Source organism: Gopherus flavomarginatus, chromosome 6 (assembly GCF_025201925.1).
Source record: "Gopherus flavomarginatus isolate rGopFla2 chromosome 6, rGopFla2.mat.asm, whole genome shotgun sequence".
In the NCBI taxonomy this organism is placed as follows: domain Eukaryota; kingdom Metazoa; phylum Chordata; order Testudines; family Testudinidae; genus Gopherus; species Gopherus flavomarginatus.
Window position 1 is genome coordinate 35,172,026 of NC_066622.1, and position 72,089 is coordinate 35,244,114.

Below are 72,089 nucleotides of genomic sequence, written 5' to 3' on the forward strand. Positions count from 1 at the left end.
TCTTTTTATTTTTTTAATCAAAGTTAAGTTGAAAGAACTTTTCATTTGAAAATTCAAATGGCCTAAACATTGTTTTGAAAATGTTAAAATGAAACATGATCACTTTTCAGAACTCCTCCCTCTGCCCCCCAGCTGAAGCAATTCACTCAAATCAACACAAAACTTGTGAGATATTTTGGTCAAATCAAACCTACTTTAAAAAAAACAAACAAACACAGGGAGAGGGATTTTGTTCAAAAATTTCACCTCTCAACTTCCACCTGCTAGGCTAGAAACCTGTGGTCATCCCTATCCTTGAATACTGCTACTACTTCTCTTGTAGGTCAGGAGGATTCAGGAAATCCAATGTCAGCAAGGCTCAAGGAAAACATCATAATTTCGATAGTTTCATCAGAGGAAAGCAGTGTTGAGAACTCATTGGAGCCACCCTGAGGCCTATAGAGATATTAGGGTGCTCCCTAAACAGCCTCAAAGTTTGGTCTGAATAAAAACAAACCACCAGAACAACCCCCTAAGAGCTATCACACTGGATCTTCTGCCACTTGCTGAAGTAGTAAGTGGGGTTTCATGTCTAGTGATCAGACAGAGAAAAGGATTATCATGACAAAACCCTCACTGATTTCAGGGGTGAAGCGACAGGCCCAGACTGAGCTATTCAGTTTACACATGTGTAAAACCTTGTCAGTGGGTGGAATCGAACCAGGGACCTCCAGGGCTTAGTGCATGAGCCTCTACCACATGAGCTAAAAGTCAACTAGCTGTTTGCAAAGGCTGTAGAGCAGATTCATTTTAGCTCTCTCTTTAAGTGGTGTCAGTGCCACTAGATGGGACAGAACACCACACCCAGGCGGTGTGTGGGTTACACATGCAATTCTTATCTGCACATGTACATTCTAGGAGTTATATATGAAAGTGATTGTGCCACAAATATAAAGACCACTCTGAAAGTTGGTCTCATGTGAGAACTGGAAAGTTTAATCAGAGATTAAACAAAACTACTTGTCAACAACAGTGCAGACAAAATGGAAAGGAAGAAACAAGGGTATAATAATGACTTTGTGGGAAATACCTTTTTCAATTTTTTCTCTCATTAAATGAGTTGCCTTATGAATAACCTGAGACAGTGAATTCATGGAGTAAGTCCCTTCTGGAATACTGTCCCTCATTCTCCTTTATGTGGTTATGTCTTCTGATTTTCCCTCACATCCATTTATAGACATTCCTCATAATGAGCTGTCTAATGAAGTAAATCATATAGAGAACTCTTTAACATCAAGGCCAAATTTACTATGGTTTAGAAATTAAATGATGTCAATGAATTTGGTGCTTGTTGAGGGTCACGGGCAGTTGAGGTTAAAATTGTGGCTTAAGGAGGTACAGATGATACCTAACAGCTCCAGGTCTTTCTGTAGCATCCCTCTTGCAGTATTCCATATTTTCTATAGACTACATTTTAAAGAGAGTTTAAAAATCCTTAATTTTAGCTGCCTACACAAGTCACTTCACTACATGGTAATTTAGCACTCACAGTGAGTAAATAACTTATTCAATGAATTTTGCTTTTTTAACTTTTCCTATGCGTGGACTGTCTGAACAGATTGCAAAAATTCTCCACGGTATTCATTATCTGAAACTCCAACTGGATAGTCAGTGACTATTCTCAGTCAGCAGATCAGAACGTTAGGTCATTTACTGCATTAATTTCAAGTCATATGTTCAGTTTTTAAGGTGGGCAATTCACAGTTCAGTTATTCTTGGTTATGTAGCTAGCCCATCTAGGTTCGGATATTGGTTGCATCATTGTAATATCTGTGCACAGCCAATGCAGTATGAATTGCAGATTTTATAAATAAAAATGTAAAGCTCTGAAATTTGCTTTTGGCAAACATTCCAGGATTTTAACTAAAAGCAAAAAACAAAAGAAAAAACACACCTTTTCTGACTGTTTGCGGAGTATTCAAGGAAAGTGCATGCAAAAAAAATCAGTTACAACCAAATCAAAGTTTGCTTTGGAAAATATTTGGAAAATATTCTCCCACCAACCATCCCACGCTATTTGTTCAGCACTTTTTGGAACGATCAGACTTTGGTAATACATTGCAATTTGGTGGATGTACCACCATTTTACTTCAATACACCAAATATTCTGAAATAAACCAACAGCATTGAAATCATAAGCAGGGATGTCTATAGCTCATTCAGTCATACAGAAAAGGGAAGGAAGAGAAGGGCAGTGTGTTTTGTTTTCCCTTCTCCTACTGCTGCCCCTCCTTCACTGATGTTCACAATCAAGTGATCCACTTGCAAGCAGCAAACCCGCTGTTCACAGGGTGATTGGACACGGTCATGACTGGATGTTTTCAGGTTCCTAAAGGCAAAAGGACAAGCTCAGACTGGTAGTGCATTGCTCATTTCCAACATTGATATTGGTGTAGAATATTCTTACGGCTCCCCCCATTTATACCTCTGATCAAGGTTCCCCCTTTGATTACAGTCATTAAAAACCCAGTTTTACACAGCAGTAAATTCAATCAGAAGAGGGGTGGAGATGCAAGCCCCTTCTTGAAAGGAGCTATATGATTTTTCATTAAGGTCATAATAAAGATGGACAGAAATCAGACCCAAAGCACTATAAAAAAAAAACACAACAGGAACAGGAATGCAACCCACATTCTGTCGCACCCCCAAGAACATCCACAGGGCCCTCCAAATTTACACAGTAAGGGAAGCAGAATTTAGGTAATTGCAGAGATTATTCATCCTGCACCAGCATTTAAAGAAAGGGCAGACAGCCTGCAAATCACCATTGCAATGGATTAAAGACCTGATCTAGGGAAGCTTATTCTGCAGCTGAGAAAGAAGCACCATACTACTTTATAGGTCGCAGTGCCCAGTCAATGGGAGCTTCATGGGCAGAAAGAGAAGTGTCTTTATGACACATTTGCAAGGCAGCAACCTGAGTTCCAGTCCTCATCTCTGCCAAACTATACAGATAAATTGCTCAGACTTTGGCAGAAGGAGGTTGCAAACTGCAAACAGTTGGTAATCCCACCTCTAAAAAAATATTTTAACTGTTTTGGGAGACTCTAACCATTTGGGCTGGTATAAATTAAATATGGAGGGAGATATTTTCTGTAGCTATTAGTTTCTGGAGCTAGATAAATGCAGGCTGGAAATCAGAAAGTTTTCACATGAAGGTAATTAACTATTGGAACAATTGTTCAAGGGTTGTGGTGGATTATCCATCACTGGCCATGTTTAAATTGAGATTGGATTTTTTTTTAAATGATATGCTCCACTTCAAAAGGAATTATTGCATCCAAAGAAGTGAGCTGTAGCCCACGAAAGCTCATGCTCAAATAAATTTGTTAGTCTCTAAGGTGCCACAAGTACTCCTGTTCTTTTTGCGGATACAGACTAACACGGCTGCTGCTCTGAAACCTGTACCATTTCAGACCTCCTATTAAAGTTTGAAAGCAGAGTCACTCACATGGTCACATAATCACCATATTAAAGCTGTTTGTCACTAGTTATTGGACAACCAGGTCCATTTTGTCTTTCCCCTTGGTTCCATTTTCGGAGTATTCAGCTGATTTATGGGACGGGGAAGGGGCATGATGTCGTCAAAAGACTTCATGATCTGTTTCCATCTACTGGTTAAGAAGTACCATAACCCAAGAGTCTGGACTGATATAGACGGTCTCTGAAAGAAAGTGAACAGGCAGTGAATCCTTTCCACTAATGCATTTCGCCATTATAGTTATTAAGCATGACAGAGTGCTAGCACTGGCCACAGAACGGAGTAATGTGATCCCTGCTGCATGGAGCTTGCCACAGAAGCAAAAAATACAGATATAGGATGTAATCCAACTGCCATTAGAGGCAATGGCAAAACTCCCTCTGAGGTCAGTGGTTCATAGACTGTTCTGCATTAGTCATGAGATGTTATCTATGGCATAAGGTTTATCTTTAGAAAAGAATATTTTTTTAAATGTTAATCATGGCAAGATAGTTTAGAACCATGAAGAATTGCTCATTAACACGCAGCTCAGAGACATTGGAGATACTCACTGCACTTCATCCCCATGCTCACAGCAGGCCTGCAAAGTTATACCAAATCTCTTTTTGGCTGATGTCCCATACTAACAATACTAGCCATGTGTGGATCTTTCTACAACACCTTGGGGGGTCCCCTACTCTTGCACTAGATTTTGGAACTAATAGGAGAGCAAGGGTGCAGCCTAGGAAGTTAGAAAAAGACCTTTGTGCAGTGTGGAGAGAGGCTACACACGTTCTTTAAAAAGAGAACAAAAAAAAAAAGGCCATGTCCAGGAGCCTATTTCAAGTGAAGGCAGCCAAGATCAAGCCAGAAATACAGAGGAGTTCATGTTTGGGTCCTCGCTGTTGAGAGCTGATGTAAAAAATGGCACAAAGGAACCCATTTGCCATACACAACAATAACCTTTATTGGTCCTACAAAACCCATTAACAGCTTTTCATATTCTTGAGTGTCACGCACAACACGTTCTCTATTAACCACTTGTTTCGAGAGCGTGCACTTGCTCTATATTAGCCTCCCACAGAGTGCAAGCAACCAGAGCATAGGGAGCCAGAGTAGAAAGGAGTGAGAGATAAGGGAGCAAGGGAAGTGAAGGGAGAGAATATATAAGGTGGGGAAGCAAAAGTAGGAGAGGAGACATAATATTGTGGGAAGGAAGAGAGAGAGGGAGTGGCAGGAGAAAGTGGAGGGAAAGTGGTAGTGGGCCAGACTGGTAAGATGAAAGAAAGTAATCAAAAGGGAGAAGGACAGAGAGAAATAAGAATAAATGCTGGGGTGTGAAGAGGTAAGAAAACACTAAGGAAATTAGGAAGAAAGTAAGACAAAAGCAGAGAAGAAGAAGCCTTTCAATTAGGTTTCTTATTTACACACTCATTTGTTTTTCTCGATTTCTTACTATTTCCCTGGGGTGTTTTAGGAAAGCCACTTCAGGTCTGTGTGAGAGCATTTTCAGGCTACTTTTAGTCTGGGTGAAAGCAAGCAATTTTCAGGTCAGCCATGGCCAGACCTTCCAGCTGATCAAGAGCGGAGAGGAGGAAGGAACCACCACCATTCCCCATCTCCAGTTCATGACTCATGCTGATTAATGCACACCTCAGGGACAGACCCATAATGAAGCAATACTACATTATTCAGTCTTTTAACTCAAAGTCACATTAGCTGAATCTAACAAAAGATACATCTTTTTTGCTCATTAAATAAAGCGTGAGTCAAAGAGGTTTAATAAAAAAAGAAGGCATTGTTGGTAGGTGATTTGGGGCTCATCAATGAAATACTGTAATTAAACACCTTCTACATGTTTGTAGACTGTACGTGGCAAAACAGATTTCCTGACCAAAAATTATTTGTGTAAAAGTGTATTAAAAACTTTGTGAGTCTCCAAAGCTAAATCCCCTACACAGACTGCACGCAATGTCCATGCTGTGCTCAGAAGCCAAAAAGGGAGAAAAAAGGAGTTCACGGCTCTTACTGCAAGTTAGAGGTATTTATCAAAAGCCTGCTCTCGCTCAAACGAATAAACTATTCCTACTGAAAATACAAAATTCACAAAACTTTCCCTGTCAGGAATGTCACTGCTGGTGACTAATCCAGATGTGCTGCAGGGCACCTTTAACTTCTGCACTCATTACTGCTGTAAACTATTTGTTAGTCTATAAAATACAGCATTCAAGTGCTTTACATAGACCATTGCAATGTCTACACATGTAATCTCAAGATTCCTATCTTCTGCGTTTACAGTGTTGCACAAAGTAGGAAATATTTTTCAAGAGACAGTGTTTGACAGGCCTATTTTAACTCATTAATGATAGGAATTTATCACCCACCCTCCTTTTCAAATTTTATTTTTCATTGAGTTATATGACCAAACAATTGCTGGTGGAAGGTAACAGGAGGCTAGTGGTGACATGTTGGCACCTGAAAGTCATTCAGTAAAAGAATGAAGTGATGTTTTCTTCAGCTTGTACTTCAGTTTTGTGCATTCGTCCAGAAATTCCTAAACCCATCCAAAGCCATGACATTATCATGGAAACATTATCATGGAAATATGATTTACTCTAAACTCAATCCAGAGCCCTCTGACCCCCAACCAGCAAAGCACTTAAGCACGTGCTTAACTTTAAATATGGATGTTGCCCCCAATGAAGTTGCCAAAGATGTACCCACATGGACAAAGCCAATTTGTTAGCAAATATTCTTGGAAAATGTTCTGCAGCATTCAACAGTGTTAACCCAGAACAGCTTTCCAAACTGCTGTAGTTTACCAGCTACAGTAATTCCAATACTCCCTGTAGAAGCAACATGCTATCGTTGCCCCTTTTTTCTGGACACTTACTCCTTAGCCTTTGAAAACACATGCAGTCAGAAGCAGATGACTGCATAAGTCAAACACTACACAACAGTGGCTCTGGACTGAGGGCCCACATACAAGAATTTCTCTTACAATGATGCAAACTCCAACTGCAACAGCACTACTGGAAAGCCGTATGTGACCCACACCTACCCAGACCACACTAATGGAGCAGCAAAATATTTACAGGGCATATCAAACAGGATAGTTATTATGTCCAAACACAGAAAGTTGTCCTCACATTCCCTGATAAACAGTTCTGTGTGCATGACAGCTATTTTTAGTTAGATAAAAGCAGAGTGAACTAGCAAAAATCTATTTTACCTCTCTGACTTATGATATAAAATTTTACACACATAAAATTTGCTCCAGAGCTAAGACCCAGATTATGGCTATAATATACAAACACCACAAATGGTAAAGACTCCTTTGCTATTCTTGAGTTAATAGATGCTGCTGTGGCTATTATTCACCATTAGAAGATGTTTCATTTTCTTTTGCCTGAGCACAATTATCCAATTAATCCAAGTAATTAGTTACATAGGAAGTGCTTGTGGGTGACTTAAGTGAATGCTCAATTTTTCAGAAAAAACTCCCAGTGTAATTGCTGTAAAATTTGAACAGCAAAAATAGCCACTCTGTAAATATACAGATTTTACAGTTTAAATAAAATAGTTATTTTTTCCTCATAAAATAAAGCATTACCTGATGCCTGAAAGTTTCAGACAACATGATAATTATGTTTCAGTTACTCAGAATAAGCCTAACTACTGGGTGCTGGGTGATGGTGAAATAGTGTAGTAACTTGTAAATTAAACTGTGCTGTAATTGCTGTACAGAGTTACACATTAAGAAAGAGAGTGGTAAGATCAGTCCCGTAAAAGTAGAGGGATGCATTCTATAGGCGGCTACCCTAGAAGCTGCAGTTGATGCAGAATGTTGTGTCTAGACTCTAGACTACTTCATCAGGTTAGCCATAGGTAGCACATTACTCGAGTTCTCTACAGGCCGCATATATTCACCTCTTTATGCAGCTCAGCGAGCCCAATTCTGATCTTTCTTTCTTTGGATTAACACCAGTGTGACTATACCAGTTTCAATGGTACTGCAGATAATTTACATCAGTGTAAACTAAGATCAGAATCAGGCCCAAGTTGTTGGTATTAATCTTCAAAATCCAATAGTCTGAGTCCTAACTACTGCAGATTATTCTCTCCTCTCCTCCCCTGCCCCTAGATTACAACAGCATATGGGATCAGATGATGCACTCTTGCTAAGAGCACCTTAACTTGAAAGTCTGGAGGCTGGTAGCAGGATATGTTCAGGAATGGGTACATTACCCTAGACTGTGCATCCCATATTGGTCCAACAAAGCCTCAGATCCTGTTGACATAAAGGAAACATGCACTGGTAACTACTTTGATGTATATTCTTGCCTTGTAACTTTTTGGAAGCAGTTCACTGCAAATATTTTATATTTGAGCAGTTGCCTCTCACCCATGTCACATGGCCTGAATGGATAAGTGTGATTCTTAGAATCACCAAATACAAATTTGAATTAAAAATTCACGTTCCATGAATATACTGCAGTATGTGCTATTTCAGCTGAGTAAGCCCTTAGACTTACGGGTTGCCAGTCAGCTGATCTGCAAGAATATTAGCAGAAAATAAACCCCAAAAGGATGCAAATACAACTGGAGTGAACATAGTCTAAGCAGCCTTTTCTGTGGAAATATTTTTGGAGTATTCATCCAGCTCAGCTCATGACTTCTCATTCCCCCCATCCCTTCTCTCTGTTGCCTTTTCTGCCTTCAGGTGCACTGGGCCAGCCCCTATTGTACAGAAACCTCCCCTCAACCCCATTCTGCCTAATTACTGCCCCCAACTTCCTTCTGCCCTTTGTTCCACTGTGATGTCCATTACCTCCATCTTTAATTCACCGCCTGTCTCTCTCCTGATCCCATGCAATCCAGATTCCACCCCTCTTCTCTGCAGTGAAGGATACTATAGATCCATGTTCCTGGCCAAGTCCTAGGCCCTCTTTTCCATGTTTATGTCCTCGGTCTTCCAGCTCCCTATGACAGTCAGCATCTCCCTGTTCATCAGCTCTTCCTTTCAGGACTTCACATTCCCTTGGTTGTCTTCCCATCTCACTGATCACTCCTTCAGTGGGGTTACCTTAATGGCTTTCCCTCCTCACCTCTCATGTCAAGTCATCCCCATCCCACAGCTACACCCTGGGCTTTCTCTCATTAGATCTCATCTGCTGGCATGTTTCTCTAAGCATCTCTAAATTGATTCCCCTCCTCAATCCCAGTTACTTCTCCATCTCTGTTCAGTCTTGCATTTGCTCCCTTCTCTCCCCCATCTCATCCTGGCTCTTCTACTGCCAATTCTAAACTGCTAATCTTTTCTCTACATTCCTTCCCCTCCTATCCCAGAGTCAGTATCTCCACTCTCCTCCCTGCCAGTCAAACTCACAACATATGTCATTCTCAACTCCTCTTCTCTTCATCTCTCTCATCCAGGCTTTTGGCTCTTTCTGTTCAGCACCTCCCAAATCCATTTTTTCCTCCCGACACCCATTGACAGAATCTTTGTCCACATATTAGTCACCCCTGCCATTAGCTACTGCAGTCCCCTCCTATCCTGCCTTACAGGTTCATCTCTCTCCCTTCCAGTCTACGCAACACATTCCTGCTTTTATCTTCTTCCGCTTTTGCCACCATGACCCTCTCACTTTCCTCTCCACATCCTATTTAGACTCTTTGGTCTAACCTGCATGATTCCTCCTGATGTACATATCACTCATTTCCAACCACTTCCCACACACTTCATTCTGCTAAATGCCCTCACCTTCATGATCCCTTTGTTTTGTTCCCTCTCTCAAGGCTCTATGCCTTGTGCATACCATCCTCTGAGTTTGTAACAGTTTGCCTCTGTTATGCTTAACTTCACTCCACTCTAACTCCCTCCTCAAGAATCACTTCTTCCAGCTAACATTCCACCAATCACCACTCAGTCACTACTCTATTGCCTGACCACAACAGCACCACAAAGCTGTGCATTTAGACTTTCCCACGAGTTCTTCACTTAAGTTTTCGCTCCACATTCTCCTGTAATTGTTTCTGTCTCAGCCATGCTATATGTTGTGCATTAAAATGATAAACTCCAGGGCAGAGACCTTGTTTTATTTTATTTCTGAAGAGTCATGTACTTAGATGGCATTCTGTAAAATTGTGAATATTGCTTATGCTCATTTTGTATTTATGTATGTACATACTGCAGACCCCATAACAGAGTGTGATGGGGTATATTTAAAAATTAAAGTATTCAAGGTTTATATGTAGGAAATAGCCACTCACTAGGCAGAAGATCAACTAGAGAAGATTATTGCTCTTGTGAAACATCCACAGCTCAAAGGATTTGAGATTCCTGGTTTGCTCTATTAACAAAGCCATTTTGGCAGAGTCCAAGCGTTGTTTAGATTGTCCACCCTAATCAGAGAATGTGAGTGCATCAATCCTTCTGATAAAGCAGGGTTCTGGGGAGCTGATCCAATGCTCACTGAAGTCAATGGAAGTCTCCAAAATGACTTCAGTGGACTTTGGGATCAGACACCAGGTGGGACGGAGTCATTTTAGCAAGCAAGATTACTTTGAAAGTAGAGTCTATTCTCTCCTAGGACATTGGTATATTCACACTCTGCGTCTGTAGCTGGGATATGTGCCAATAGCGTCAACAACACAGCCTGATGCTTTTCATATTTACTCAAGTTCCAGTCTTCCTTCGGTGTATGTTGGTGAGCGAGAAAGCATGCCACTCTCCAGCACATTGCCAGGCATGTGGCAAAAGGCTGGTTCCTCTGTCAACAAGAGAGGGGGGGTGTTAAAATATATTTTTAACATACAATTAAATGGAGTAAATAAAACTTGAGGTGAGGCTACACCACCTCATGATGGTACCTTCTAGCCTTAAAATCTATGACATTTTAAGGTGACTTTTGTGCACAGTATGAAAATCTCAATGAGCGCCTACAAGCAAAGTATTTGTTTAAATAGGAAAAACAAAGGAAAGCCATGAAATGTCTTAGCGCATCTGTGGTTTATTTACTATACACCTTTTGCTTTTAAAAGATAAAGAGACAGAGCTTAAGTTGGTATAAACCTGCATCATTCCACTGAAGTTTATGGAGCTATACTAAGTTATAACGTCTGAAGATCTAGGCCAACATGCTTTCGCACAGTATCTTCTTCCACTCAAAAGAAGAGAGTTTTGAATACGATGACTAGAAGGAAATTGTGTAGAAGCATGCTTTCCCCTAATTTCTCCTGGATTACTTTCCTTACACAAATATTTCTAAATCACATTATAATTGTGAGGTTCCAACTAATTATTCTCCAAATAAAGTTTCAAATGTCAAGGAGGGGGAACAGTGTGATTCCAACTAATCATTTACACAGAAAAAAGATTCCAGTCCTGTTCCATAAGTTAGGAACCAGTGGAATTTGCATCTTCATGAGGTTTTCCACTAACAGCTAGATCTACTCTTATGCAGCAAGAACTCCTTATCTTAATCTGACTGCTACCAAGGTAATTTCTAACTCCCCCTTGTGGATTATTGCATAATGATACTATACTTAGTAGTGCCTTTTATCCCAAAGCGCTTCAAAATGCCTTAGAATTACTTACAAAATATAGGAGAATCGCTTCACCAATTTCTGAGTGTAAAACAGATAGAAACTGTTTGACAGAACACAGCTACACTACACAGTATCTTAAAATAGGAAGTGGAGAATACCTTATCCAGACAAAATTACAGCAGACATTTAGATGTAGTAAACAGAATATAATTTAATAATTCAGAATGGAACTGGAATTTGGCCAATGCTCTGAGGTCAATATCCCTCTTTGGCAAAAGGTTCCTTTGGATCTTTAATGACTAGAAGTGCCATGGAGCTAAGTTCCTACCTCATCTAAAAGACAGCACACCAGTACCACTTCATAGCACGCAGGGAATTGGTTCAACATTGGTTCCCCAATGCTGCAAGATGCCCTGTTCAGGCACAAAAATCTCCCCACATCCTGCAGATTCTGCACCTTAGATAACAGGCAAGGATAGTGCACCCCCTTGCATGGGCTTTCAAAAGCCCCCTGCATTGATTTTGCTGGATCTGGGACCCTTTGCTCCCACACATTATAGGGGCAGGATTAGGGCCTAAATGCTGAATTATTTTAGTAGTAGTCATATTGACTTGGGAGAGCACTTAAAATGTGATCATACTAGTTCAGAATTTGTATTTCCAGGATGTTTTGAGATTAGTCGGAAAAATTCTTAGAAACAAGCCTAGAACAATGGCTGTATATTCAACCAGGATGGAAAAAGTTATTCTATTGATGCCAGCTATGCTAGTCAACTAGCCTAAATGATTAATGTTGATAATTCCTCTCCAGCGGACTCATTAAACCTCGACTTATTTTTCTTACAGGCCTTTGACATTTCCTACTTTCTTAATATCAGAGGTAATGACAGTGGTGTGATTATATACTTATTCCTTTCCACCTTCAAGCCGTTTTCTTTGGCAAGAGTTACTTTTTAAGCAGAAAACCTGCACACGAGTATTCCTTCTTTCCTGAAAACTGTTATAGCTCCATTAGCAACATAAATGGCAGTGCTTTAGAGGAATGCACAACAACCCCCATCCCCCCAAAATGTTTAAATAGTCAAGGTATTCAGTGCAGTACCATAAGACAGACATTTTCTATAGAAGCACAATGTAGAATGGTGGTTTTTTGCCTTTTAAAAAAAATCATGTTGTCAAAAAATGTCTAAGTTAAACAAAAGAGAAATTACAGAATGAATCTGGAGCTTAGCCTTGAAGAATTAGGTTTCACTCTAATTGAGATCATACGCTGCATGTGCAGTTTTGGCACATAAGTTATATTAATCAGAAACTCTTTAATCGTGGATAATTTCTCCTGTGTGCACGCCAGATTGGGCATTGTGCTGCTGGCCCAGCTTCTTAGTCTGTTTAAAAGTGCACCTTTGACTTCATAAACACCCGCTTACAAAATTGGGGTCAACTTCCTTCTATGCAGGCATGTGAGGCTGGCGCTACACCAGTTCCCTTAATGATTAAATTGCATCTCTCATGGAAATAATAAAATCTGCAGATTCCAAGGGAGTGACTATTCCTTGTGATCACAATTTGCATTGGAAGTAGCCCTCACTTGAGCCTCTATCAAGAACACAAGGAATGAAACTAGGAAAGACGATCCAATAGCCACAACATGAAATTTAAGATGACTGCACAAGCATCACTTAATATAAAATTATTACACTACTACAGGGACCCAAGGCTGCAGAGAGAGTAAATGGAATACAAAGACTACTCTGCTTTCTCTAGGATTTGATAGGATGGTCACCAAACATCATGTAGGAGGGGCTATTTGATCTTAGCCTCTGTTACATGGAGAAAGTTGGATTTAACAAGATATATGTAGGAAGAGACAACAGGCAAAATCCTGAACTCACTTAAATCAGTGGCAAAACTCCCACTGACTTCAACAGCACTAGGATTTCCCCCACATACTTGACCAGCGATGTTTTTAGGAAGTCAAAATTAACCATATTCCTTCTATTGTGAAATAAAATACTATTACTCTTGGTTGCTGTTGGATTTTTTATATTTAATGCTTTTCTTTGCAACAGATCACAATGGGTACTATAAAACCAAGACTGGATTTATCATAATGTATAAGAAATCCTCTGTAATAAAATGGATCTTTCCATAGATTTCTGCACACACAGATACAAAGGGAGCTTTCATCTTTAGTGTTTCATTCAATATTTAAATGGTTCAATAGTATGAGACCCATACAAGATAAAGTTTTACTCCAGAAATACCCTTATGAGCTTCATAGCAAAGAGAAAACTACTGCAGCATAGTGTGCTCATAAGTAAAATATTAAGAAAGGGAACCCTCTTTTCTCAAGAATATCACATCCACGAAACATCAGACTCTTTGCACTAATGTTTACAATTTATTATAGTGGTGCCTGCTAAACTTTCCATTATAAAAACTTTCCAGTTTCAAACAGGCCTCCTTGTTTCTAAATCTCTGCACCAACTCGCTCCCACCTGACTTATGCACTGTATCTCTCTCCATCCCCTTCATCACTCCTTCTGCTGAATTGTCTCCTTTTTCATCCCTTGGCACATTCTTATCCAAGCACCTTTTCCTCCGCAGCTGACATCCGAAGGCTGTTCCAAATGGTCTCTCTCAACCCAGTCAACTCTCCAGCTATCTTTAAATGCCCCAGTTGAAAATGTACGTACAAATGTACATACAAATGATGGACTTCCCCACAGCCACTAAAGTGGGGTGCAGATGGCTGTGTTTGAGCACAGGGCAAAGGGGCATGGGGAAGAACAGAAATTGAAACTATCTAGCTGTCTTTTGGTGAGGTGGAGCTGCCAGTAACCAGCCCAAGGGTGCAGGCGCAGCTGTGTGTTGTATTTTTTTTAGTGGTGTACCAAAATGTGACTCAAATTATCCCCAACAAAAATCTCAGACATGTAGTCCATTTCTCACCTCAACGCAAACAGTCATTAAAACTCAAGACCTCTCATCCCTCGATGCCTCACATACCATACACCAGCGCCTTTGATGACGTCTGGACTCTGTCAGTCCTCTCCTGCCCTTGTACCAGGACAGCCACCCCCACCCTTCCAAGTGGAGTGAAGCCCCACTCTTATCAGCAGGAAGCCCCAGAGCCTCACTGCTGAGAGCATCCCTCACTTCGACAGCGCTCCCATGGTTCCTCGGGGTCCAGCTCTCTGGGCCTGGAGGTGTCAGCAGGTAAGCTCCTCTGTCATGCCTCTGCTTTCAGCCCTCTCCATCTGTTGGCTCCTGCTTAGAGCCAGCAGGCTCCTACCTGCTGCTGCTTCTTCTCCAGCCTTCAGCCCTCTCCAGCCCTGGTGTGCACCAGCCAGCAAACCCCCTTGCTGCTCTTCTGTCTTTAATCTTTTCCCAGGAATCACCTTTTGCTTCCTTCCAGGACTCCTCCAATCTCCTGGTCCATGGCAGGTCTCACCTGCTCTTCATTACTGAGGGAGTCTGCTTTGACCCCAGTGAGACTCCCTCTCTCTGGGACTCTCACTGAACCTGGATAGCCTCCAGGTGCTGCTCTGTCTCTTAATTGACCCAACAGGAGCACCTGCTCAGGCACAGATGAGCTGGAACTACTTCATTTACAAGGCCAGCCCCCTGTCCCTATGCTTTTCTCTCCCCACCACCCCTCTCTTGGGGCACAAAAGGGTGATGCTGTAACAGAAAAAGAGACAGTTGTGCCTTTGTCATCTAGCAGCTATACTGGGCATTCTGACTTTTTATATTCACTCCATCAACCGCTCAATAACTGAAGGTAGTTTAGAAGCACTGGAAAGTTGTGTGCATGTTTCTCCTTTTCCTGTCACTGTATCAAGTTACAAAGTTTGCAGGGCTTCTTTTCAAAGTGTTTTGCTTCTACCTCCATATTCTGTAATAGCCGCAGTTGTTTGATATCAAACAGGGAGGGGAAGTTTTTAGATATGTTTACTATACTTTATTAAACTGGTTATTTGAGAGAAGCCATGTCCTCCTTAATCAAAAAGGAACAAAGTGCCATTTGTGATTTCTTTATTAGTACTTCAGGCAGGTGACAAGCACAGCGAAAATCTAAACAATCACACAGTGACTGCAACCATCCCCATCATCAATCCCACCCCAAAACATTGACACATTCCAGGAAATCTGTTAAGATGGGTTTTGTACAGGTGCAAATGTCACAAAGTATAGTACAATGGAAATGCCAGCAACTGCAAATTGGATTAAACAAAAGTGCATAAGCAGCACTTGTGGCCCCTTCCAATTTTGGCCTGTACCTTCCATTAAAGTAAAATCAGATTTACAAAACGACCGTAAGAATGCCCCAAGAAGTAGCAAAACTTAGATGTTATCGTCTTTCTCCCTGCACTGTTAAGCATTCCTTATTTCCCATTTCCCGCTTGGACCCAGGACCAGTATGAAAGCATGCAAGGTCGAGTTCATTCCATGCAGAAATAGCTTTAGCCTCACAGATTATGTGCATTTAAACAGCAGGTACCGATTCTTTGCAGTGTTGGGCACACTAGTCTCAAGATGGATTTGTCGGCAACACCACTGAGACTTTCCACTACCATCCTGCAGTTGCTGAGCTTGAAATTGAACTCTAGGGCCCCTGACATCAGGGTACAATTTCCTGGGCAATGACAGGAGCGGGTATGAGGGGTCCCCTAAAACAGCTGGCACAGATACACCATTCATAACAATATCATTTGTTGGGTATAAGGTCCCTGCTTCCCCCTTCAAACACAAGCCTGATCTCCTTCAAACACAAGCCTGATCTCCTCAGCAAGCTGGTATCATGAACCTTTCCCGTATTTCCAATACTAGCTTTTAAGAACCTGCCTCTGATCAACCAAGTCTTGAAGAATGAGTGAATAGTATCCTGGGTAGTTTACATACTCACTTGCCCCTTCTGGCAGGCAAATGATGGACACAGAAGTCCCATCAGTGGCCCAGTGCATTTTGGGAATCCCAGCCTCAGCCAGCTATAATTTCAGGCATGTTTCTGATGCCCACCAAATATGAGTAAACACACCCAGTCGGAACAGAATTACATCAATACTGAGCAATTATGAAAATTCCACACTTCATCTCTGCACAAAATTTCATGTCTGTAAACTCTTAATTACTTTATAGGAGCTCAGTTAAAGGTACGTTTTTACTATTAAGGCCATTCTCAATGCCTATATGTATAATACTGAAAGACATTGCCTGGAATTACACCATTTCCTTTTAAACACATGCATTGTGATATATTTATGTACTAAGCATATATTTGCATAGTCCACATAAGCAGACCTATCATCCCACATTTTCTAGAAATCAGGCATTTATCATTTTTCTTTGGAAAAGACTCAAGCCTCATCATCTAAATAAAGGGTATTGGCTGCTAAAAGTTTGGAACACCATCTTTGCGGAAAGTTGATCAAATAAGGCTGGGGGGAAAAAAATCAAAGCTTTACTTTTATCATAGGTATTCAATTAAAATTAAAACATCCCCTAAAGACTAATCTTTCAGGAATGTTATTTTGTTCCAAGTCAGAAATTAACACCATAGGAGACTTTAGGTGAAAGTGAGATTAGCAGCCATTGATAAAGCACTGAAGGAATGTTCCCATTTTTAATGATCATCCCCGACTTCCACTAAATCTACTATTCATCACTGGTTATTACAGTTTTTTCTGCCTGAAGCAGAGTTCTCAATACAGCCAGAGATTAAGGGGGAGCTAAGATTTAGTCTTTTCCTCCTTGTACTAATGATCATTAGCAGCAGGGACATCTGTATATCTGAGTCAACCACCACCCACTAGCCAGAGGTAGATGGTATAACCAACTACCAGAGGGGCTCTTGTCCTCTCTGGTTGGAATGCCAGGCTATTATAAGCCAATATAGTTGAGTTTTCATGTACTCATTTTCCATTCCTAAACTTCTCTCCCAGGATGCAGAATCAACTACAAATAATGGGCAATTCTCTCTTGCCACGCAATAAGTCCAAGTATCCTTTTCCACTGCAGGATAGGAATAGAATAAAATTTTACTCCTGGGAGAATTCTATGCTACAGAATTCATGCGCTGAATTTATGTCTCTTGCAGATTTCTTTGCTTCCCCACAGATAAATGACTTTGATGGGGAAGCAAAGAGAAGCCACAAGAGCAGTCATGTGACCCTCCCCAGCAGTATGTTTCAGGTGCCCAGGGCAGCCGGCAGAGAGGTAAATCACTGGGGGTTGGCAGGGTTGGACTGGGGAAGATCTGGCTGGTGGCTCCTACCCTGCACCGGACTCATCTACTAGTCCTGGCTGGGCTGGGGAGGATGGGACTTCCCCTTCCCCTGCACAGCATTTGGGGCTGCATCAGACCCACCCCCATCTGCAGGAAGCTCTGCAAATTCCATCCCCCTTCCTTTCCTACTGCCGCTTCATGCATCCATTGCTCCTCAATTGCAGGGGGAGGGATCCTGGTACAAGGAGCTTCTCCCCCATCCACCCAACCCCCATGCATCCAGATGCTCTCATACTCAGACCCTCCCACCAAGCCCCAATTCCTCTACACCTGGATCATCCTGATGAGCCACCTACACCTGGATCACCACCCCACCAAGCCCCAACCAGCAGCAGCTGGATCCCCACCCCACTGAGGCCCATTCCCCCAGCATCTGGACCCTCTATTAAGCCCTCACACCCAGACACCCCTGCCAAGCTCTATCCCCCCCCCACCAACACCCAACCCTGCTGAGCCTCAACCACCTTCACCTGGATTCCTCTACAGAGTTCCATTACCATTGCACTCAGAACCCACCCCCAACAAGCCCCTGTGCATCCAGATCCCCCACTGAGCCACCTGCACCCAGATTGCCCCACATAGAACCCTCTCAATCCACACCTGGATCCCCGCCACAGTAAGCCCCTCCACACTTGGATCTTGACTTGCGGAGCTTGCCTGTCCATACAGAGTGTCAGGGCTCTGGGGCAGGCCTGGTCACTGTGCTGTGCCAGGTTTGGGTGCAATCTCACCGCTGAGTCCATGTCCTGGGGGATGAGGGGAGAGCTGTACAGTAATCTCCCACTTCTGTGCAGCCAGTGGCCTGTGCTTCTCAGTGCCATGCTGGAGCCTCCACATTTATTTGACAAAATGTGCAGAAATGTTAAAATATTGTGTGCATAATTTTTATTTTTTGGGCCCAGAATGTCCTCAGGAGTAAATAAAACTCTGGTGTGGTGCCCTCTGAATGGCAAAGAATACAGGAACAAGCCACAAGAGGGCATATGGCAATGCACAAGGCTGAAATACAGAGTGCCTTCAACCATTGCATACCAAAGACCGTGCTCCAATTCCTGTTGTAGTCAATGGAGAGATTTTGGATTAAAGCTTATAAAGCGAAACAGTGAGTGTGGTGTTCAAGCATGGCTTCATTTTACATTTAAACACTATCAACTTCCCTCCTCCCAAAAGCAGAGACTTAAGCATTCTTACATTAGGGCAATATTTTTGACAGAATTTTCTCTGGAGTCAGGGAGGCCCCCATGCTGCTGGTGGATGCTGAACATAATTTTAGATCATGCAGTTGGGAGGGTGAGAGTTAAAATGCGACTGTGTATGCCTTGCATTAGGGATGCAGTACTGCAAGGAAGACAGCGCTGCCACTTCCCATTGAGAAGTGGGACACTGCTAAATTTGAGTTGGCATCCCTGCTCTAGTTCCCGTGTGTGTGTGGGGGGGTTCTTGGGGAGGTTTGTTTGGTGGCGATCCCTTTACTTCCTCCAGACCAGGTGCGTAGCCACACTGAGGCTGGGGATGGGGCCAAGACAGAAGCCAGGGCTCCAACCGGGGGCGAGGCAGAGGTGGGTGGCACCCCCTCTCCACCCCTTGTGGGGGCTGGCCCAAGCCTGCTGCACCCCCACAATGTTCCTCCATGCCCCACAGTTCGGGGACCTCTGCTGTTTGTGATTATTACTATATTAAAAACTGTCATTCTTCAGATGGTCTAACATGATGGACCAAATAGTGCATCTTGTGCATCTAGCATCCTTGAGGGCATTCATTTTGGGTAAAGTTCAGAGGGTCAGTAGAAGGCCTATTTTGAGGACTGAAAAGGTGCATAGGTCTAGTATGGGGTGAATTTTACTCTTGAAGAAAAAAAATCCTTTCCTAATATAGACGGTCAACCCCTTGTACCACCATCTCTTTGGTCTCATATCCTTCCCAACAAAAAACCCATCTTTTCCCCCTTCTTCTGAAAATATTTTTACTCCCAGTTCAATGAAATCCGAAGTGGGAATGTCCCTAAGTTCTGTCAGGTTCCTGCACTTAATAAAAAAAGGTCATTTAGGAGACAAAAGCCAGATTTGGGTTTAAAGAGTGGGGGAGTTGTTTGTTTTGTTTTAAACAGGCTACTTTGTAAGCTGTTGCTACCTTGGGTGAGCTCTAAGACACCCTGTGGTCTTTTAGGGCCATGCACTGCCATGCATAGTGAGCTACAGAACAAAGAACCAAGTCCAAGAGACTTTAAAAGGTTTGAAAATTCCCTGCAAGTGAAACAAAATGCCTACGAGATACTATGTGCTACCAGCACCAAAGATCTGTGTATTCCTGCAAAAACGCTGAAACAGGGACATAGATAGTACACAGTGGGAGGAGTCATTCAAGGTACTTGTGCCACATGACAAAACAGAGGAAGGAGAAAGAACCACAACATGCTATTACTACTCAGACATCATTTTCAATGCAATCCAAAATTCCTATAGAAACCAGGGTAAAGCCATCAACCCAATGCCTACTTAGAAAGGGAGCGTGGCACTAACAGAGATGAGTTGGAGGGAAAAGGCGCATTGCAGAGTACAGGGTAACACCCATTGCTCAGTGTGCATTTTCCCTACCTCTGTGAATGATTCAGAGTGAATATGAATCTGTAGTGGGTCAAGCTATAGATCCTCACGTTTTATGTCTGAAGGTCTCTGATTCATTCCCTGGTGTTATCCAAAATGACTACCACCACACAGGCACCAACGGTATCATTGCTATGTGGCAGCTATAACTTCTCATTTTGTAGCAAAAACCTTTCATTTCTTGCCAGTTCTTATGCCCACGACAGGAAAGGGCTGTGCATAGAGCCTGGACAGGGCATGCCACAATATGAACCTGATGCTACTCCTCTACTTGCACTCTCTTGTATCCAGGAGGGCATTGTACAGCTCTTAGAATGGACACAGCAAGCTATTTTTCAACAGGAATAATTTCATTGCAAAAACAGTTCTGCATTAAATAATTTCAAGAGTCAGTCACAGTACCTGCCACATTATTCAAGATAAATAAATAAACCCCACCACTTAAAAGGAAGTAGTTAAAACCTGCACAAATCTTACCTTCCCTACACAGTAAAACCTTTATTTTTTATAAGAATGCAAATGAATTATTCATTACAACACCTAAACCTTAACACTGACCCATGGATTGTTAAGTTTTTTCTATGTATTATTTTTATCATCTTAACTGCCTGTGTCCCTGTTAATGATATTTAGCAAAAATAGTCACAAACCTCAAAGGGCATAAATCAAAGCACCAATTACTGAACAGCAAACTTCAGAGTCATATTTCAGAGCTCATATTTCAAGTGCACGAAGAAGCTCAGTCACTGACAACTGTGCTCATTAGTAAGTTTCTTAACATGTAATAAAGCAAAAAGATAGGAGTGAATTCGAGGTCTCATTGAAGTCAATGGGAGTTTTGCCATTGACTTCAGTGGAGCCAGGATCTCACTCAGAGAATTGGAGAAGCCTTTGTTAATAGATTTAAGCCAGTAAAAATGTGTCTGTTCTGGAAGAAAGTTAGTGCCCAAGTTTTTTGTTAGATAATGGCACAGTTCACCAGGAAGAATGACATGTTTAATTTGATGGCAGGATTAAAGGATATTCAACCCATCTAGCCATTAAACTGTTTACACTGAATGTAAAAATTGTGCTTGCCATAAAGTTACATCAGCTAAAGAGTCTTGCATTCTGGTTTATGTTCAGATACAGCCACAATTTAGTAAACAGCAGACATGGAGTATCAAAGTAAGCCTGTACTGACAAACCTTTAAGAACCCAAAGCAGACCAAATTATAACTCTGTCTTCCAATAAAGCATTTCAAAATTTAGGGAACAGTCTCTTTTAAAAGGCTTTACACAGTTTTTAGAATACTACCATTTGGGTGCAATATATTTCCAGCATCTAAAATTCAATAACTTTACCAAAAGATCTCTTTACAAGTGCTGTGTGTCACGATAGGCCCAATCCAACACCCACCGAAGCCAGTGAGAGTCTGGACCAAGCTTTATGAAAGTAAAATGGATTATTTAAAGGGGATTATAATATATTCATCTTGACAGTACTTTATATCTTAGGGTAAGAGGTAGGACAAAAGTGATCTTTTAATACAAGTTGTGTTCATGTTTTTTTAAATAGCTAGAAAATTATGAATACTCGCCTTGATTTCCTCTTATCTCCTCCAGTAGGTTTTTCCACCAGAGCAGATGATCTAAGCCAAAGCTATTTGTTTACCATACTTTCTATTTTTAGGTTACATGTGATCCCAATCACTATGTGCCAGCCTGTGGCCCCCATTTCCAAAGCAGTTCAGGGGCATAAGGGAAAGTATGACACATCTACATAACCCTGCATGGTCTCCCTTCAGCTGAACAGCTGATGCAGAAGGGGAGTATGTAGGGCTGGACTGTCTACCTAGTATCCTTCCCCCGCCCCATGGCTCATTAGGTAACTTTATTCCTGATTAAGAAGCAATAACTGTATCCTGGACTAACACTGAGCTATTTATATAAGCCCAGGATGTGGTCATTATGGAGTTAACAGGGAGGAGCATCAATTTATACAAACACTGTATTTTCCATCATGTGCAGCTGAAAATTACAGCAGATACTGTGCATAAATTGCAGAATTTTGCACTGCATCGCCTTTTTCTTGTTCAAACCACTGAAAAGCAATTTCTAATGCATAAAATTCATCAGAATATGAAGGGATTTAGATTGATTTGTTGTTTGACATCACTTTCATTATGCGATTTATTTCTCTTGGTGGGAAAGTGGTTTATACGTAGTCATTCATAAGACTGGTGTTTGCAAAATTGAGGTTCTATTGTACATATATTTACAGCATCCTAACTGGTTGAGACAGCTCCACTTCCATATTATTCAATTGCCATTTTTAAAGCATATTATTACTATTATATTGTTTTATTATTTCACACTGCAGTAAATGGGTTCCATTTGTTAGTTTTTAAAAAGTTACAAAAATATGCACAATACAGATGTTCATATTGAAGTTTAACAGTAGCACCCTACAAAAATTACTCCCATATTTGTATGTAGTCTATGCTGTCTCTCACACCCACAAAAATTATTTAAAACCAGTTAAGGTTGGTTAAGGGAGTTTACCACTCCTGTAAAGCTTCAAAGTACAGTAAATAAACTGTTTTGAATCTGTTTGTACATCTAGCACAATGGAGTTCTGGTTCATGAATGGGGTTCTTACGTTCTACAATAATCTATACAAGAAGTTTCCAGGACTGACATGTCCACATCTCACTCTGAAGTCTAGAACATCCCAGAGTATATCTACACTATGAAATTAGGTTGAATGTATAGAGGTTGTTTTTTTAGAAATCGTTTTTATACAGTCAATTGTGTGTGTCCCCACACAAAATGCTCTAAGTGCATTAACTTGGCTGACTGTATCCACAGTAACGAGGCTAGCGCTGACTTCCGGAGCATTGCATTGTCGGTAGCTATCTCACAGTGTCCGCTACCCATTGGAATTCTGGGTTGAGATCCCAATGCCTGATGGGGCAAAAACAGTGTCACAGGTGGCTCTGGGTACATGTCGTCAACCCCCTCTCTCCCTTCCTCCCTCCATGAAAGCAATGGCAGACAACCCTTTCGCACCTTTTTTCCTGGGTTACCTGTGCAGACACCATACCACTGCAAGCATGGAGCCCGCTCAGCTCACCATCATGGTATGTCTCCTGGGTGCTGGCAGACATGGTACTGCATTGCTACACAGCAGCAGCTCATTGCTTTTTGGCAGCAGATGGTGCATTACGATTGGTAGCCATCATTGTCATATTCCTGGGTGCTCTTTTAGCCGACCTCAGTGAGGTCAGTCAGGGGTGCCTGGGCAGACATGGGAATGACTCAGCCAGGTCATTCCCCAGTTGTACTGCACTGTCTTCTGGTGAGCAGCCAGGAGATGACAAAGGCTAGCAGTCATACTGCACTGTCTGCTGCCAGCCTAAGATGTATAAGATAGACGAAGTGGATCAAAACAAGAAATAGACCGGATTTGTTTTGTATTGATTTTCCTCTCCCCACCCCCGGCTCCATGAAATCAAACAGCCTGCTAAACCCAGAGTTTTGAGTTCAATCCTTGAGGGCTCCATTCTGTGTGACAGTTGTTTGTGTTTCTCCTTGATGCAAAGCCACTCCCTTTGTTGATTTTAATTCCCTTTAAGCCACATCGTCAGTCACCCCTCCCTCTGTCAGAGCAACGGCAGACAATCGTTTTGCACCTTTTTTCAGTGCAGACGCCATAGCACTAGGAACATGGAGCCCACTCAGATCACCATGGCAATTATGAGCACTGTAAACACCACGCGCATTATCCTGCAGTATATGTAGAACCAGAACCTGCAAAAGCGAAACCAGTCGAGGCGGCGATGGCAGCGTGGTGATGAGAGTGATAAGGACATAGACATACACAGATTTCTCACAAAGTATGGGCCCCGGCAATGTGCACATCATGGTGTTAATGGGGCAGGCTCAGGCCATAGAACGCTGATTCTAGGCCCGGGAAACAAGCATAGACTGGTGAGACCGCATAGTGTTGCGGGTCTGGGATGATTCCCAGTGGCTGCGAAACTTTTGCATGAGCACTTTCATGGAACTTTGTGTCTTGCTTTCCCCTGCCCTGAAGCAACAGAATAACAAGATGAGAGCAGCCCTCACAGTTGAGAAGCGAGCGGTGATAGTCCTGTGGAAGCTTGCAATGCCAGACAGCTATTGGTCAGTTGGGCATCAATTTGGAGTGGTCAAATCTACTGGGGGGCTGCTGTGATCCAAGTAGCCAATACAATCAAAAAGCTGCTGATATAAAGGGTAGTGACTCTGAAATGTGCAGGCCATAGTGGATGGCTTTGCTGCAATGGGATTCCCTAACTGTGGGGGGGGCGATAGATGGAACCCATAACCCTATCTTGGCACCAGAGCACTAAGCCAGCAAGTACATAAACAGAAAGAGGTACTTTTCAATGGTGCAGCAAGCACTGGTGGCTCACAAGGGATGTTTCACCAACATCAACGTAGGATGGCCAGGAAAAGTACATGACACTCGCATCTTCAGGAACTCTGGTCTGTTTCAAAAGCTGCAGGAAGGGACTTTTTTCTCAGACCGGAAAATAACCGTTGGGGATGCCTATAGTTATCCTTGGGGACCCAGCCTACCCCTTGATGCCATGGCTTATGAAGCCACAGACAGGCAGGACGGACAGTAATCAGGAGCTGTTCAACTATAGGCTGAGTAAGTGCAGAATGGTGGTAGAATGCGCATTTGGATGTTTAAAAGCGTGCTGGTGCAGTTTACTGACTCAGATAGACCTCAGTGAAACCAATATTCCCATTATTACTGCTTGCTGCATGCTCCACAATATCTGTGAGTAAGTGGGAGACGTTTATGGTGGGGTAGGAGGTTGAGGCAAATCACCTGGCCACTGATTATGTGCAGCCAGACACCAGGGCAGTTAGAAGAGTACAGGAGGGTGCTTTGAAAACCAGTTTCATGATAGGCCAGGCTACAGTGTGAAAGTTTTGTTTGTTTTTCCTTGATGAGCCCCCCTGCTTGGTTCACTCTACTTCCCTGTAATCTAACCACCTTCCCCTCCCGCCTGTGATCACCGCTTGCAAAGGCAATAAAGTCATTGTTGCTTCACATTCATGCACTCTATTAATTCATCACACAAATAGAGGGATAACTGCCAAGATAGCCCAGGAGGTGTGGGGGAGGAGGGAAGGACAAGGCCACACCGCACTTTAAAACAAACTTAAAAACTTTAAAATTGCTTGTGCAGTCCTCTGGGGTGGAGTGGCTGGGTGGCCAGAGGCCTCCCCACTGCATTCTTGGGCATCTGGATGAGGAGGCAATGGAACTTGGGGAGGAAGGCTGTTGGTTACAAAAGGGCTGTAGCAGCGGTCTGTGCTCCTGCTGCCTTTCCTGCAGCTCAACCATACGCTGGACCATATGAGTTTGATGGTCCAGCAGCCGGAGCATTGACTCCTGCCTTCTGTCAGCAAGCTGACGCCACCTATCATCTTCAGCCCGCCACCTCTCCTCGCGTTCATATTGTGCTTTCCTGCACTCTGACATTGTCTGCCTCCATGCATTCTGCTGTGCTCTGTCAGTGTGGGAGAACAGCATGAGCTCAGAGAACATTTCATCCCTAGTGTGTTTTTTTCACCTTCTAATCTTCACTAGCCTCTGGGAAGGAGAAACATATGCAGCTGGTGGAGGGGGGAAAAGAAAAGGATAGTGGTAGTTAAAGACACATTTTATAGAACAATGGGTACACTCTTTCATGGTAAACCTTGCTGTTAACATTACACCCCTCCTCCCCACTGTGTGGCTAGTAGTGGGGAACATTTCTGTTCAGCCACAGCAAACAGCCCAGCAGGAACGGCCACCGCTGAATGTCCGCTTAATAAAACCATCCTATTTCAACAAGGTGACCATGAATGATATCACTTTCCTGAGGATAACACAAAGAGATAAAGAACGGATGTTGTTTGGATGCCAGCAAACACTGGGACCATACGCTGCAATGCTTTGTTCTGCAATGATTCCAGACTACGTGCTACTGGTCTGGCGTGGTAAAGTATCCTACCATGGGGGACAGAATAAGGCTGCCCTCCCCAGAAACCTTTTGCAAAGGCTTTGGGAGTACATCCAGGAGAACTTTATGGAGCTGTCCCTGGAGGATTTCCCCTCCATCCCCAGACACATTAACAGACTTTTCCAGTAGCTGTACTGGCCACGAATGCCAGGGCAAATTAATCATTAAACACGCTTGCTTTTAAACCATGTCTAATATTTACAAAAAGGTGCACTCACCAGAGGTCCCTTCTCCATCTACAGGGTCCAGGAACCCACCTTGGGTGGGTTCGGGGGTTACTGGCTCCAGGTCTAGGGTGAGAAACTGATCCTGACTGTTGGGAAAACTGGTGTCTCCGCTTCCTTGCTGTGAGCTATCATCTTCCTCGTCCCTCAAACCTGCTTCATGTTGCATCCTACTCCATTGATGGAGTCAAAGCACAGGGTTGGGGTACTGGTGGCTGCACCCCCTAGAATGGCATGCAGCTCATCATAGAAGCAGCATGTTTGGAGTTGTGACCTTGAGCGGTCGTTTGCCTCTCTTGTTTTTTAGTAGGCTTGCCTGAGCATCTTAATTTTCATGTGGCACTGCTGTGAGTTCCTGTTATAGCCTCTGTCCTTCATGCCCTTGGAGACTTTTGCAAATATTTTGGCATTTCATTTACTGGAAAAGAGTTCAGCTAGCACAGATTTGTCTCCCCATACAGCGATCAGATCCCATACTTCCCGTTTGGTCCATACTGGAGCTCTTTTGCAATTCTGAGACTCCATGGTCACCTCTGCTGATGAGCTCTGCATGGTTACCTGTGTTGATCAGCTCGCAATGCAGGCCAAACAAGAAATGAAATTCAAAAGTTCACAGGACTTTTCCTGTCTACCTGGCCAGTACATCTGAGTTGAGAGCGCTGTCCAGAACGGTCACAATGGAGCACTCTGGGATAGCTCCCGGAGGCCATACCATTGAATTGCGTCCACGTTACCTCAAATTCGACTTGGCAAGGCCAATTTCAGTGCTAATCCCCTCATTGGAGGTGGAGTAAAGAAATCAATTTTAAGAGTCCTTTAAGTCAAAAAAAAAAAAAAAAAGGGGGCTTCATTGTGTGAACAGGTGCAGGGTTTAATCAAGGTAATGCTGCTAAATTCTACCTAAAATCATAGTGTAGACCAGGCCCCAGTCAGTGTGAAGTAATGGGGAACAGCTACAAACATGGCCGAGTGTGCTTTTTGTTCAGAATATCACCAGGTTGAATCATCATGATATTTTCCAGTCTGTAACCATTCTATTTTTAAATTCTCAGACATTTTGACTTTACAAATTACACCCGTGCAGTGTACAGCTACGGTAAAGCATGTCCTCATGAGGACAAGAGTGATAGACCATTGTGATAATTGGCAGTAACCACCACCTTTACTCTTCAGCTAATTTGCAGGAAACAATTTCATTAGCTGTATGGAAGGAGGCTGCACACAGTCTGTGCATTACTTGGCCCAACACCCACACCCCCAAATTAACACAACTTGCCAAGCACACACCCCTTATTTGCCACTAGCACAAATCAATGCAACTATGACACAAGAAAACCCCATACATCACTCTGAAGCCTAGAATGTCTGTTGACTCAGAGTGAAGTGATAGAAACAGCTACAAGCATGGTTGAGAGCTCTTTGTATTTAGAATGTCAGCATGTTCAAATCATCCCAGGGATTTGTGGTCTGTTACTGTCCAGTTTTAATATATATATATTTTTACATTCTCACCATTTTTGACTCCCCCCAACCCCCATATAAGCATGCATGACTTAGCAAGTTAGCCCAGGCTGTTGCACAGGTGTTTCAGCTACTAGTACAAAAATAATAAATAAATGATACTATTAAGGGAATAGGCTTTGGATATCATCTATACACATCTCCTACTGCTACTAAGCCACAGCACCCAATCAAAGGTACACAGGCCCAACTGTACCTACTCTATCAAATGCAAACTTTTAAAATAGAATCAAAAGTAACTTTGTTCTGTTCTGGGGATTTGTTCTGCTTTGAACAGGGGGTTGGACTAGATGATCTCCTGAGGTCCCTTCCAACCCTCATATTCTATGAGCAGCTTTAACTATAACCATGGATATAATAATAGTGAAATAAAGGGATTCAAACATATGAAGATACTAATTATTAGTATCTAGCTTATAGCACTTCTCATCCACAGATCTCAGAGCTCATTACGGAGCCAGAGGCCATTATCCCCATTTTACGGATAACCTATTTCTGCCTCAGTTTCCTTAAGTGACTTTCCCCAAGAGACCACCCAACAGGCTGGCCAATGGTATAACAAGGGAATAGAAATAAGGCCTGAGTTCCAATCCAGTGCTCTATTCACTGGACTCAGTCTCCCTCTTGAGTACCTGATCACACATCCACTAAGTCCTTCCATTAACTTCTGTTGAATTGGCACTGGGCATTAAATGCATACAGTTGTGCATTTAGAGAGAACATGAATTTCTTTACTGAAGTGCAGTATTCTTCAGGAGTAAACTTTCACAGGCCCCTGTTTCTGGTATCTGAAGTGCTAATACTTTCCAGGACAGTTTAACCGATGCATAGTTGTACTCAACCTCTTTTGTGATAGTTTACATTAAAACTGAACATTTAGTACAGTTTTGGCACAAAGATCATACGAATTTTGACAATCTACACTTTCATTTTAGGAAGTTCAATGTAAAATCATGAATGTCCTAGTTTTATTAGGAAAATATTTACCACTCTCTTGAGACACTGGCTTATTGCCTTATGCTGACATCATATTTCATTGGAAACCGGTTTCTTAAATTAACAGGGGAAAGTAACTAAATGTCAGGTCAAGTAGAAAATTTTCTACCACTCTCCATTTCAAAATATGCATTTCATCAGTTTGGACTGATTTAAAAGAAAACACACACACACACACACACACACACACCATGTGGACATGTTCTGGCCTCAGCGACACATGCTCGCTGCCCTCAAAGGTGCCAGTATGATAGTTGTACTTGTCCACTGGGATTGGGACTGTGGCCATCAAATGTAGCAGTGCTTTACATACAAATAATAGGCCCCTATCACAAGTGCTAAGAGCATATAACTAAGACATAAATAATACACAAAATAGCAATTTATCCAGCTGCTTAACAAAAACCAAAAACTTAACCATGGACACTAAAAATAACCCAGCCTACACATCCCCAAACTATTCAGGACTTCAAAGGTGAAAAATACCTCCCTCTAGGGGATCACAAATAGATAAAGCAGATCATGAAGCACTGGTGTAGTGTTCTTGTAGGAAGACACCCTACTTAACAATCAGGCTGCAATTTATAGAATAGCTACAGTTCACCAATTTCAGTCTAGTCCAGATAGGTAGTGACCAAAACCTACATCTGTACAGACCTGCAGCATTAACTCCTGTCCTCAATTAAGTCAATGGGAATTTTGCCATTATCTTCAATGACGCCAGGGAAGAACCCCTGGTGTTTTGGTAGCCCCTTAGTGGGCAGTAGTAGCTGACAGAAAATTGTGCAGTGGATTATAATTTCCAAGATCTTTACTAGGAATTGGGGCGCGTGTATTGCTGAGTGAAAAGGAAATCATAGTAGATTGTTAGACATAAGCTCAGGCAGGCTCTTTTTTCTTTACAACCAATGTGATGCACAACAAGGAACTACATGTATTCCCCACTTCTTTCCAAAATGTCTGAGAGTAGATGAACACATTTTGAGCCCCATTTCCAAAGCCCTAAGCATTCTCCCACTCTGCTGCAGGTAGGGTTGCCAACTTTGGTTGGACATGTCCCTGGAGGTTTCATTAGATGACAATTTTGATTAAAGATTAATCTTTAATTCCTGGAGACTCCAGGATAATTGTGGAGGGCTGGCATCCCTAGCTGCAGAGTGGGGGCAGGTAACACATGCACAGGAGAAAAAGTCCATTGATCAGTTACAGAGCAGGTGTAACCCACTGTTCAGTGTGTTGCATCTAGCACTGTGAGGGGTAAGGCAAGGCCATTTAGTGGAGGATTGCCATAATTGTAAAAGTTGGGTTTAATTTCCAAGTCAGGACAAATACCAAAAATTTCAAAGTTCTCTGCAAAATGAGAAAGCCCAGTCCCACCTCCAGGGCAGTCCAACCAGCTAGCTGTCTTGGAGCCATGGACTCCAGGAACCTCAGTTCCTCAGCAGCTTGTCAGGTGCTGCTCACAAAACAGCTCACAGTGTCCAGAATTGCTGACATCTTTGGGGTTCACAAGGACAAAGGAACCACACCTGGTGCTGCTGGCAAGGGCTGCTACAGTTTCTTTCCACCTGGAAAATACTGGGTTAAAGAAGCTTAAAAGGGACCTGTGGTGGGTTAATTATGATTACCAGGATTGCGTTCAGTACAGTAATTGGAAAATCTGCTCCAGTTTCTGCACTGTTTTTGAAACCCTTAGTAAGTAGTGCAGCATGATTTTGTTAGGAAATTTCTATTTCTGGAAGCTCCTTATGCAATGCAAGACTTTGAGTTGGAAGCCCTACTACTGATGAAACGTCTTGTATATTTTAAACAAAATATAGTTTCTTGGGGATTAAAAATCTAACCCATATTTTGTTGGCTCATACTTTTCAAATAACCTTTTTTGCTGTTTCACATGGAAATCTGCATCACTGAAGATAAGTCTTCATACAGCACTCTGATTTTTCAGTGCTTATACCTTCAGTGCTGACCGGATCAGTGGATGTGAGGTGTCTGGTTGTTAATGGAAGAAGGGTAAATGGAAAGGTTGTTTATATTTGTTATTGCACCGTTTTTCTTTCTGGAACAGCTCATTTGGGAAGTTACTTTGATATCATCAGCAGAACTATGCGTAGTTTGTTGAAGCTAATTAGCATCTTCGCACCGGGGAGATGATCTTCCTTTTATATATGTACAGTATCAAGAACACACACGGCTTGATAAAATAAATAGAACTAGTACTAATAAAGCAGAAAGCATGTTCCACTGTTTTTGAGGTTGTTTTATTTTAAAATATCTACTGGCACTTTGTGAAACTGAAACATTACTTTGAGACACAATTTTGCTGAAGCCTGTAATTTTCTGTAGTCCTTTCCTCAGGATTCTTTTTCAAACCACCGGGGATGTCTGTGTTAAAGCTGGATCTTTAAGGTTTTATTTACTCTACCTCATGGAATGCTAACCTTGTTTGTGACAGTAAGTGTAGCCATTCTGGAAAAGATGTCATCTAGCAACCTAAGGATTTAACTTCAGGCAGGAAGGCACTAAGTGAGCTCTTAAAACATAAACTCGTTCTTTTCAGACAAATGTCCAGAATACTAAATTGAAGGGGGAAGAGAGATACAGGTTATATTTTAAGACCACGTTCTTCAAAGTTTTCTATGAAATAGCTGCTCTTTAAGGCTCTGACCCTACATACACTTAACTCTACCACCATGAGTGGTTGCATTTTGTCATATATATTTCAGGATTGGGGCTTTAAACAGCAGAATTGGCCTAATCCTACGAGACGCTGTTAAGCATGCACAATTCCCATTTCCTTTAGTTATAATTGGGGTTCCTCATCAACTACCTAGATCAAGTCCATGAATAGTTTCAGGTTAATGTGTTATTTAAATACTATTTGTGACATTAAAATGACTATGAAGCATTTAATATGTTGAAGACGACAGCAGAAGTCATCTGCCCCTTGATCCGCTTACAGTTTACATCAGAGGCCTTGGTGTAATTTAACCTACTACCATTAATAGTTCTGAGGAAGAGAGCTCATGATGAAAAATAATTACACACCATTCTCTTTTCCCATTACATCAAATGACCGCAACTAATCAGTATCCCAAGGTCTAATGCAGATGGCAGCCCTAATTTCCAGTGGAAATGTTCATAACAACAGAACCCAACATAATTCATCTCATCACTGTGGCTTTCTGGCATGTTATCAAGCAACAGAGACTCCGACTGATGCATATTATTTGCTCATTAGGCAGTTGTAGCTTTTATGTAAGAGCTCACATCCCCTCAACAAAAACTGAAACTTGCAAGACTGACAGAAATAATGCCCTTTTTTCTGGGCATTTCTTTAAAGGGAGACATTAACAATGAGAAATTCTTGTAGAGAAAACTAAAATTTTGGAGGAGAGCAGTACTGGTTTTTTTTTTGCTAGATATATAATACTTCCCTTGGAGAACATGCAGCCTTTTTGACATACAATATTGATTTTGGAGGCCATACAGCAATTTAAATCTTTGGAGTATACACAGTAAATTAAAAAATGCCTTCCCCTTCAATTTCTTCCAGGGATTGTATATTTTTGATGGCAAAATTATGAATTAACAATAAACATCTGTTTATTTGATATTGACATTATACCAGTTACAGAATAATAATTTTTATTGGAAGGACTTTGACAAGCTGCATTTTTCCCCCCCACTAGGAAGTTTGAGACACTAGCTGAGAGCAGCATGATCAGCCAAGGGAGGACAACAATGAGCAATTAGCATTAGGCCTTAATTGTTGCTGCTGCTCCAGAGACTCCAAACAAAGATTACTTAGGTTTCAAAATGAGCTGCCAGAAAAAAGCTGGAAGTTATTGGACCCATTTTAATTTTTAAGTGTTTCTCTATGTTGTTTTCTGATTTTCTTTAAGCTCTTTTTAATCATCACAAAATGACATCCAGTCATTTCTGTTTACTGAGATGGGTGCAGAGGTTCTGGAAGTTTTTCGTTCCCCTTTAGCATCCACTGAGTTAGGGGGTTGAAGAAACTCCGAGATGAGAAGTGAACTGCAGTCAGGATGGGCAAGCTTTTTCCACTTTGGGACCAAACCATGGGACACAAGAAGTATCCAAAAATTTTTCTCCAACCCCCCAAACCCACAAGCTGGGCATAGACTCCCACAAAATTAGGGCCCAAACTTGACAAAAGGTTTGTGGACCTCAGTGAGCCCAATCCAAGTTCCAGGTGCATGTTACACAGAGGTCCTTACATGCTTTTTCTATTGAGAAAGACTGTCAGAATCTCACCATAGTTCAACTATCTCCATCCAGAACAGTGCAATCTCAAATTTCTCAGTAACTGGCAGACCTCCAATGACTTGGCATTCTGGATCGGTTAGGAAAGGCATCCAAAAAGTTTAAATGCTTATTTGAAATCTATCCAGGCCACTTCAATCTGATTAACTGGGCCAGACATCTTGCATGAGCAGGCTTTCCTATGAGATATGCAACGTTTCTGCTTCTGGTCCCTGATGGAAATACCATGAGAACAGTCCTTCTCACTGCATTCTAGTCACACACAAACACCAGAAGTGAACAAATGTTTCATTTGAACTGTTCAGGAAAGGGTCACAGAATGGCTCTAAAAATTGATGAAGGTGCAGAAGGCTGAGGGAGCTGCTTTATATGAACTGATTCACTAGTCCCTGTTCATAATACCTTGGGTAAACCCACATACTAACTGGAGTAAAAGATTTAGAGGTGGACCTGAAACATAACCCCAGATCTAGGTTTGAACACAAGGTCTGAGCTGTAAACTACCACTATAACCTGACTGAACTTGAGCTCAGTAAACTTTGGGAACAATTTAGCTGGATTACAAACCCCGAAACCCAGAAGAGTTCAGATCAGAGAGCCTGGGTTTATTGTTTAGGCCTTTAAAAAGCTGACTTTCAGTTGTGTCATAACCAGATAGTAGGAGTTAATAGAACAAAAGTACTTTATATCTCTTTTGACTGTAAAGGGTTAACAAGTTCAGTGAGTCTGGCTGTCACCTGACCAGAGGACTAATCAGGGGACAAGATACTTTCAAATCTTGAGGGAGGGAAGTTTGTGTGTGTGTGCTGTTAGAAGTTGGTTGTTGTTCTCTCTAGGTTCTGAAAGTGACCAGACATGCAACCAGGTTTCTCTCCAATCTCCCTGATACAGGTTCTTACAGATTCAAAATAGTAAGTACTAGGTGATAAGGCGAGTTAGGCTTATGTTTGTTTTCTTTATTTGTGAATGTGCATTTGGCTGGAAGGAGTTCAAATTTGTATTTTGCTGAAAGGATTTTAATTTGTACTTGTATACTTAGGTTGGGAGGGTATTCCCAGTGTCTATAGCTGAAAGACCCTGTAACATATTCCATCTTAAATTTACAAAGGTAATTAAAGAAGGGAAAAAACAACAGTAAAAATTAAAAGCTTTTCTTGTTTAAGAACCTGATTGTTTTTTTATTCTGGTGAGACCCCAGGGGACTGGGTCTGGATTCACCAGGGAAGGGGGAGTGAAAGGTTAAATTTTCTCTCTGTGTTAGGATTACTTTCTCTCTCAGGGAGAGTCTGGGGTGGGGGAGAGAGAAGGAGGGGGGAAGATGAATTTTCCTCTCTGTTTAAAGATTCAAGGAGTTTGAAATCACAGTAATCTTCCAGGGTAACCCAGGGAGGGGAAGCCTGGGAGATGCAATGGTGAGGGAAAGGGTTTACTTTCCTTGTGTTAAGATCCAGAGGCACTGGGTCTTAGGGGTCCCCAGGCAAGGTTTTGGGGTGGGGACCAGAGTGTACCAGGCACTGGAATTCCTGGTTGGTGGCAGCGCTACAAGTACTGAGCTGGTAATTGAGCTTAGAGGAATTCATGCTGGTACCCCATCTCTTGGATGCTAAGGTTCAGGGTGGGGATTTATACCATGACAAGTTGCCTGTGTTTATTTCTGGTAGGCTGAATTCAGCCTCATTCACAGTGGCATTGGTTGTTGCACATAGAGAAGGTGGGAAATTTTCAGAAAAAAAAAGTGACCTTAAGAATCAGAAAATACTGCTTTGTAAAGACTGAACTGAGGGGGTGGGAGGGAAAGGGTCCATTTTGACAAACCTTTCATAATAAAGGGACCCAGCCTAGAACAGCCAGCAGCCTGGTGCTCAGGGTACTCTCCTAGGATGTGGGAGCCCCATGTTCAAGGCCCTGCTTTGAAGCAGGGCCTTGAACATGGTTTCTCACATTCCAGGAGAATGCCCTGAGCACCAGGCTACTAGGGGTTGAGTGTGTCCCAGTCTTTCCTGTTGAGCTGTTCCACTTCATATAAATACTCATTGAGACTGAGTCACACACTGTGTAGCCCAGGTGTTATGGCACTCAACCTGGATCTCCACCTCTCAGGTGAGTGCCAGAACAACCATGTTACAAAGTGAGAGTCCCCCTCCCCCATTTCCAGTTAGACATTTATACAAAATGTAACAGCTCCATCAGGAGAAATGAGCTGTTCCCCTGGCCTAGCCAACAGTTAGGGCACTACCCTGATATGCAGAGGAACTGCATTCAGGTCCCTGCTCAAACATGGTCAAAGCAAGGACTTGAACCTGGGCCTCTCTCATCCCAGCAGAGTGCCATAACCATGGGGCAGTTGGCTACTGTGTGGTATCTCCCTCTGGTTTGCCACCAGAACACTAAAGAGATCTTGGGTCCAATGTACCATGGGGGATACGTGTCAAAGCCTCCAAAAACTTTCATGGGACAAGAAAGCTGCTTCCTGTCCAGCCCTATTTACATATTGCTCTTGCAATAGGGCAATGCTGCAGTGCAAGGCACCAGTTTAAAACATAAAAGAGAATCCAAATGACAAAGTAACTGACTCTTTTGAACAAAGTGAAGAGACTCATTTTAGGTGCTTTACATTTCAAGTAGATAATGTTTCCCTCTAGGAGGGATATAAAATACAAACATTAAAGCACAGCGATTAATGCCGCAAAGTTGTAGCCTCAGTTACATCACAATACATACATTTCAATTACAAGAATTTTACAAAAATGTGTTCCTACACAGAGTTTTAAACTATGATATTTTCCGACCTATAGCAAATTAATACATAATATGGATCTTGATATTTTTGGCAGCTTTATTACAGCAATTGTTAATAATCACTCAGAATACAAAATTTTCTTTCCAACATATCCTCCTAGTTTCTTTCCAGCTGCTATGAGATCTTCAACTACCATATGACTCCTTACTTCCACCATGGCTAATCATTACTATACACACAAGGCTAGGTTTGTTTGCTAAGCCAGCTTATTTCATTTGACCTACCCAATGCCAAGCTAAACACCATTTTTACTCACACAAAGTTAAACTTGTGGCACCAATGTAAGAGGAGGAAAAATAGTTTCATTCACTTGGTTTTGCATTTTACACGATATTTATATTTACACAGTTCTTATGTTTTGTGGTGATTTTACTTTAAAAAAAAGACAGTTTCAAAGATGAGATTCATCCAACTCAGAGCAAAATGAAAACATCAAGCCATTGAAGCAAATTTGTACCTAGGTTTGGGGAAGAGGATTTTTTTTTTTAAATCATACTGTTACTGAGAAATGGGCTGGGGAAGTTGAGTTCCATGGGCGTTCCTCTGAATTCAGAGCAGTTTTGGAGGCCCACTGGTGGAATTTATTTCACTTTCCTGATTGATTTCTAAACAGTAGGTGACCAGCTACTTCATCTGTTATTCAGCACTGATAGCGCCACCTCTAAAAACATCCATCAGGATGACTGCACCAGACCTCACCAATTGGCGAGAGGGTAAAGTGCAAATCACACTGGAACTCATGTGACCTTAATCGTTCCAGACATGAGAACAGTGTCCAAAAGTACTGTACATATTTCTTTCCAAAAATTGATCTAAAAAAATTTCTCTTCAAAATATCTTTGAAATAGAATAGCATAAAAATCTACAAACATTACCTTTTAATATTGATACTTTAAAATGATTTAAGTAAAAATACTGAAAAAATATGTAAAGCATGAGTGAAGTAAATTCCACTTCCAGTTAAAGCAAGCACTTACATGGCAATGATTGTCATATTTACAAATAATACTGAAGTAGAGCAAAATAGATTTCCCCTGGTACAGCTTCAGATAAAATGCAATCCATTTCATCTGACATTCAGAGATTCGTGTTTCCATTGACCCATTTGTGTAGCTGAAGAGATATTTAATGAGTATGTCACAGATAATATTTAAAGAAAGGATTTAATGTTTATATAAAATTGCTGAATTTTACCATGTAATAACCACACAGAATCGTCAAAAGTTAAAGTATATTAAAAATAGCAATGGGGAAACTATGAAAATGGGAAAGAATGATTATTTTTAGAACACTAGAAATCTTTGGCAAACAGCATTTATTGTTGCCCACAGGGGCGGATCTAGGCATTTTGCCACCCCAAGCACTGCAGGCAGGCTGCCTGCGGAGGGTCTGCGGGTCCCACTGCTTGGTGGTGTGCCTGCGGGAGGTCCGCCGAAGCCGCGGGACCAGCGGACCCTCCGCAGGCACGCTGCCGAAGGCAGCCTGCCTGCCACCCTCGCAGCACCAGCTCCGCGCCCCCCGCGGTTTGCTGTCCCAAGCACGCGCTTGGCATGCTGGGGCCTGGAGCCGCCCCTGGTTACCCAGCACATATGAATATCTAGACACTGGTAAAAGTAGTTTTTTGTAAGTGAATGAGATGATCTAGGATATAGAATGGAACACCATTATGGCCCTGAGTCAGCAAAGCATTAAAGCGAGTGCTTATACATTTTGCTGAATCAGGACCTTAGCTACGAGCAAGTTCTGTCCCATTGGGCCAGCATGCAAGGCCTAACACATTGCTTCTGCTGCACAAGGGGAGCAGGCAATCTCCACATCCCTGTGCATACTGCAGACACAGGCCTCCTTAGATGCTCTGAGAACTCCCTATGGGAGGATGAAATATGGACAGGCCAGGGTGGGACCAGGCATAATATAGAGCTGATCTGCAAGCCTGAATCCCACATGAGTGAGAGAAAGGGCATATTACTCCTCATCCCTACAGCCAGCAATAGCAGCCATTACTTCTTTATACAGGCTCCCTGGCTCCAACATACAGCATGGTGGGAGAGGGGATCCTACTTCACTTGGGCAAAGCCAGAATACTAGGTTTGGTTTGTGAGACTGAGATTTGACCCTCTTTTATACTAATCTCCTCTTTGCTCCTGCATCTGGCTGTTCACTGCTCAGAATCCCAGAATGCCCAGAAACAGGCAGACAATTCTAGAACTGTAAAACCAAGTATGTGGGACAAACCTGGGGCACAACAATCTTATGCTGCTCTCTGGGTGCAAAGCTACCCTAAAGCCTGTTTCAGGGTGTAGTGGGGTGAGCACCTGCTCAGGCCCTGGAGGGATTAGAAAAGCCCTGCAGAGGGCTGGGGCTGGGCAAAGTAAAACCCTGGCTGATTGGGGGAAGTGGCTGCAGCTGGGGCCATGCCCCAAACTAAGCAACTGGGCCTTATAAGGTGGCCAGGGAAGCAGTCTCCCTCTCTGACTTGAGAGGGAGACACATCTGGAACTCATCCAGGGGACCTAGAGGGAGGCACGGCTGGGGAAAGGCCTTAGGAGCTGGGAAGCCCTAGGCCAGTAACTCCCCAGGCTACAGGGCCTAGTTCTAGGCCTCCTAAGTATTGGGCTTGCAAAGGGGAAGCCGGAGGGTGGGTAAAGGCAGCTAGTCCAAACCCCTTGTTGCCTATGATGATTGGCTGATACACTACAGTCTGCCCCAGGGTGTGGGGGCTAAACAGAGATTGGCAGTAGCCATGACTGAGGTGACATGGGGATACGGAGTGGGGGTTCCCCTGGGGTGGGGAAACCCAGTAAGACTCTGGGGTACTGCAGGAGGCAGAACCCTGAGATAAGGGCACTGGGGTCCTGGGAGGGACACAGGGGCCAACCGCAAGCAGATCATTGGCCTGCAGAGGGCACTCCTGGGTCAAAGAGCTAATTCTGGAGGACGACCAGCAAGAGGTGCCTCAGGGGTGAGTCCCTGCCATCTACACAGGGTCACAGGGGGAATCCCTCCTGACACAAGGGGATAATAAAATGGCTGAGAACCACAGTGGTGACTCCTACAACCATCTCTTGCTTGCCACCGGCTCAATACCATGGAAATGGAGAAAGCCTGGACCTCAATCCTGCATTGCTATATAACCCCGTCTTATTTCCTGAAGAACAGAGGTCCAATTTTCAAGAGTGCTGGGCACTCACTTCTCTAGCTGAAGTCAGTGGTACTCAGCATTCAGAAATAAAACAATCAGGCCCCTTTATTTATAAAGTTTTATTTGCCAAATATTGAGCAGCTATTTCCTAGTCATATTCCACTCAAAAGTCAATTTGAATAGCATTTTTAATCACCTATTAGTCTTTAACCCCAAGCAGTTTGCTATATGTTTCTCCACTATGATCACAAAGATTTTATGTTGAAAGAAATGAATATGGCACATTTCTCCACTGCACCCCTGCCTCCATGTTACAATCTTAGTCCTTTTAATGTAGTCAGAGAAGGGATCATCTTATGAAGCAGCAATTTAAACAAACATTAGATAACCTTTTGAGCAGAAACACACAAGCAGCTAAGGACTACAGCCCAGAGGAACCAGTCCAAACGCCTAGTTGCACTTCTGCCGTGTTAGAAGGTTAAATTCATAGCCCCTTGGCTGTCATACAAATAACTGTTTTAATATAGCAGCTGAAGCGAAGAAACCACTATTGGGGGGAACATCGTGTGATACTAATTAATAATTAGTATCAATAATATATTAAGGTAGTCAGAAAGGAGACCTTTTAAAAAAGCCATAGAAGCTGAAATGAGTCAAGTTTGTGGCTTGGCCTCTCGCTCCTCAGCATACACTACAATAGGTGGTGACAATAAAATGGATGATGACAGAGTGGCAGGAGTAGCCTTGTTTTGTGTTTTTAATAAAGGGTTGCTAAATACAATATTTAAAGTGTAACGTTTGAAAGAATTTAACCAGAAAATGCTGCATTAACTAGCCAGTCAGACATACAAGGCCCTTTAAGCAAACGCTCGTATAAACCTTGCAATGAAATATTAGCATTAGGATTCCCACCCCCACAACAAACTCACAACCTGACTCATTCCTTCTCCAGTGCTATTTTGGTATCCAGGATGCACGTGCAGGAATATTATATAATTTATTTATTTTGAGTGCAGAGTAAAACAGCATTTGTGCAGTGAAAAGGCAGTGTTCCAAGTTCCACCCTGTGCTACATCAGAGCTTCTCGCCCTACATCCCCCATGCAGCAGCAAAATAGAACTCTGACTTAGTAGAATGCTATGTAATAATTTATAGGTAACACTTTCCAAAGCACTCAACACTGGCATAACTCTGCTCCTATTGAAGTCAACAGGAGCTTTAACTCTGATGATATCAGTTGGAGAAGAGTTAGGCCAATGTTAAGGGCTTTTGAAAACCTGAGCCTACCGCTTCTGAAATACTTTGATTTGAGGATCTCAAACAGCTTCAGTATTAATGGAATGAGCCTCAACATTCCTGTAAGTAAGGTATTCTTAACTCGGTTAATACAGATAGGACAAAATGAGGAGTCTTGGGCATTTAAATATAGAAGAATTCCGTAATTCTCTTTCAACTTTGCAATATTTCTTCAAACTTCACTTTCAGATAAAACTGCCTTTCTCTGAAGGCAGCAGCAGATTGGGATCCTACAGATAAATACAGCCCTGGAGTAGCAGTGGGCATATTTTAAAAGCTAACTGCAGTGATTAGTTTCCTACTGCCTTAGATGACTATGGAAAGTATTCCATATTTTGATTAAATAATTTTTTTAGTTGTAATTTCCTTCAATACTAGAAAGTGTTTTAAAACTTCTACTGATAGAAACTGGTAACTGAAAAATCCCTGGGACTGCCACCTATTGTACTGTTATTGCAAGTCTCATGGTATTTGGTGTTTTTCTTAAAGCCCCAGCTCCTGGAGTCCTGAGGGTCTATTAAATAAATATTTATTTTTGGAAAGTAAGTGTCTAGCCATAATTTTTGCAGAGGAAAGTGTGACTATATGATCCTGTCACACTCACCAGCCTGGAGCACCTCCCCATAGCAAGACTCAGCATTGCAGCCCTGTGCCTCAGCCTGCTTTGCACTGCGGTGGTCTATGCAGTGACTTGGCCATCGAGCAAAGTCACAATCAGAGTTCCACCCCTTCCAGGGGTAACCGTGTTCTACCTCAACTCAAAAGGAACCAAAACTTCTCCAACCTTCCTGGGCTCAGTTCCCTGCTGACTCTTCACCCCTTTCAGGCTCTGCAGAGTTCTTCCGCACCATATTGTTTACTGCTGCCTCCCAAGGCTCTCGCCCTAGGGGCCCAGTGCCTTCCAAGCCACAGACCCTCAGGGCCTCTCTGAGGCCTACTTTAGGGGTCTCCCCTCTCCTCAGCTTACTTCTCCCTTCAGGGACAGCCTCATGGACAAGCTCCTTCCTTCAGGCCCCTCTGTAAGTTCCTTTCCTCCAAAGAGGAAACTCCCAGCTACCTCTATCCGATATCTCTTCTCCCTATTGCCCTGCAGTCCTTCCTTTACCAGAACTATCCAGTCTGGTTTTAATCCTTAATTGCCTCTCTTCTCCACATGTCACAGAACAAACATATTGGGCTATTGCCACATATGACAGAGTGGGCTTATTGACAGGCTTCTCGTAGCCCTTTCTATACCACTATGGTGTATACACCCCACCAGAGACTCCTCTTGGCTCAAAAAGCCAAAGTTTTTTTTTTTTAAATAAAGGGGTGTGATTTTTAAGCCAATCTCATAATTATTGGGTATCTGACTCAATTTTTCATCACTTGATATCCGACTGGCAATTCTGCATTCAAGGGGAAACACAACCTGGTATTGTATCAGAACATGAAGATCAGAGCATCAGCCAGAAACAGACACATTTCTGATTAGTGTGGGGCTCTGTAGTTGACAAAAACGTAAGCAATACATGGATACATTTTGGGGTGGAAAAAAACGAGAGAAATAGAACACCCCTCCCTTAACCCATCCTCCACTACTCCCCCACCCCCACAAAAAAAAAATTGAAAACTTCTATAAAATTCATCCGTGGAAATCTCCTGCTTTTCCCTGTCTATAACTGCAGCTCATCATCCTAGGTTGATATACATCAGGCAGGCAACATGAATACTTGGGTTGAGGAAGTTATACTTGTTAATACTATATATATTTATGATTTAGGTCCCAACCCTGCAATTGGTTGTACATGGGTGTACTCTACATGTAAATGGAACTTCTGCATGTGCATACCAATTTGCTGACAATTGCAGGATCAGGTCCTTAATCATAATTTGCATTGGTTAAGTGATTGGGAATGTTATATTTCATTAGAATTTTCTTTTACAGTAGTCATACGGGCCATATTCTGTGTTTCAGATATGCACGCCTCTTTCATTTACTTCAGTAGGCACTGGATGCATAATATATAGCAGAGTTTGGGCCATAATGAGGAGGTAAAACAAGCCACATTAAAACAGGATAGACTAAGAAGGGCTGCACTTTTCATGCCAGCATACAAGCCTTTGGCCTGGTGCAGGTCTCAGCAACACATCTCCTCTCCTCATAGGAGCAGATAATACTATGAAACGTCAGCATTCCAAATTTCTCTACAGATGCCTTAATTCTACATTTAGAGAAAGTGCTAAATGAACTTTCAAGAGACAGTTTCACTGAAAGACAACCACCCCCCCACGTTTGTATTCTGCATACAGAAGGGAGTCCACTTGCAACTCAGGCTGCCCACAGTCCAAATACTGTGTGTTGTTTTCCCCAACTAACAGAAGCCCAGCTCCAAGAGATCCATGTTGTAACCAGGACCCTGATACAGTTGTACATGCTGTGCAGATGGGTCCTCATGGATTCATCTTACCAAGTTTTTTATGGGCAGCTTCTTTATCTCCCAGTCTCAAATGCAGGCTTCCAGTCCCACAAGAACTAGAAAAGTCATTACAAGTATGTCCAGATTTGGGTTTTAGGTTCCAAGATTAACATAAGGATGCAGAGTTGACTGTTACAGAAGTAAAAGCCATTCCCCATGTCCTTGACATGGTTTGCATGTGAATTGGGCAGGCTGGATAATGTAGGACCAAAGTGAGTTTTACCTTTCTTTTGGAGGTTAGCGGGATGGGAAGGAATAAGCTAATGCTGTAGGTGAACCACAGAAACTTGACCACACTTAATGGCAAGCCTACTATGAAACCAGAAAGGACAGAAAAGGCAGCTAGAGTTGGCTCTTACCCTTCTCATCTCCGGGCTGATTAGATGAAAGCAGTTTGTGTACTTCTGGAAGCATTTTTTCCATTCTGTCAGTCTTAAGTAATAGCTACTGCAGATAAGGCAATACACCAAGCAGTAAATACATTAATCCCTCTCTCCTTCAATTACCACTAGAAATTAATGGAGGAAAATTTAGAGCCCTGCAAATGTTACTTGATTTTGTATAATGTAGAAACCACCCACCCCCTATTTTTGATCTGTCATCTCCCTGTGCCCTTACAGAACTGCAGTTATTTACATCAGCAGTGTTTAGGTGTTAAATTAGTCATAGAAGAGCAAATTTGATAATCAGTTACAGACTACGGGTACAGTTTTCAAAAGCAAACTGATTTAGGAGATTTAAGTCCCATTTTCAAAAGTGAGTTAGGCTAATTCTCATTGAAACTTAACCAAGTCACTTAAGTACTTTTGAAGATTTTATCCTAAGCCCTGATCCTACCAGGATTTGTATCTGTGCGTTTTACTTTAAGCATGTGAGTGAAGTCAGTAGACTATTTCCACTCTTAATGATAAGCACATAAGCCTTTGATAGATCAGCACCTAAGCCCTGATCCTGAAACTGTTCCATGCAGAGACCCCTTTATGATCACAAGTGTTCCAGTTGATTCAATGGATCTCAGCATGACCACTGGGGTCTGCTCATACAGATCTGATTGCAGGACCAGGAACTAAAACTGCCATGCTTCCTGCAGAAAAAGTACATAGAACCTGCTATACCAACAAAAGTACCACCTGCAGTATACATGCCAAGCACATGAAGTTCTACATGTGTTATTACTGCTACTGTGGGTCAGTTTAAAATATCTTGACATGTGTTTAAACACTCATTCATTGTGTTTAAGTCTCAGTGGGATCTTGGTCTGTGACTCAGGTGGCCAAGGCACTACAATACTACAAATAAGTTCGCAATACAGTGTATGAATCATACCAAGTAAAATGACATTAAATTAAAAAAAAAAAAAAAAAAAAAAAAGAGAGAAAAGCTGCCGTACCTTACTTACAATAATCACTCTTTAAAAAGCCTAGAACTTACAACTTTGAAGGTCCCTGATTTCTCATGCTGTCAAACAGGAACAGCATTCCCAGAGTCTCGTTCTGCTATCAAGACAGAGAGTTCCTAAACAGAATGTTAGGGGATTTTCTTGTATTAAATTTGCTTAATGAAATTTCTATTACAACATGCCAAGTATAACCTTTGATAAATATACAACCATAAAGCAGGAGGGTTCAGTATGGAGCACCAATGAGTAAAGTGTTAAATGGTTTCCCATTATGGCGACAGTTCTTTACTACCACACACGAGGAGCTGAGTGTCCTGGGAACAGAAAACTTCAAAAGCTAGATGCAATAGTAATGAGTTCCTTAACTGAGGTGTAGAGATAATAGAAACCAAGGCTATACAAAAAGACTGGGATTAATTGCACTTACGTAAACAAACTCACTTAGTGATGGAACCTGCCACATAAACACCAAGGCCCCATTGACAGTGTGCAGGCAGACTTCTACACCTGGGGAGAGGCCCACTGAAGTAATTAGGGCTCCACCCACAATCCCTCCTTAAATTTCTCCTTTGCTGCGATGCCTCCAAAAACAAAACAAAAAAACACTTGACAATAGTGAGGCTGCTGGTGTGCCAAGACCAGTGGCATTAAAAAAAGTGAGTGAACTCCCTATTCCTCAAAAGAGAAGTGGGTAAACTAAGTTTATCTATGTTTGCCCTTGACTACCCTACTGGCCAAGACCACTGACTGTAATGCTGACCAGTACAGTCTCAACTGTTTTCTTGAACTCCCCCATCTCCATCCGTTGTCTCTTGTCTTGTACTTAGATTGTAAGTTTTTGGGGGTAAGGACCATCTTTTTGCTCTGTTTGTACAGCACCTAGCACAATGGAGTCATGCCATAAAACTAGGGCTTCTTGCCACTACTGTCATACAAGCAGCAAAGAATCCTATGGCACCTTACAGACTAACAGATATTTTGGACCATGAGCTTTCGTGGGTGAATACCCACTTCGTCAGATGCATGTCTGACATGCATCTGAAGAAGTGGGTATTCACCCACGAAAGCTCATGGTCCAAAACATCTGTTAGTCTGTAAGGTGCCACAGGATTCTTTGCTGCTTTTATAGATTCAGACTAACACATCTACCCCTCTGATACTGTCATACAAAACTAAACTATCAGTCACAGGATTGGGGCCAAAAGAGAACATTCAGCTCAGTGCTAGCAGAAGTCCTATGCACCGTTTAAGCCCCTCACAAACTTTGAGGGTTTAAATGGAATTTGGGTAATTCATAGGCCTATTGATGACCCTCTGCATAGGGTGAATGTAATGGGGTCCAATCAGTGCTAGGGTACCTCCTCCTTGCTGCTCTGGGGATTAGCTCCTTCCAGGTCTTATGCCACTTCTGCTTGTTCACACACCCTGCCATCTCTTTCTGTGCGCAACTTAGGATGCTCCCACTTCATGACTTGGCCCACTGCCCAGGTCAGTATAGTCCTTCCTTTCTAGTGTATCGACATCCTGTTGGAGGATTGTACCAGGCAGCCTTCTTCTCCCCTGCCTAGTCTATGCCATTTCTCCAGTGGCTGGTAGGGGAACCTGGAGCTGATGGATGTCTACTCCAGGTTCCAGTCCAGGGACCCTGTGCTTAGCAACAGTGGTCTGCTTGCTTCCAGACCATGTTGCTCTTTCCCTGGACTTCTTCCTACATCTTCTGGCTCCCACCTCTGGGTTTACAAGCCTAAGCTACTTCCTTCCAGGGAAGTAACCACTTCTTATCCCTAAAAAACTATCTCCCTTCTCCCAGGGAGTGACTCAGGCTACTTCCCCTGCAGCCCCTTTCTGCTGCCGAATTCCTGGCTTTGTACTAGCCCTCCCTGTTCCTTCCCAGTCAGGCTCCTGCATCAATCACCCTTTCCATCCCTGGCTTTCCCTCAGTTGCAGCCTATCAGGTAGGTTAGCCTAATTTAACATGTTCTTCCCTGTGTGGTGTGAACATCCCTGCCAGCGAGTTTTTCCCCTTTACAGAATAAAATTGTCCAGAAACTGTCTAGTGTGTAATTAACATTTATATAACTAACATGAAAAGATTCAGGGTATATTGGTGATTCAGATATTTGGCAAATGATGTGAGAATCCAACTTAATAACGTGATTTGTCATTTTTCTCTAAGTAGTTTGTAGCTAGGGGGAAAGGCCATAGGGGTCTGTCTGTCTGATTCTGGGAAGAAGTTTGGGTTTCCAGTGGACAGTAAATGCAACAGTAGAGCTGTGTGTATAAGTCTCATTCTGTATGTGGTGGTGGGTTTTTAACTTCCATAGCCTAAAAGAAATTGGAAGGAATCATTCTTTTCTTAATTCCAGATTAGCACTAATTTTTCCACAAAATAAATTTAACCTTCCTTTGCCTTAAAAGGCATGCAATTAATTATTTTAAAAATATTTAAAATGCATAGCAGTGTGAACCATAAAAAATTGCTTATTTAGATCCAAGATGTTCTAAAGGTTATATTGTTTTCATACTGTCCTACCATTCTTTACACAAATAAGAAAAAGCTAGAGTCGACCCAATCCTCAAGTCCTACTCAGGCCAAATTGCCATTGACCTATTATGACCACCAAAGGCCCTGCATTTGCAACATGCTTAACCCTATCCCTGTTCAGCAAAGCCCTTAAGCACATGGTAAGACCATGCTGAAGTACTGGGACTTCAGCACATGCCCACGTACTTTGCTGAATAGGGGCTGAAGCTGGAGTTTTAGCAAGGTAAAGGCTGAGATTTAACATGGGCAAATAGCCTAAAATTCAGGTTAATGCCTAAAAATATAGTTACCTCTTTTCTGAAGAATCTCACCATTGGCTTCTTCCTGGCTGTTCAGTTAAGCAAAAGTCCTTTAAAAGGAGGAATTAAATTCTAGTTATTAATTACCAACAACCCCTAGCAACATGGGCTATTTCAATGGATTTTTGGACTGAGTCAACTTTTGCCTCAATCAGTTTTGTCTACCCAATTATGAACACAATACAATACATTTCCCAGGCACATCATCTGTGAAAGATACATTTCATTTAGAATGCATGTTCATCTTCTCCTATACAATACAGCATTCTTCTGATGTTTCTAATCATGCTTCAAACAATGAGAGAAACTGCTCACACCATGAAATAAGTGACCTGCTAGAGTAGAAGGATTTTTTCCCCTCCCTTTATGTACATTATTTAACCAAAAAAAAAAAAAAGAATCAAATCACAAGAGTCTGTGGTACACATTAAATGCCTCATGTATTAGATTGAGTTATATCCCACATGAGGAAAAATTATCCAACTTGCTCATAGCTCTCGAAATTGCAAGTCTTTCCTCAGATGGTAGACAAATGTGTTATCCATTATTCTTACATACAGTATGTTGCCATAGCATCCAACTAACCACGGGCCCTCATTCCTATTGCATTGAACATTTGAAATGTCACATGGATGACTTCTTCATAGCAATCATGTTCAGTCTTCAGTACAGTCACTAATATGTTTCTCCGATCCAATATTGCCAACTTGTTTTCTCTGGTGCTCCAACTATGTTTGTTCATTAATAATGGGGAAGGTGAAGCTTTACCTATAGAGGGAATTGAGTCACCAGAGTTAGGTCACATATTGTTTCTTTAGGATGAGGAGATGAGACAAACAAGAACCAAGATAAAAATAGTTAAACCATCTCCTGGGCATTAGCTCATTTTAGAGGATTACCCACTCCCCAAGTCAAGTAAAGCAATTAACAAGTGGGTTGCCAACAGATCACCAATGGCACGCATGCAGCTAGCTATACATTTCTCCACACAGGTGTTTCATTTTATATTTGTCAGCTAGCCAGCATGAAATCCTATTCTTTTGGGAAATGGGATCCTCACTCATTGTTGGAGTGAGAGGACTTTCATAAGTCCCTTCACTTCCTCCCTGTTCAGCCTCATTTCCTCCCTCCTCACTAGGAAAGGCAAGATTAACAGTAAACTTTGAAATGTAAGAGAGCAGTCAAATGGATAATCTAGGAAATTCAGTATCTTTTGGAAGAAGGTATAATCTCTACACCAAATACAACTCACCAATCTGACAGAGCACAGCTGAGAATAGTGAAAATGTGCTCCGAATACAAGTTACAGTACAGGTCATCTTGGAGGGAAGTAAGTTAGTCCAGCCAGGAGAATTCCTGATACATGGAAATAGCTTCCCTAACACCTCTAATCGGTACATCCTGGGAAAGTCTTACACTAGCACAGATGCAGATTTAGTTGAAGTTTCCTCAGTTAGATTCCCTTTAGATTGGTCTCCATGATGGCCATCGTGTCAAAGTCCTCTATTTCATCAGGGATAGCATGTGCAATGACAGTACAAGCCTCCCCCTGCTGCCCAGCCAGCGAGCTTTAAAAAGAGGTCCTAGACCATGGATTGTTCTCCAGAGGAGATATTTCAGTCTCCATTCTCATTCAGTCTTCTCCCTGATGAGACTGCCAACACCATTTCCAGCTAGGGCCCATTGCATTGGTGATAGTCTTGTAATTTGGAAACTTGTCCACTGGGAACTCATTGGGATCAAAACTATTTCACATCAGTCAGTCAGCAGCCACCAGATGGTAACAATTTTCAGTCATTAATCTGGGATGGATCTGACAATCTGTAAGTATGAAATCTTTCACCCGTTACCAAGTTCCTAAGCCCTCTACTCAACCGATCCCATAGGGATATATTTTACATACATGGTTACCTAGATAATGCTTTCTTTTTGCTGGTTTAATGACAAAATCTAAGCTACCTTTCTGAGGTGATTAAATTGTCCTGGATAATTTGCTACTTTTTATAGATTTATCCCAGCTTCAAGACAAGAATATTTTCCCCTGTGACAAAGTTCCTCCTCTACCTTGGTGGGTCCTGCACTTATTAGCAGATTTGCTCACCTCAGTGATCTTCCCCTCTTGTGGAACCCACAGTCTGGGTCAGCTCCTCCTGTGTCTGATCAGGAGTTGGGAGGTTTGAGGGGGAACCCAGGCCCTCCCTCTACTCCAGCCCACAGCCCTGTGGATCGCAGCTGTCTATAGTGCCTCTTGTAACAGCTGCATGACAGCTACAACTCCCTGGGCTACTTCCCCATAGCCTCCTCCAAACACCTTCTTTATCCTCACCACAGGACCTTCCTCCTGGTGTCTGATAATGCTTGTCCTCCTCAATCCTCCAGCAGTACACTCTCAGCTCTTTGCCCTCTTGCTTCCAGCTCCTCACACGGTCCTTCTCCTCTGGCTCCACCCTGCTTGATTGGGGTGAGCTCCTTTTTAAACCCAGGTGTCCTGATTAGCCTGCCTTGATTGGCTGCAGGTGTTCTAATTAAAGTAGCTATCTCCACTGCCTTCTAGAAAGATCTTAATTGGCCCCAGGTGCCTTGATTAACCTGGAGCAACTGCCATTTTGTTACCAGGGTCCTAGGGATTTGTTTAGCCTGGGGCTAACATACCTGTTTCTCAGTACTTTACTGTAGTCATTTGGCCTTGCCCCATCACACCCCCCTCCTCCATTTTTCCCCTGCAAAGATGCCACCATTAGTATAAATAAGGGAACAGTATTGGACTTGGCATTTTTGCATGTTCCAAATAATGACATGAAAAAATCTGCTTAAATAGTACAGTAAACTGTTCTGTTTTGCTGTGTGATCTGATTCACTGACAACTAGAATGTTATGAAATTAAAACCTCCCAAAGAGAGAGAATTTCAGAGGTAATAATCATAACTTTATGGGACACTTTATAGAAAATTCCTGTTAATGGAAATGAGAGTTATACAGGTAATAAGAAGGTGTAAGGGGAAGAATTAGTTACTTGCACTAAGCAAATACTGATTTTTTTTCTATAGCCCCCAAGTTTGCTTTTCATAGGCTTTTCATAAAATGAAGCTTTTCCTACTGAAACATGCAAAAATTATGTTTTAATGTAAAAAACTGATCTTTCCAGAATAAAATGTCTCTTTACAAAATACAAAGTTGGAAACAGATATTTTCAACTCCAAAACAGCACTAGTTTAGATTCAGTAAGCCTATTTTCAAAAAGAAAAACATGAAATTAAAAAAAAAATTCAAAGTGGAAACGTGATAGCCTCCTATTTCAAAGTTCCCTCATTTGGCTGCTGTTACTTTTCACACCCTTTATACTTACATAGTTGCAGAATCTTGTAGGGACACTAGTGGTTCAGTCTTTAAAGGAGCTTCACTTGCTAATTTATGTTTTTAATTTACAAGATCCATAAAAAAATAGGTTTCAGAGTAGCAGCCGTGTTAGTCTGTATCCACAAAAAGAACAGGAGTACTTGTGGCACCTTAGAGACTAACAAATTTATTTCAGCATGAGCTTTTGTGAGCTACAGCTCACTTCTGTAAGCCTTTTCCTCCTACCTATACCCCCACACCCATTTTATTGTCACCCCTTGCTGTGCAGTGTTTGAATAGATTATTCAGACCTGGAGGAAAGACCAGTTTTATTTGCTCTATAGAGTACCGTGTGCTGATGGGTCCCACAGGAAACTCCAAAATAGGGAAAAAAACAAACAACTCTTAAGGTGCTGAATAAAAATATCAAAATCACAACAATAAACTGGGTGTGTCTGGAATGGTTTGATGACAACTCTATCATTTAAAAATCTTTTAGAAAACAGTGTTAGAAACATCACAAGTAGGGTTTGTTTTTAATCGGGAGGGGGGAAGGAGAAGAGGAGTGGCCAGAGAAAAGGAAAAGCATTCCTTTGTAAACACACAACAAATTCTCAGAGTGAGGTGGATAAGGGTAGGAATATCAGCAAAAAAAAAAAAAAAAAATCCCCTCCTGAGCCCTCAGAAAGGCCACCCAATTATTCCCAATTACAAGGCTAATAGCAAGTGAAGCAATCAGCAGTGAAGACTAGAAATGGAAAATTCATAGTGATTATTGACAAAAGATACTCCTTCAAACATGTTTAAGACACTGCACGCTTATAAATATACATGTCCATGAGTAAAATCCTTGGAATACTATTTGGAACATTTTAAATAGGAATCTTTATTAACGGAAATGTGGTTATTTAGCCTACTTGGGTTGACTATATATGTATTGTATATGTGTTAGTCAAATATAAAGTGGATGGCTAAATGTACAGATACTGACAAATGTGTGGTGTAAAAAACATGCCTGTTACCAGTTATTTAACCAGAAGGAACTGCAGAATATCAACTGGTGCTATGAAGATCGAAAGTGCTAGGCAGTAGTAACAATAATTACAATGCAAGAGGCATAATCTCTGAATTTTTAAACAGGAAGTGAGTGTGACTGGATGGCTCAGAAATTGGAAAGGAGATACAGAACCTTTTATCATCAGGTCATAGATTCAAACCCAGACCAGATGTTGGTAGCCAATGAGCGTAGTAACGAGCGAGAGTTCTTACCCTCTGATAGCTGTTCAATGACTTCTGCTAAACCAATCTTGTTTTATTTCTAATGGACAGATGCCCACATTCTAAAACTCTCACTACAACCAACATCTTCATTGGCAGCCTCAGCAAAGACACTAAGGAGAAATGAACATTGGGAGCGACGTACCTCCAGGTCAGAATTGAAGTACATTGGCAGGAAAGTATGGAGAAAGCTTGCGCTACCCACTGCTCATGATGTTTTTGTTCTGTAGCCAGGCAGACAACCCCTGTCCATCTCCATGTCTATCAATTCAACTCCTTTCATAAGCACTGGATTCAATTTTAAGCAATTAAGCTGAATTAAGTTACAAGAACTGGGGTTCAGCCCAGTGCTGACCAGCTGTATCACAAGGCTTGCAAGCTTGAGGAGCTTTTCATCGCCAGAATTTGCGACTAAACTAAGTAAGCTGACTTATAATAGCAGGAAGAAATCAGATTTTCCAAATGCTTATACTGTGTTGCCATGAACTAGCCAGCACTCATTTGAACTGAGATTGGAACTGGTTTCCACATGGCTGTGTTTATATTGACTGCATTTATGATGCCTCAGAAGTTGCCAATAAAGTATTTATTTAGCAGTTAAAACATTCTGCAAATGATTTTGCTGTCCCAAAAGATAAATATTTCTCAGCATACTGACATGATATATTGCTGTTTTTGTTCAGGCAATTGCATGTTTATAAAATTCTCTCAAATTACAGTTTGCTGTCCCTTTGTATTTGAAGAGGCAATATTAATTTCATGATATTTATTACAATTGTAAATTGCACTGAGATTAGAGACATTAAATTGAGTACTGAACATACTACCCTAAAATGACATTTTAAGGGTTCCCAAGTCAACTTAAGAGCCTAAAAGACAAACTTTGATCCTTCAGGTGGCTCTTCGCACTGCAAGCAGATTAATAAGGATCAACACAAATTGAGACTTATCTGATTTTTAAACTACCTGGGATAGCTTTAGAGTTTTTTTAAAAAATGCCAAAAGATTTACATAGTGATTAGTAACTCTGGATGTGCCTAAACTGCAAAATTTGGATCTAAATGTGACATTTGAAGGTATTCAGGTTGGAAATTTGACTTGTCCCATTATAGAAACAGTGGCAGATCAGAACTGCAATCCCCAACCCTGCCTTTTTCCCCCCACCTTCCCCATCCCAAACAAACAGAAAAAAAACAAAAACACAAAAAAGTAGACTTCAGGTCCAGAGGTTGGTTTGAGCCCCTCTGCATTAGGGATTATCTTTCCAGATGAGACAAAACCAAAGTTTAGTGCACTCGTGGTTGTTTCCATAGGACTTATTGTGAGCCAAATTCTGATCTCTGGGCACAACCAGTGTTGTGTGCAAGGCAACACAGGGTGTTATTTTGGGTGGGGGCAGAGGGCAGACAGAATACGTCTTATACACATACATCCCAATCAGGGAACAGAGCCTTTCCACAGCCATCACTGCAACCTTAGGTGGCTTCAGGGCTGAAGCATAGTCTATGGGCCACAAGATGGCCCCAGTACAGCTTTTTCTTCAGTGATTTAATGCAGCTGAAGTCCTCCATGTCCTGACCCTCAGGTCTCCTTCCATGGGCCTCCTGCAGAGACTGATGCCTTGCTGAGCTCCATGATATGTGGGTGTTTAAAGTCTCTGTGCATAGAATCTCCACACTTAGCCTTACCTCATATAGCAGAACCATCCTGATCTTCTATAGCTTTTCCATGCAGAGCATTTGGTCCTGTCAGAGGAGTCGCTACCAAGCCAAGTCTCCTGACCAAATTCCAGCTTGGGTAGATGCAGTCTGCCAGACTAAAATTCCCCCTTCAGTCTTCATTGACTATATCAAACTCTTCACATCCTGCCCTAAGCCATTGTGCAGGTTTGCTGTGTGTTATTAAAAGGCTGCTGCATTCATCCCCAGAGGTAGTCACATTGCCAGAGTGAGTGAAATAGCTTTAGATGCAATACAGGAAATATATTAGCTTTCAGCACCTATGTGAATCTCTGGTAAACTTCTGTTACTGCTTTTCAGTTTTCTGCCACTTACATATACTTTAGGCATTAAAAATAAACAGGCAGATAGACTAGTAGCATACCGGATGCCTTGCCTCTCATTCATTTGAAGGAAGCTAACTCTGACTTTTCCAAGTAGCTTTTGAGGCAGTGTGGTTTAACCACTATAGAAAATGTGCGTGAGGGAATTCTCTGTAACTTGAAGTCTTTAAATCATTATTTGAGAACTTCAGTAACTCATCCAGAGGTTGGGGTCTATTACAGAAGTGGATGAATGAGGCTCTGTGGCCTGCAGTGTGCAGAAAGTCAGACTAGATGATCATGATGGTTCCTTCTGGCCTTAAAATTTGAGACTCATTCCCTCAGTGGTTCCAGAGCTGCACTCCAAAGAAGTTTTTGTATCTGGGAAATGAAGTTTGACTGCTACAGTACAACACTGCACAAGTATTTCAAGAACAATAGATGTAATTTGAGTAGATCCTGCATGGCACACACAATATTCATGAACACATTTTTGTATGTGTTAAGAATGCATATTTCCATCACAACAACAACTTTTACTCTAACCTCCCAGCAATCTGGGTAGGTTACATAGTACACTACTTTTATCTTGATTTTTGTGTTTAAATATTTCCTTCTAAGGAATAGTGTTGTTATCTCCCCTTTAAAATCAAGATATTTATCAATACACCATATTTTGGTGGGAGTCTTGCATGATCAATGAGTGCCATGAAACTACATATTACTAATTTTATATTTCTTTTTCAGAAGGTCACTGTGCTTATGCTTTGTGATTACTGATGACAGAATAGTATCTCTTTTGGGTCAGAGTTAAGATTGTTGTGATGTGTTGAAATACACCTGGCTGGGCAGCTTACATACCAAGTCTCTGTGCGCGGCTCTCAATGCTGCCATGTGAATCGTACCTGGAGCAAAAAATCAACAACACTTGTTCATTGGTTGCTAACTTTAGCACATATATCCCCACCCAAATCTAGATGTGCACATGCACACGTATACACCTTGTAAGCACATGGCTCATGAGTACAACTGAGCCACGACCAACCTGCACTTAATTCATGAGGCACACCAGAAACTTTCTAAATTTTGCAAGCCTTTTGGGGATCAGTCTAAAACTCTTAAAAAAGTGTCCTCATCCAATCCTGAGGCACACGGGGAAGAATACTTGGGATAATGCTAATGTCCCATACACACACCTGATTACCCAGCCCACAAAAGAACTTTCAGGCTCCAAACTACCCCAGAAACAATGGTCCACATAAAACTGTTTCAGACCATCACATAGCAGATGTAGTCATCTTTTACACCTTTGGAAAATGAGACAACACACAATGAGATTAGTTGCAAACTATGGACCACACACTAAGTCAGTGATCACTTTGATTGTTTGGTGGGGAATTTCAGACTTACATCAAGCCACTACCCCTCTGCAATACAGAGAGTTTCAACCTCAGTGTGCATCTGACACCTGCATGTTCTCTGTGCTTTTAACTTTACTGCATATGTGTGCCCTGCACCCAGGGCCTACACCTCTAGGCCACAATACCTCTCAGACAAGTTATTGAATCTTTTTGGGCCTCAGCTACACCATTTTAAAAAAAGCGTGGCTAATAATAGTGCTTTGCATTTACATAACAACACTTTGTCATTTATAGCTCTCAAAGCACTTTACAAAGGTAAGCATTATTAAAACAAGTTCGCGGTTTGCGTAAGTGCAGGGATTTGAACCAACTTGCATGCAAGGCACTAATACATAGCCAATAAAATCTGGGCCCACAGCTCCATGAATCAGGTTTCCAGGCCAGCTCTGCTACACGTTTTCTAGGTCACCTTTGACAAATCACTTAACGCTGATCCTCAATTAGCCTTTCTGGAAAGCCAACCAATGCTCCTTTTCCCTCAGCAATGGAGACCTTTTTGTGGTGAATGCAGAGGAAGGCATTTTGCCAGATCCTAGAGATGCCTTTCATTTTTGAGAAGTGCCTCAGGTCACTTCTAAGGTCAACAACAAAACTTCTTCTTTGCCAAGTCTCTTCCTCCCCCAATCATTCCACAGATAATCATGTCTAATAAATTTGTATGGTTTGAAAACTAGACATTTTACTATTCCAGCCCTTGAAAACAGATTCTTGCCTATGTATATCTAGCAATATTTCAAATTTTGTGGTATCTGTGATATGGGTACATCTGGAGGGACAAAAGCCATTAGATACTACTAAAGATTCCAGTTTTAATTTAAAAAAATTACTGAATTTACTCATTTTATACTTCTCCACAGTAAAGCACCCCCCCCACACACACACACACTCCAAGTCAACACAAGATCCCTGGCCCTAAAGTGTCAAATAGATAGGACTGTTCCACTTACTCGAAGGGAAGAGTTCTTTTTAGCACTTAACTCTGAGGGACATGTTATTCTCTATTGATTGGATGCAGATGAGAAAGATTGAACATGATCACACGAGCATACATGGCTAGATTTTAAAAAGAGCTCCAACCCAGCATAGGGATGCTGGAACAGTTTATGCTGAGAGCCATTGAACCAAACTGTAAACCCTCTATATAATGGAAACCACTTCAACCCTGGGGGTGCGGCATCACCCCTAGCACTCTTAGGCCTGGTCTACGCTACACGTTTAAACCGATTTTAGTAGTGTTAAACCGATTTAACGCTGCACCCGTCCACACAACGAGGCCCTGTATATCGATATAAAGGGCTCTTAAAACCGGTTTCTGTACTCCTCCCCGACGAGAGCAGTAGCGCTGAAATCGGTATTGCCATGTCAGATTAGGGTTAGTGTGGCCGCAAATCGATGGTATTGGCCTCCGGGCGGTATCCCACAGTGCACCACTGTGACCACTCTGGAAAGCGATCTGAACTTGGATGCACTGGCCGGGTAGACAGGAAAAGCCCCACGAACTTTTGAATTGCATTTCCTGTTTGCCCATCTTGGAGCTCTGATCAGCACGGGTGGCGATGCAGTCCCAAATCCAAAAAGAGCTCCAGCATGGACCGTATGGGAGATACTGGATCTGATCGCTGTATGGGGAGACAAATCTGTTCTATCAGAGCTCCTTTACAGAAGACAAAATGCTAAAGCATTTGAAAAAAATCTCCAGGCTATGATACAGAGTCCACAGCACAGTGCTGTGTGACAAGCATAACGGAAAGCCAAAGAATCCAATGGATGCTCATGGAGGAAGGGAGGGGGTACTGAGGACTCCAGCTATCCCACAGTCCCCAAAAAGTATTTCCATTCTTGGATGAGCTCCCAATGCCTGTAGGGTCAAACACATTGTCCGGAGTGGTTCAGGGTATATCTTGTCAATTTACCCCCCCTCCCTCTGTGAAAGAAAAGGGAAAAAAATCTTTTCTTGATTTTTTTCAATGTCACTCTATGTCTACTGCATGCTGCTGGTAGACGGGGTGCTGCAGCGCTGAACACCAGCATCCCCTTCCCGATGGCAGACGGGACAATATGACTGATATCAGTCTTTATCATATCCCGTGAGTGCTCCTGGCTGGCCTCAGGTGAGGTCGGCCGGGGGTGCCTGAGTAAAAATAAGAATGACTCCCGGTTATTCCCAGCAGATGGTACAGAACGGCTGGTAACCATCCTCATCATAGCAACTGGGGGCTGAGCTCCATCAGCCCCCCCACCCCCCCTTCATGTCTAAAGAAAAGATTCTGTACTGCCTGGACTATCATAGCAGCTGGAGGCTGCCTCCTCCTCATTTTATCTCACTAAAAAGTCAGTGTTTCTTATTCCTGCATTCTTTATTACTTCATCACACAAATGGGGGGACACTGCAATGGTAGCCCAAGAGGGTTGGGGGAGGAGGGAAGCAACAGGTGGGGTTGTTGCAGGGACACCCCCTAGAATGGCATGCAGCTCATCATTTCTGCGGGATCTGACACGGAGCGGCGGTGCTCTCTGGTACACTGGTTCTCTAGAGCACTTGTCCCATATTCTAGGCAGGACTGACTCTTTTTAGATGCAACATAAAGGAGGGAATGACCTGGGGAGTCATTCCCATTTTTGTCTTTGCGCCCCCCGCCGACCTCAGCGAAGGTCAGCCAGGAGCACCCATGACAGCAGCAGACGGTACAGAACGACTGATAACCATCTCTGCTATCTTGCAAAGGCAAATGAATGCTGCTGTGTAGCACTGCAGTACCGTCTCTGTCAGTGGCATCCAGTACACATACCGTGACAGAGACAAAAGGCAAAACAGGCTCCATGGTTGCCATGCTATGGCGTCTGCCAGGGCAATCCAGGGAAAAAGGGCACGAAATGATTGTCTGCCGTTGCTTTCACGGAGGAAGGAATGAGTGACGACATTTACCCAGAATCACCCGCGACACTGTTTTTGTACCATCATGCATTGGGATCTCAACCCAGAATTCCAATGGGCGGAGGAGACTGCGGGAACTATGGGATAGCTACGGGATAGCTACCCACAGTGCAACGCTCCAAAAATCGACGCTAGCCTCGGTACATGGACGCACACCACCGAATTATTGTGCTTTGTGTGGCCACGTGCACTCTACTTTATACAATCTGTTTTGCAATACTGGTTTATGTAAAATCGAAATAATCCTGTAGTGTAGATGTACCCTTAGTTCCAGCAGCTCTCATTGAGGCACTCGAAAATATGTCTACTTCATTCAGAAGGACTCAGGACTTAGCAGTTCCCACTGAAAATAATAGATGTTGCTCACTGAGCTCTTTTGAAAATCTGGCCCATGGTCTTAATCCTGTTCCCAGCAGTCACTGGCAACAAGCCCTCCCATTGACATCAATAGGAGAGAAGTAGGATTGGTCTCACAACAAAAATTGTTACTAGCTTTGCTTACTTACAATAATTTTCCTTCAAATATAGCCAGAACTTAAGATCTTAGTACATGGAAAAGTCTGAAGGGGTTGTAATATACCATTCTGACCTAAAAGAGAAACAAACAACAAGCAAGACAGAGCCAAAATTTCAAACTGGGGTCACTAAAAGTGACCCGTAGCTCAAGAACATTTGATGAATTTTCTTAAAACTTCACAGCAACAGTCTCCCTTGCCTCCAGACTAATCCCGACAATTTCAGGTCAAACTGAATTTCAGAGGCAGTAAGAGAGAGGACCTAAGAAACAATTTTAGAGAGAAGTCCAAGGTTCTGGCTGTAAATGAAGAGACTTTCTCTAGACACACATTAGAGATACATAATCTGGAGGTGTTCTATGCTGGCAGTTTATTATTTTTAGTATATGTGAACTGCCCTTTAACTAGTGTAATCCTTCTGTCAGGTGGCATTAGCACCAACAAAGGCTGGGTTCAGTTTCTAGGGGTTCCTCTTAACAGAACTAGCTTGAGCCCTACAGGTATCCCTTTAATACACCACTCACCTGTCTGGCTCTCTGCTGCCCCTCCTCCCCCACTCACAGTTGGGTGCCTGAAGTCAGCAAAGTCCCAGAATTCATGGATGCATTCTTCCCTCACCTCTATATTCTAGAGCATAGTTTATATTGTCTCATTTATAAACCCCTTTAGCCTCCCACAGCACCTTAGGGTGTGACAGGGCCCCCTGCTCACCAGGGCTGTAGTCATCAGTGTCCAGTCAGCAGCACAAGTCCAGGTGTGGGAGATTCAACCCTCTGGTTGGGTCCCACTAGGTACCCTTTTTAAACCAAAAATCACTAGCACTGGCTCCTGTATTTACATACAGGCTTCAAACCTACCCAGTCACAGTCTTAAAGAAAAGCGCAGATGTCCCCACTTAAGAGTTCTAATGTGACTCTTACTGTTTGCTGTCCACCCGTACTTTTCTCCCTTCACACAGCTCACCCATCCAGGTGGAGGAACACTGCATTTCCCCCGCGTCCCCTCCTAAACAAAGAAACTTGGGGTCCTTCTCATCCTGGGGTTAAGCAACAGTTCTACATACTTAGTAGCTCCTCCTCCTGGGCTTGTCTCTTTCAGTCCAACAGGGGTTTTCCCCGTTTACAGAAGAGCAGGGTCCAGGGTAATACCCCTGAATCTCAGCAGTGCTTCTCTGCTTCCTTCAGAACCAGGGAACTCTGACGCTTCCCCAAGGAATTTCCAGCACCTTGTTCCTGCTTCTTTATTCATTTGGGGAAACTGGCAGCCCCCCACCACTGCCTAAGCTTCCTTGTCCTATTGGCATCTAGCGGGGGTGGGCGGGCGAAGCCCGCCCACTTCTAAAGGACGTCCCCCCAGCCTAAGGGGAGGACCCACAGGTCTGGGATACCAAGTAATTACGGGGGACAACTAATGAAAAAACAGGATCTGGAGTGAGGTCAGAGGGCTAAACGAAGGGAACCTGATGGGGACACCGAGCAGAGAACCCCGGACAACGCCCACTGCTCCTCGAAGGCGTCAAGGGAGCCAGTGGACGCCGCCCAGAGGAACTCTGCCCGGATGCGTGGACAGACGGAGGAACGGAAATAGGCCCTACAGTCGCAGGAAATCCCGTCGGCCAACCTCCTCTCCCTGGTGTTGTAGATGGCCAGTTTGGCCAGGGCCAAGAGGAGGTTGAGAAGGAGATCCCGCGACTTCGTGGGGCCACGGATGGGGAGCGTGTAGATAAAAACGTGAGGGGAAAAGTGCAACCAAAAACGCAAGAAAATATTCAGGAGGAGCCGGAACAGGGGCTGCAACCTAGTGCACTCCAAATAAACGTGCGCCAAGGTCTCCTTCTCACCACAGAAAGGGCAGGTGCTAGGGACAGACGTGAACCGCGCCAAGTACACGCCCGTGCTCACGGCTCCGTGAAGGAGCCGCCAACTGATATCCCCGGCGGGCCTTGGGACCAGGGCAGAGTACAAGCTGGCCCACCGGGGCTCCTCACCCTCGAGAGGTGGCAGGAGGTCTCGCCATTTGGTATCGGGGCGGGACGCGAGGGTGAGGTAGTGAAGGGTATGGAGCACGAGCGTGTAGAGATGTTTCCGTGGCGCGGTCTGGAACAGAACCGGCTGCAGATCATGCAGCCGGCTGGCCGTGAAAGGGTGAAGGGGCCGATTGAGTCCACGGGGCAGGGGCCCGATAAAAATGTCCACGGGGCCTGGGGTAGAGGGTGGGCGGGGCGTGCCCTCTCGCAGGACCCGGTCTAAGCTTCCTTGTTCCAGGCAGCTCCCCTGCGCTAACTGAAGAAAGCCTGCAGACCATCCCATCTCTCCTTACAGCTTCCTTCCACTAGTATGAGCTCCTTTCTTTGTGAGAAGCTGCTAGTCCCTCACCAGCTGGGACTGACAGCTACTTGAGTTGGCCCCAGGTGAGCTAAACAGTCCCTACCAGGAGCCTACTAATTAATCTGAACAGCCAGGGCCTGCTACCTCTTACTGGCCTATCACAGTCCAACAAAGAGGACAAAAAGGAAGACAAATGAACAGTCAAACATGCTGCAGGCCCTTCGTCCTTCTAGGAGGCTTTAGCAAGCTGCAGTCTAGCTCAATGCCCTTGGGCAAATCACTGGAATGAGTACAAGCTAGTCATTCAGGGCCCTGCCTGCCTTCCCTTCAGGGGACTCAGACTAGCTGTGGTGATGTGAGCAGTCCCTGTTCTCAGCTACACTCCTCCATGGGAGCTGAGGCTTGTAGAGCTGTTCTCCTCCCATAGCTACTACTAAGGGAGCTGGGCTGGGCACCCCTCTTTTAAAGCCCTTCCTCCTTTGCCGAGCTGCCCCATGTCACTGGCCTGAGCTGCCAGAACATTCCTCCGTATCCGCCCAGGGGGGCAGTTCCACAGTTTGAAAACCTCTGTGGGGCAGTCACATGCCCTCTAGAACCTTTAAATTGTGTCTCTGCCCTCCCCTTCAGCTTCCTCCTTCCTTCCCCAGGCAGGACACAACCTGGAGAGCACAGGAAGAGGCAGAGGCGGCTCTAGGTATTTTGCTGCCCCAAGCACGGCAGGCACCATGCCTGCAGGAGGTCCGCTGAAGCCACGGGATCAGCAGACCCTCCACAGGCATGCTGCTGAAGGCAACCTGCTTGCTGCCCTCGTGGTGACTGGCGGTGTGCCCCCCATGGCTTGCCGCCCCAGGCACGCGCTTGGCATGCTGGTGCCTGGAGCCGCCCATGGGAAGAGGTACCATGCAGCCCCACAGTGTTGTTATCAGGAACTGATAAGCTGCAGCACAGGGCAGCAGCCCCCCTCCCCACTGCTGCCATGTCCACTGCCTCCTCTCCCAGCTGGCAGCATCGGGCCTCTGTCAGGGGCTCTTCTGTTGGGTGGAGATATGGGTGCCCCAGCCCAATACCTCCTATGCAGGCAGTGGGTCCCCGAGAACAGACAGGTTTGTGGAGCTGCAGCCAGGGCAGGAAGCACTGGGACATGCTGAACACTAGCCATGGGCAGGTTCACAGTGCTGAAGGCGACCAGGACCTTTCTCCCAAAAGTTCTCAATAAGCATCAGGCTGTTGCCAATATCTGAATCCTGTTAACATTAAAGTCAACATGGTGGGATTGGCTCCTGGCAAAGTGTTGCCATCATTCAGACATTGTTAATATCAGGATTGCTATTAAGCACAATCTCTGCTGTATAGTGAATACCATCACTGTCCCGCTATTTGCTGTGATTTCCAAACTATTATTATATCTGATCCTGCACTCGCTTCCCAGGCTTAGCTTCCCAATGACATCAGTGGGAGCGTGCCCTAAGTCAGGAGTGCAGGATTAGACCCATAGTTCTTTAGCTGGCAATGAAGTGTCCTGCCTCAAACACATTCCGCAGGAACAGTAGTTCCATTTTAAAAACACTAACATCTGGAATTTAAGCTTTTTAGGTTTAGCTTTCATCTGAATTGAACATAATACGACAGAATGTATGTTGGAGAGAGATTGTGGGACAGTCAAGGGCACATTTACTGTAAATACACTAATAAAAATATCAGGGAAAGCACACCTGGAAAATGTGAGATATGTAAACAAAAGGTCAAAGAAGAGAACCTTTGTGGAATTCATATGTCTGAGCTCAGGAAAAACAGGATTTTTTTTCCTCATTTTCAAATGGCAAAAACCACATATGTGCCAAAGTGTTTGGTCCAATTTTGGGCATCTCTAATCATGGGCTCTCTGGTAATAAAGGTGGTATTTTCTTATCCAACCCATACACACCTAATAAAAATTCAGATAGGGATAAATACTCTACTAGTCTCTTTCTCACCAAATACGGGACTTTTTAGGGAGGAACAGAAAGCTTTTACAGAAATTGCATTGATTTACGCAATTTTTAGAAGACTGTATTTTGCTTCCAAAATGGCTTTGAAGATCCACACACAAAAATAAATCTTGCTACAGAAAAAAAAAACAGGATTAAAATATGTCTGACATAAATTGTATGATCTCTTCAGTAAGGCGCAGTCAGATACAATTATTATACCAATAGAAGCAGATATTTTACCACTTTCTGCAAGTATAATCAGATAGCAAACATAACTGATGTTTCTAAGCAGCATTTCCATGTGTGGTATTTTGTCTGCTTTCATGTTAAACAATAATAAGTTAAGTGATTTTATAGACTGGAGGAGAAGTGAGAGCCTCAAACCACACCAAAACACACCAAACAAAAATCTCTTCCTACGCTCGCTGACAACTCCCCTTCCACTCTTAAAAATAAAAATTTCTTCTGAAATAAGTGGATTTAGTTTCAGAAAAACAAAATGAAAAGCTCTGTTTGACAAACACATTAGTGAACAAATGCACCACACAATGTAATGCAGTTGTCTCTACTAAAATAATAGGGTTCAAGGGGTATACAGGAAAGAGTAGCAATTTAAAGACTAGGGACAAAATCTCCAGCTATGCAAAATCATTCCCAAACAGGGAAACAAAAAAATCTTTTCTGAGACTTTGGCAAGACAGAAACATCATCCCTTCTGGGGAGAACGGCTTGTGAGTCTGTGGCAGAGAATATAAGAATGACCAAACTGGGTCAGACTATCTAGCCCAGTATCCTGTCTTCCGACAGCAATTAATGTCAGATGCTTCAAAAGGAATGAACAGAACAGGGCAATTATCAAGTGATCCATCCCGTTGTTTAGTCCCAGCATCTGGCAGTCAGAGGGTTAGGGATATCCAAAGCACAGGGTTGCATCTCTAACCATCTTGGCTAATAGCTATTCATGGATGTCATAAACAGATAGCTAAGGGTTAATGTCTCTTTCACCTGAAGCACCTGACCAGAGGACCAATCAGGAAACCGGATTTTTTCAACTTTGGGTGGAGGGAATTTTGTGTCTAAGGTCTTTTGTCTTTGTTTTCTGGCTGCCTGCTTTCTCTGAGCTTTGGAGAAGTAGTTTCTATTTTCTAGTCTTCTGTTTCCAAGTGTAAGGACAAAGAGATCAGATAGTAAGTTATATGGTTTCTTTTCTTTGGTATTTGCATGAATATAAGTGCTGGAGTGCTTTGATTTGTATTCTTTTTGAATAAGGCTGTTTATTCAATATTCTTTTAAGCAATTGACCCTGTGTTGTATCATCTTAATACAGAGAGAACATTTGTACTTATTTTTCTTTCTTTTTATATAAAGCTTTCTTTTAAGACCTGTTGGAGTTTTTCTTTACTTCAGGGAAATTGAGTCTGTACTCACCAGGGAATTGGTGGGAGGAAGAAATCAGGGGAGATCTGTGTGTGTTGAAGTGGCTAGCCTGATTTTGCATTCCCTCTGGGTGAAGAGGAAAGTACTTTTTGTTTCCAGGATTGGGAACAGAGAGGGAGATTCACTCTGTTTGGATTCACAGAGCTTATGTCTGTGTATCTCTCCAGGAGCATCTGGAGGGGGGAAGGGAAAAAGGATTATTTCCCTTTGTTGTGAGACTCAAGGGATTTGGGTCTTGGGGTCCCCAGGGAAGGTTTTTCAGAGGGACCAGAGTGCCCCAAAACACTCTAATTTTTTGGGTGGTGGCAGCAGGTACCAGGTCCAAGCAGGTAACTAAGCTTGGAGGTTTTCATGCTAACCCCCATATTTTGGACGCTAAGGTCCAAATCTGGGACTAAGGTTATTACATGAGTGGCAGCCGGTGGGATGATATAGACAGAATCCAGAAGCCAGTGGAAATATTTTATTTTTCTCTTCTCTGCTAAGGGCTTTTTAGCAGAGAGAAGCAGTTGGTTTTAAAAGGGAACCAGAGAGAATTTTTTTTTTCTGCTCTCTCTGGCAGTTTGTGGCTTGCATGTTAAGGGTCTTTTGTCATGCAATAGCCCTCCCATTAGGAGGCAAGTACCAGCACTTATAGGCATGCAAATAAAGTGGTTTTTCTGGTTTCCCTTCATTGAACATTAGCTAGAGAGAGAAAAGGAAAAAAGCACTGTTGCTAGGCAGACTCCAGGAGGGAACAGAGCCTGCAGTTCAGAAGATAAACACCGGAGGGCACCCCAACACAAGAAAACAGGAACCATGACTTCTAAGGCAAAAATTGACGCCGAAGAACAAATCAAAGAAGCTGAACACAGGCGACAACTGGAAATAAAACAAAAAGAGATGGAGATGAAAGAAAGAGAAGAACAGATCAAAGAGGCAGCACACAAAAGAAAACTAGAAGAAGAAGAGGTGGCCTACCGAAGGAAACAAGCAGAAGAAGAGTTGGCCCACCGCCGAGAAATGGGAAAGCACCAAAAAGAAATGGAAAAACAACAAAAAGAGAATGAAGAGAAGGAAAAACAGAGAAAACATGAACTGGAGTTGGCAAAAGCTGGGCTGCATGTGCCAGCCAACCCTAACAACCCGGCGCCAATTATTGCTCCACAGCACAGGAAATTTCCCACCTACAAGGCAGGTGATGACACCGAGGCCTTCTTGGAAAATTTTGAAAGAGCCTGTCTTGGGTACAGCATTCCCGAAGACCAGTACATGGTAGAATTGAGGTCACAGCTCAGTGGACCTTTAGCAGAGGTGGCAGCTGAAATGCCTAAGCACCAAATAAATGACTATAAACTTTTTCTAACCAAGGCCAGATACAGGATGGGGATAACCCCAGATCATGCCCGTCGGCGCTTCAGAACCCAAAAGTGGAAACCAGAGGTGTCATTTCCCAAACACGCCTACTACATTGCAAAAAACTATGAGGCCTGGCTAACAGGAAACAACATTCAAACCTTGGAAGAACTGAACCTCCTCATACAAATGGAGCAGTTCTTGGATGGTGTTCCTGAAGACATCACGCGGTACATACAAGATGGAAACCCCAAGAATATCGCTGAGGCGGGGGAGATTGGAGCCAAATGGATGGAACTGGCAGAAAGCAAGAAAGCTACTGTCAAGGGGAACGATTACCCCAGGGGGCACACAGACCATAAACCCTACAACCGAGGACAGCCAAAGACCCCACATACCACCCAAGTAAAGCCACAGATACCCTACCCTTCAACCTCACCAGTCTCCAGTAACTCACCTCGGCCCAGTGACCCATCAGATGGAAGATGCTTTAAGTGTAATGAACTGGGACATATCAAGGCCAAGTGTCCCAAGAACACCATGCGAGTGCAATTCATTACACCACCATCACACCAAAGATCCCCAGGCCCGGATGCCTCTCAAATACCCTTGGAGCGAAGGGAAAATTTGAGAGTGGGCGGAAAGAAGGTTACTGCGTGGAGAGACACGGGGGCACAAGTGTCAGCTATCCACCAATCCTTCGTTGACCCCAAATTCATCAACCCAAAGGCCAAAGTTACAATTTACCCCTTCATGTCACAAGCTGTAGACTTGCCTACAGCTCAACTGCCTGTCCAGTACAAAGGCTGGTCAGGAATGTGGACTTTTGCAGTCTATGACAATTATCCTATCCCCATGCTACTGGGGGAAGACTTGGCCAACCAGGTGAGGCGGGCCAAGAGAGTGGGAATGGTTACACGTAGCCAAACCAGGCAAGCTTCCAGACCCATTCCTGTTCCTGAACCGTCCACAGAGGCCCCGTCTGTGTTACCAGAGACCCAGACAGAGGTAGAGGACCCGGATTCCATGCCTACCACTGAAACAGCCACAGCATCTCCAGTCCCAGGCCCGGAACTGGAACAGCAACCAGCACCAGCAAGTGCAACTACATCTTCAAACTCAACGCCAGAGGGCGCCAGCGAGCCAAAACTGGCAGAAGCAACAGACAGCCATACCCAAAAGGCTCAGCCAGAGCCTGAAATACCCTCAGGTGCACCAGCGGAGAGCGGTTCACCAGCAACGGAAACAACCCCATCACCTACATCGCTTCCAGAGGGACCAAGCCCAAGTCCACAGTCTGAGGAAGAACTGGTGACCCCAGCCTCAAGGGAACAGTTCCAGGCTGAGCAGGAAGCGGATGACAGCCTTCAGAAAGCTTGGGCGGCGGCACGGAGCACCCCACCGCCTCTCAGCTCTTCTAATCGATCCCGGTTTGTTATAGACCAAGGACTTTTGTACAAGGAAATTCTTTCTGGTGGACACCGGGAAGAATGGCAGCCGCAAAAACAGTTGGTGGTTCCAACTAAGTACCGGGGGAAGCTCTTAAGCTTAGCCCATGATCATCCCAGTGGCCATGCTGGGGTGAACAGAACCAAGGACCGGTTGGGGAAGTCCTTCCACTGGGAGGGGATGGGCAAGGACGTTGCCAAGTATGTCCGGTCTTGTGAGGTATGCCAAAGAGTGGGTAAGCCTCAAGACCAGGTCAAAGCCCCTCTCCAGCCACTCCCCATAATTGAGGTCCCATTTCAGCGAGTAGCTGTGGATATTCTGGGCCCTTTCCCAAAAAAGACGCCCAGAGGAAAGCAGTACGTACTGACTTTAGTGGACTTTGCTACCCGATGGCCAGAAGCAGTCGCTCTAGGCAACACCAGGGCTAACACTGTGTGCCTGGCCCTAACAGACATCTTTGCCAGGGTAGGTTGGCCCTCTGACATCCTTACAGATTCAGGGTCTAATTTCCTGGCAGGGACCATGGAAAAACTGTGGGAAACTCATGGGGTGAATCACTTGGTTGCCACCCCGTACTACCATCAAACCAATGGCCTGGTGGAAAGGTTCAATGGAACTTTGGGGGCCATGATACGAAAATTCATCAACGAATTCTCCAATAATTGGGACCTAGTGTTGCAGCAGTTGCTGTTTGCCTACAGGGCTGTACCACATCCCAGTTTAGGGTTTTCACCATTTGAACTTGTGTATGGTCACGAGGTTAAGGGGCCATTACAGTTGGTGAAGCAGCAATGGGAGGGGTTTACGCCTTCTCCAGGAACTAACATTCTGGACTTTGTAAGCAACCTACAAAGCACCCTCCGACACTCTTTAGCCCTTGCTAGAGAGAACCTAAAGGATGCTCAAGAAGAGCAAAAGGCCTGGTATGACAGACATACCAGAGATCGGTCCTTCAAGGTAGGAAACCAGGTTATGGTCTTGAAGGCGCAACAGGCCCATAAGATGGAAGCATCATGGGAAGGGCCATTCACGGTCCAAGAGCGCCTGGGAGCTGTAAACTACCTCATAGCATTTCTCAATTCCTCACTAAAGCCTAAAGTGTACCATGTTAATTCTCTCAAGCCTTTCTATTCCAGAGATTTACAGGTTTGTCAGTTTACAGTCCAGGGAGATGATGCTGAGTGGCCTGACGGTGTCTACTACGACGGGAAAAAAGACGGTGGCGTGGAAGAGGTGAACCTCTCAACCACCCTGGAACGTCTGCAGCGGCAACAAATCAAGGAGCTGTGCACTAGCTTCGCCCCATTGTTCTCAGCCACCCCAGGACGGACTGAACGGGCATACCACTCCATTGATACAGGTAATGCTCACCCAATCAGAACCCCACCCTACCGAGTGTCTCCTCGTGCCCAAGCTGCTATAGAACGGGAGATCCAGAACATGCTACAGATGGGTATAATCCGCTCATCTACCAGTGCATGGGCATCTCCAGTGGTTCTGGTACCCAAACCAGATGGGGAAATACGCTTTTGCGTGGACTACCGTAAGCTAAATGCTGTAACTCGTCCGGACAACTATCCAATGCCACGTACCGATGAGCTATTGGAAAAGTTGGGACGTGCCCAGTTCATCTCTACAATAGACTTAACCAAGGGGTACTGGCAAGTACCGCTAAATGAACCTGCCAAGGAGAGGTCAGCATTCGTCACCCATGCGGGGGTGTATGAATTCAATGTCCTTCCTTTCGGCCTTCGAAATGCACCCGCCACCTTCCAGAGGCTGGTAGATGGTCTACTAGCTGGACTGGGAGAATTTGCAGTTGCCTACCTCGATGATGTGGCCATTTTTTCAGACTCCTGGCCCGAACACCTACTACACCTGGAAAAGGTCTTTGAGCGCATCAGGCAGGCCGGACTAACTGTTAAGGCCAAAAAGTGTCAAATAGGCCAAAACAGAGTGACTTACCTGGGGCACCAGGTGGGTCGAGGAACCATAAACCCCCTACAGGCCAAGGTAGATGCTATCCAAAAGTGGCCTGTCCCACGGTCCAAGAAGCAGGTCCAATCCTTCTTAGGCTTGGCCGGATACTACAGGCGATTTGTACCACACTACAGCCAAATCGCTGCCCCACTGACCGACCTGACCAAAAAGACCCAGCCAAATGCAGTTAAGTGGACTGATGAGTGTCAAAAGGCCTTTACCCAACTTAAGGCAACGCTCATGTCTGACCCTGTGCTCAGGGCCCCGGATTTTGACAAGCCATTCCTAGTAACCACAGATGCATCTGAGCGTGGTATAGGAGCAGTGCTCATGCAGGAAGCAACAGATCACAACTTCCATCCTGTCGTGTTTCTCAGCAAGAAACTGTCTGAAAGGGAAAGTCACTGGTCAGTCAGTGAAAAGGAATGCTATGCCATTGTGTACGCCCTGGAAAAGCTACGCCCATATGTTTGGGGATGGCGGTTCCAACTACAAACTGACCATGCTGCACTAAAGTGGCTTCATACTGCCAAGGGGAACAACAAGAAACTTCTTCGTTGGAGTTTAGCTCTCCAAGATTTTGATTTTGAAATTCAACACATCACAGGAGCTTCTAATAAAGTTGCTGATGCACTCTCCCGTGAGAGTTTCCCAGAATTCAGTAGTTAAAAAGTGTTCTTAAAATGTAGAAGTCTGTTAGTTATATACTTAGGAGTATATGTAAAGGTGCATGTGTTGTATTAATCTGTTTATTTTCAAGTTCTAGAAGGAAATCGCCGCCAGTGAGCTTCCCCACTGTCTGCAATTTGGGGGGCGTGTCATAAACAGATAGCTAAGGGTTAATGTCTCTTTCACCTGAAGCACCTGACCAGAGGACCAATCAGGAAACCGGATTTTTTTCAACTTTGGGTGGAGGGAATTTTGTGTCTAAGGTCTTTTGTCTTTGTTTTCTGGCTGCCTGCTTTCTCTGAGCTTTGGAGAAGTAGTTTCTATTTTCTAGTCTTCTGTTTCCAAGTGTAAGGACAAAGAGATCAGATAGTAAGTTATATGGTTTCTTTTCTTTGGTATTTGCATGAATATAAGTGCTGGAGTGCTTTGATTTGTATTCTTTTTGAATAAGGCTGTTTATTCAATATTCTTTTAAGCAATTGACCCTGTGTTGTATCATCTTAATACAGAGAGAACATTTGTACTTATTTTTCTTTCTTTTTATATAAAGCTTTCTTTTAAGACCTGTTGGAGTTTTTTCTTTACTTCAGGGAAATTGAGTCTGTACTCACCAGGGAATTGGTGGGAGGAAGAAATCAGGGGAGATCTGTGTGTGTTGAAGTGGCTAGCCTGATTTTGCATTCCCTCTGGGTGAAGAGGAAAGTACTTTTTGTTTCCAGGATTGGGAACAGAGAGGGAGATTCACTCTGTTTGGATTCACAGAGCTTATGTCTGTGTATCTCTCCAGGAGCATCTGGAGGGGGGAAGGGAAAAAGGATTATTTCCCTTTGTTGTGAGACTCAAGGGATTTGGGTCTTGGGGTCCCCAGGGAAGGTTTTTCAGAGGGACCAGAGTGCCCCAAAACACTCTAATTTTTTGGGTGGTGGCAGCAGGTACCAGGTCCAAGCAGGTAACTAAGCTTGGAGGTTTTCATGCTAACCCCCATATTTTGGACGCTAAGGTCCAAATCTGGGACTAAGGTTATTACAATGGACCTATCCATGAATTTATCAAATTCTTTTTTTAATCAAGTTATGGCTTTCACTTTCACAGCATCCCCCGGCAATGAGTTCCATAGGTTGATTGCATGTTCTGTGAAGTACTTTCTTTTGTTTGTTTTAAGCCTGCTGCCTATCAATTTCATTGCATGACCCCTGGTTCTTGCATTGTGAAGGAGTAATTAGCACTTCCTTATTCACTTTCTCCACATCGTTCATGACTTTTAGACTTCTGTCATATCCTCACCCACCCCCAGTCATCTCTTTTCAAGCTAAATAGGCCCAGTCTTTTAAAACTCTTTTTGTATCATATTTCTCATTTAAATTGTTTTTGTTGCCCTTTGTTGTATCTCTTCCATTTCTAATATATCTTTTTTGAGATGGGGTGACAAGAACTGCACACAGTATTCAAGAAGTGGCATACCCATGGATTTATATAGTGGCATTATGATATCTGTTTTATTATCTAATCCCTTTCCTGATCACTTCTAACATTATTAGCTTTTTTGACTCCTGCTCCACACTGAGCAGATGTTCTCAAAGAACTATCCACAGTGACTCCAAGATTTCTTTCTTGAGCCTCAGTGGCTAATTTAGAGCCTATAATTTTGTAATGTATAGTTGGGGTTATGTTTTCCCAATATGCATTACTTTGCATTTATCAACATTGAATGTCACCTCACATTTTCTTGCCCAGTCAGCCAGTTTTGTGAGATCCCTTTCTGGCTCTTCACATTCAGCTTTGGGCTTAACTCTCTTCAGTAATTTTATATCTTCTGCAAACTTTACCACCTCACTGTTTTCCCCTTTTTCCAGATCATTTATGAAAGTTACAGCATGGATCCCTGGGAGACACTGCTATTTACCACTCTCCATTCGGAGAGCTGACCATTTATTCCTACCCTTGGTTTCCTATCTTTTAGCTAGATACTGATCCATGAGACGACCTTCTCTCTTATCCCATGACAGCTCAAGCAAACTAAGAGCCTCTGGTGAGGGACCTTGTCAAAGACATAGTGTACTTGGACTTCCAGAATATCACCTGGATCACACTTGTCCATGTGTTTGTTGGCCTCCCTCAAAGAATTCTAATAGATTGGTGAGACATGATTTCCTTTTACAAAAGCGGTGTTGATTTTTCCCCAACAAATCATGTTGATCTAGGTGTCTGATCATTCTGTTCTTTACTATAGTTTCAACCAATTTTTACTGGTACTGAAGTTAGTCTTAATGGCCTGTAACTGCCAGAATTGCCCCTGGAGCCTTTTTTTAAAATTGGCATCACAGTAGCTATCCTCCAGTCACCCGGTACAGAAGCTGATTTAAGTGATAGGTTATATACCCCAGTTAGTAGTTCTGCAAATTTCATATTAAAGTTCCTTCAGAACTTTTGGGTGAA